The sequence below is a fragment of the Trachurus trachurus genome, assembly GCF_905171665.1.
Source record: "Trachurus trachurus genome assembly, chromosome: 22".
In the NCBI taxonomy this organism is placed as follows: domain Eukaryota; kingdom Metazoa; phylum Chordata; class Actinopteri; order Carangiformes; family Carangidae; genus Trachurus; species Trachurus trachurus.
Window position 1 is genome coordinate 5,359,713 of NC_139907.1, and position 62,588 is coordinate 5,422,300.

The window sequence follows — 62,588 nt, forward strand, 5'->3', positions numbered from 1 at the left end:
ACCCCTCTAATGAAGTCTGGAGGGGGGAGGAGGAGGGAGGGGGGAGGAGAGGGTGTTTGCTGTCTGGTTCTGTTCATGTCTGAGCTTTGGTCTCTTTGTCAGACAGTGGTGAAGACAGCAAAGACATGTAATGGATGATATATATACACACACATAAAGAGAGTGATGCAGTCATATATGTCACATGTAATCATACATATATGAAGATATAAGTTCATGACATATGTGAAACACCCATTGTAGATTGAAAAATATCACTATGACTAATTTTTATATCGTAAAACACATGTTGCAACCATATGCGTAAAAGTGTTTAATCTATGCTGTATATGCAATTTAAACTAAAAATAAACAATCAATGTAGTTATACTTCTGACAAATCTCACAAGTTATGTAAAAGTTTGTCAAGAAACATACTGCTGCACTGCAAAAGTGAATTGCATTTAGTCCAGATTTATTTTCCTATATAGTAAAGTCAGATTTTTATGAATCTCAATATATGAAACTGTTGTAATTTCTGTGTTTCTTTTGTGTTTTTATCTTATATGTAGATATATTATTGGACTGGAATGAAATGGGTTGGATTGTCAGTAATTTTCAATGCAACCGAGTCAACATTTTTTTTGATTGGTTCTTGTTCAGCTCCATAATCATCCTCATGCACATGAAAGTTCCAGAAATAAAGAGCCAAGACTTTGCAGAAACTCTCTTTCTGTAAACATGTGCATGCTGAATTATCTGTCTCAATATATTACTAAGAGGAAAACATCCCTGCATATACTCTGGTTTTGTGATGTTAAAGAGCAGCTGATAAGTTGGGATGATATTTTCTGACCTAAAGTTCATGTTTTCCCATCAGACTGACAAGAAGAAACCAGGGATATCCTCCCTCCTCTCTGTGTTGTGTTTAAGTGCACGAGGTCAAGTGGGGTTCATCCAAATCTCAGCGTTATGCAACATAAACGTGCATGAAAGTGTGAAGTGAGGGTGTCAGCACCGTTTCTGCAGCGGTCAGTGTATTTTAAACACTTAGGAGATAAACATGTGGTGATTTACGGTAAGATGGACAGAGTGTCAGTGAACGTTATGTTGTTGTTTTCCTGTTTTGCATTCCGGGAAACAGGAGGATTGTCGGGCAAGGCACAAGACCGACTCCCTCCTCTTGTGTCTTGCACCACATCCACTTGATTTATGTTTTCCTCTCCCTCCAGTGGACCAGTTTAAAACCAGCGCAGCAGCTCGGTTCGACTCAGTAGGACCGACATCATGGTGTCAGAGAGACGAGCGCTCGTGGCTGCTGCTGTTTTTGTTGCTGCCCTCATCTCCCAGGGTGAGTCCACACTTACACTGTTTCCTTTATGTCATCTATGTGTGTCCATCAGTTTTAAATTGCTGTTGTGTTATTGATGCATTTTGCTGCCAAGAGGTTGAATTTACTGGTTGTATAGGCCTATAGTTTAGATAAAGATGTTAAAGGGATAGTTCACCCAAAATTCAAATTTCACTCATTATCTACTCACCCTCATATCGACTAAGGGCTGGGAGACGTTTCAGAGTCCTCCGTGCCTTCTCTCAGTCACAGGGGGGTCCGTGCAGCACTGCATGTCCATATAATGGTTGTGAATGGTGCTCACTTTTCTTCGTCCAAAAAGACACACCAAAAAACATCCAAATACCTATTGTCCCTCTTGTATTGAAGCCGCGACATGAGAAATTGTTCCGCCGGTCAGTGCAAGACACAGGAAAAGCAGTGAACTGAGACACTGGGAGCTTCCGCTACAAACAAGCTTAAAACATAGACTTATTTAATTTTTTTCGGAACATTTTCTCATGTCGGGGCTTCAATACAAGAGGGACATTACAGGCGAGCACTATGGAGGTATTTGGATGTTTTTTGGTGTGTCTTTTTGGACGAAGAAAAGTGAGCACCATTCACAACCATTATATGGACAAATACTGCTGCGCGGACCCCCCCTGTAACTCAGAGAAGGCACAGAGGACTCTGAAACTTCTCCCAGCCCTTAGTCGACATGAGGGTGAGTAGACAATGAGTGAAATTTGAATTTTGGGTGAACTATCCCTTTAAGTAATGTGAAGCTTCTCAAAGGCCAAAGGTCACTTCAACTTTTCCTTCAGGTGAGGGTATAATTGGCGGCAGGGAGGCGGCGCCACACTCTCGGCCTTACATGGTCTCCATCCAGGTGCCAGAAGGAGACGCCATGAAACATGAATGTGGAGGGTTTCTGGTTGCAGAGCAGTGGGTGATGACTGCAGCTCACTGTTTCCCTAACGGGTGAGGACACTTTCTCCAAATGTGAAGCTTCAGAAAATGTAGCCTATGTGTCTGCCTGTCACACTGTCATTGGTTGATGTGTTTATTCAGTAGCAAGTGAAATGTGTATAACATCATAGTTTGAAAAATGTGCTACACTATTCTATTATTGTCTTTTTCAACAGATTGAATGGGCACAAAGTGGTGCTGGGCGTCCACTCCCTGAGTGAAGCGGAGGACACAAAACAAACCTTTGACATTTTGGAGGCTAACCTTCACAAACACGCAAACTTTGACCCGTCAAATTATGACAATGACATCACTTTAATTAAGGTGAGTGTATGCTAGAAATGTGGCAACCCCCTACACTGTGGGGTGTTTGAGTTAGATGTTGTGCTGTTGGTAAAAAAAATAGCTCTTTAGTCTGTTGACTCCAATGGGAGAAGTGAAGTTATTATGGTAAATATTGGATTCATTTTTCACAAGCCAGATCTTTTATGAACATTTTTGACACAAACATTTCTACGAAGGAGTATTAAGGCCAGCCAAAAAAAAAAAAAATTTTTTTTAAATTTGGCAAAAAAAAAAAAAAAAACCGGCAGGGAAAAAAAAAGAATTCTGGCGAAAAAAAAAAAATCCATCGGGAAAAAAAAATCTGGCAAAAAAAAAATCATCAGAAAAAAGAATCTGGCAAAAAAAACAAAAACATTTTTAGGGTCCGGGCAGCGCAGCTGACAGGACACTATTGTATTCCTAGGAATTCTTCTTCTTCTTCTTTCTTTCTTTCTTTCTTTCTTTCTTTCTTTCTTTCTTTCTTTCTTTCTTTCTTTCTTTCTTTCTTTCTTCTTCCAAGGAAGTCATACTTCCCATGGGCGAAAACTCACCAAACTTTGCACAAAGGTTCAGTCCCATGCCAGATTCACTCAACTCCAAGGACATGTGCCCCCCCCTCCTAGGGGGCACAATAAGCGTTTAAATTTAAAAACTTTAAAAATTCCTACCAAACCAACGGTAGATGCTACAGTGTTGAAACTTCACCACAATGTAGCCTCAATACTGCTGAAACTTTTGTCCACTTAAACTTATTACAAATTATGAAGTCCATCACTCTGTTTTTTTCAATAACTGTAAAACTTTTAAAATGTATCTCCTCCCACAATTTTTGCTCAATTGACACCAAACTTGCTACAGAGCATCTCCAGACCGTCCTCCACAAAACTTGTTTCTCGGATTTTTGATTAAGCAAAAATTGAGCCTACAGTGCATGAAAACGTTTGACTGCAAACAGTACTGTAAACATATACCATCAAATTCTTGATAAATACATTTTCAATCTTCCTGAAAAAAAATGACAATATTCTGGAGTCATGGTTTATGAAGTTTGGCAAATATCAGAATTTTAACTCAAAAACTAAATTTTTGAGAACATTTTGAATTCTGCTCTCATGGGAACAACTGCAGTCAATGTGAGAGTGGAATTTATAAACATCAGATTTTCTCTTATGAAGCAAAACACTTATCATTGAAAACAAATCACCAACATTTCCATGCTGTCAAGATGCAATTTATGTATTATCAGATTTTTGTTTAGATGACTGAATTATTGACATTTTGACCATTTCATCACAACAGCTGCCCGGGCACTGGCTCACCTGAGTGGATAAATGAAGCTACACAGCAGGTCTCACTTCCAGCCAATTAGCTCAGCGAGTTAGGAGCTGGTTCTTGGTGTCAGAGATTGTGAGTTCGAGACCCAGCAAGGGTGATGATGATGATGATGACGGATCAAAATGTCACATGTCCTTAAGCTGTTTTGCTGTCTAAATGCAATTTATGTATTAACAGATTTTTGTTTAGATAATAGAATTTCTGACTTTCTGAAATCTGCCTTGACAACAGCTGCCTGGGCACTGACTCACCTGAGTGGATAAATGAAGCTACACAGCAGGTCTCACTACCAGCCAATTAGCTCAGCGAGTTAGGAGCTGGTTCTTGGTGTCAGAGGTTGTGAGTTCGAGACCCATCAAGGGTGATGATGATGATGATGACAGATCAAAATGTCAGTTGACCTCAATATGAAACACAAGACAATTGTCCTAATGGTGGCATCACAGCAAGCCTCTAAATTAAAAAAAAAAACAAATAGCTTGGACTGGTCCATGCGCGAAGGCTCCTAACATCTTAGACTCATAGTAGATGTTTGACAAATATCATTATTTTACCTCAAAAACTGATTTTTCTTTTTACTGTGGTTTCAAATCTGCCTACACGACAGTGAATGGCTTACTCAATTTGTGAAGCCACTGTTGATCTGCCAATTGTCAATTAGCTCAGTGCGATAGACAATGGTCTTTGGTTCCCGAGGTTGTGGGTTCAATCCTCAACTGATGCAAATTGAACATTATAAGGTCAATTGTCTTGTCTTCCTATTCTCCTGTTTGTTGCTCAGAATTGCCTAAATTTGCCCAAAAGTAGCCCGGACCCGACCCATCGCTGCGCAGCAGCTATAATTTACCCTTAGAATTTGGCAAAAATAAAAAATCCATCAGAAAAAAAGAGATTTGGAAAAAAAAAAAAAAAATCTGCAAAAAAAATGGCAAAAAAAAAAAATCTGGCAAAATAAATAAATTGAGAAAATATCAAAGTACTGTAGTTGGTGGCCATGGCTGCCTTGATTAAGCTGTATTTCAGATTCGGCCTCAGTAATAAGGATATTCTCTCTCGGGCTCATAAACACGGTGTGGTCATATTATAAGGACGTTGAAGAGACTGTGTCAGAAACTGTGTTGTTTTTGCAGCTGGATCAGCCGTTCGTCGCCTCTGACGCAGTGGGAACCGTTGCATTCCTGCGAGCGGGAGGCACCAACCCCGACATCGGTGCAGAGGTGGACACGGCCGGCTGGGGGGCCAGCGACCACCTGGGCTCCAGACCCGACAAGCTGCAGGAGCTGACGGTGGACGTGTTCAGCCCCAAGCGGTGCGCGCGCAGCGACTACTACGGCTCCAAGTTCACCAGTAACATGATGTGTGCGCACAGACTGTGTCCAGAGCCCTGCGACAGAGACGTCAAGAAGGACGACAGCTGTGACGTGAGTGTTTGTTTGGTTCCTGAAGCACAAACCGGACCGACCAGCTTTTAGATCTTTATCTGCTCTTATCTCTTTAACACAGTAAACCTGCTGAATACCTTCACATTAGCATTCGCTACTGTGAGAATCTCAGCATTCAGCCTGAAGCTCGGCCCCACAGAGACACCAACATGTCTGCAGCTTTAAAGGGATAGATCAACATTTTGGCAAATTTGCCTATTGCCATAATCCCTATAGTTTTAGGAGTCGGTTCATTACCTTTAATTGTCGGTGCATGTTGTTTTGAGATCGGCGGAGCAGAGACGTGAGCTATGCACGGCGCACGGTGCTTATGCCTTTCCCTCATCAGACTCATCAAATACACAATCCAACGCTCTCGTGGACAAGTTGTGACCTGCACATTCACGACAGATATAAAATAATGATGTAGCATTACAGGACAAGTTGTTTTAGAGGCAAATGCAGCCGGAACTACATTCCAGCCACGGCTGCTGGGCGGAGTGATTTCAAAAGCGCAAGTAGTTCCAAGTATTTGCTTCATATGTGTCTGTTTGTATGGCGATACAGTCTACAGTCTGCACTTCTGCCCACAATGAATTTCCCTCTGGGACAATAAAGTATATCTTATCTTATCTTATGTCATAATGTTACATAATTATACATGATTATTTCATAGTGTGGTGAATCTGCAGGTCACAACTTGTCCATGAGAGCGTTTTGGAGTTGGATTGTGTATTTAGTTTGATGAGGGAAACGGGAAAGTACCATGCACCTCCATTGTGTTCGCTGAGCAGCTCACGTCTCTGCCCCGCGGATCTCAAAACAAAATGCACCGATAATTAAAGGTAATGAACCTACTGCTATGACTATAGGGATTATGGCAATAGGTCAATTTGCCAAAAAGTTGAACTATCCCTTTAACCTTTAAAGCTGCAGTGTGTGTGTCACCTGTTTGCCTTCACTCTTCTTTGCATGATACAGGTTCAAACCGTCAACTTCCTGTTAACCCTTCTCTTCCATGTCTTTCCAGGGAGACTCTGGCGGTCCGCTGCTCTACAACGGCGTGGTCGTGGGCATCACCTCCAACGGCGGGAGGAAGTGTGTCCAGCTGAAAAAGCCCGGCGTTTACACCGTCATCTCCCAGTTCACAGACTGGATTGACGGCATAATGGGGGCACAGCAGGCCGCTCCTGCAGAAGCTGCTGCTGAAGCATCTAAGTAATAAAAGACACGACAGCATCTCCATTCACAAAGCAACTGATCAATCAAACTTCTTTATATATATATATATTTTTTTAGCACCTCTTCATGCAGGTTCACACAGAATGCAAGCTCATGATAAAACACAGCAAATGAGAATTATATGACAAAGAACAAGAGTTATTGGTAATTCTGCATGTGAACTGAAGTCGCTCTAACCTCTAGCCACAGATTCATTTCACCAGAATAATCAGTTTCACACCGTTTCACATCGTCACTTGTAAAAGAATCAATAAAATACAGTTTATCACATCCAGATGTTGTGTCTGCGCCTTCACTTGTTTTGCACAATTAGCATCAAATGCAGCACGATGGAATAGAGACGAGACAGACTGCAAAGACATATGTGCAAAAAAAAAGAAAAGAATCCATCCTAAATGTTAAATAAGAAGCTGCTGCTGCTGCATCACATCAAGTCCTGAGACTGAGCAGAAATAATCCAAGAATTACACAACAGCGATAACGAAATCTAAACCACATCCATCAGCAGTCAACTGTTGCGTGTGTGTGTCTGTGTGTCCGTGTGTTTGTTGGCAGCGAAGAATTCGGTTAAAGGAAGTGACTGTTTGGAAATCGACATCATATCAACAAGTGAATCTCATAAACTTGTCAGATTAGTCGTCACGGAGACGGGGAAGTCCAGAGAGCAGTTCATCAAACCTGCAGCTGAACTCCTTCTCTCTTCCTCCCTCTCCGCTCGCTGCAGATAAACATGACATGAGTTATTCCCGATGCGTTCCACACTCATCATTCATGTTTGCTTTGGAAAATCCCCCACACCACCACCACCACCACCACCACACCCCCCATCACCACCGGGTTTTTATTTATTCATTCTTTTGTGACAGATGAGCATATATCTAAAAATGTCTGTAGCATAAAAAAAATACAAAGGGTGATTCCCTTAAAGGGATAGTTCACCCAAAATTCAAATGTCACTCTTTATCTACTCACCCTCATGTCGACTAAGGGCTGGGAGAAGTTTCAGAGTCCTCCGTGCCTTCTCTGAGTTACAGCGGGGCTCCGTGCAGCACTGCATGTCCATATGACGGTGGCGAACAGACACCACTTTTCTTCGTCCAAAAAGACACACCAAAAAACATCCAAATACCAGTGCTCCCAGCACTGCTCTTCGTGGTCCATCCAAATCTCGCACGATTTGCATTGACACCCAGTTCACGGCTCCGCAAATCGCGCGAGATTCTGGCAGAGCAACACTGGGAGCTTCGGCTACAAACAAGCTTAAAACATATACTTATTTTTTTTTTTTTCAGAAAAATTTCTCATGTTGGGGCTTCAATACAAGAGGGACATTACAGACGAGCACTATGGAGGTATTTGGATGTTTTTTGGTGTGTCTTTTTGGACGAAGAAAAGTGAGCTCCGTTCGCAACCGTCATATGGACATGCAGTGCTGCACGGAGCCCCGCTGTAACTCAGAGAAGGCACGGAGGACACTGAAACTTCTCCCAGCCCTTAGTCGACATGAGGGTGAGTAGATAATGAGTGAAATTTGAATTTTGGGTGAACTATCCCTTTAAAACTGCAGATGTTGGAGATTGTGTGAACCTCAAACCCACTTTCTAAAACAAATCATAACAGAAAGCAATACATTTGCAATGTAAATCAGTTTGACTTCCATGTCCCTGCAGCAACAGCTCATCCCACAGCAGGTTGAGTGTCCTCCTCTTCCTCCTCCTCCTCCTCCTCCTCCTCCTCCTCCTCCTCCTCCTCCTCCTCCTCCTCCTCCTCCTCTTCCTCTTCCTCTTCCTCCTCCTCCTCCTCTCTTCTTGTGCAGAAATCAAGCTTCTCTCAGTAAGTAGTTTCCCTCCTGCACCTCCTCTCCTCCCTCCTCTATCACCTTCCTCCTCTCCTGCAGCTCCTGCACTGAAAACCTCCTGACTGCGTAGGAGCGGCCGCCGTGCGACGCCACCAGCTTGTTCATCCCCGCCAGCAGCTCCTTCACCTGAGGGTAGCCCAAAGCGTTGTGGGACTCTGTGACGTTCAGCTCGTAGTAACGGCTCCCGCACTTCCGCAGCAGGTCCTGCAGGGCCGAGTGAGCTCCGGACACGTAGTCGTTGATCCTCTGAGGCCTGTGATGGTTGCTGTCGAAGCGGACGAAGAGGACGATGGCGTGCTCCACCACCTCTCGTCCGAACATCCTCTGCAGGTGTCCCAGCATCTCGCACTCGCCCTGGGTGAAGCGTCCCACCTGCAGCACCAGCAGGAAGACGTGGGGACCCGGGAGGGACAAGGCCAAGCAGTCCTTCAGCAGCTCCGGGTCCTCCGCCCCGTCCTCGTCCCACAGCTCGGGGGTGTCCACCAGGACGAGTCGCTTCCCCGCGGCCGAGACCTCTTTCCTCTCGCAGACCAGCGTGGACTGGAGACGCTCGCAGCCGGACTCGTTGTAGGCAGAGTATTGATTACACGCTCTCTCCAGGATCGCATTCAGAGCAGACGACTTCCCGCTGCCGGACAGACCCAGCAGGACCACACTCATCTTCTTAGCTTTGTCACCTGAGAGCCAGATAGATAGATAGATAGATAGATAGATAGATAGATAGATAGATAGATAGGTAGATAGATAGATAGATAGATAGATAGATAGATAGATAGATAGATAGATAGATAGATAGATAGATAGATAGATAGATAGATAGATAGATAGATAGATAGATAGATAGATAGATAGATAGATAGATAGATAGATAGATAGATAGATAGATAGATAGATAAAACTTTATTTGTAGAGCATTTTTCATACAGGAAGCAAGTGCTTTACATGATAAAAGATAATAAACAGAGAAGACATACAGAAATAAAAACACTGAGGAGTTAAAAAATACTGAGGAAACGCTATCTTACACTCAACAAATTGTACTTTGCGGTGGGGAAAATACTAGAGAGTGTATAAAAACTATAGGTAAATGGAATAGAATAAAAATAAAATGTGTATTTTAAGTAATTCAAAGGGCTAAAAATTGAGATACTACATAAAATCAAAGTTTAGATCTAGTAAAACAGAACAATTAATTAAACAATAAATTGCTTTTAATTTTTATTTTTTAAATATCCACAATAGACATTAGTTATACTGTCCTTTTTATGACTCTATAAGACAAACATTGTTTAGTAAGGTAGATCCAAATAACAAATTTGTGTGGTTAGACGATGCTGAGAAGCTAAAACATCTTTTTCAGTTGAACATATTTGCATTTTCTTTATTTCTTGAAAAGGCTTGGGCAATGAGACGAAGAGTGATAGTTGAGTATTGAAAGTAATCTTAAACTGTTTATTTATGTGTCACACCTGTGTGGCAGGTAATACCAACAGGATGGACTGTCTCCTCTTTGTTTGTCATTTGTATTTGTCATTAAATGTGTCTTGTAATCCCCTATGGGATGGTGGCATGACACAAAAATTCATTAAAAAAAATTCATTCATATAAACTAAGCACTTCAACAGGCCTAATTTGTGATGGGTTGTGCTCTTATTAGATGATTAAAGATAATGATGGTGTGTGGCTGTGTCTCCCTCTAGTGGTGGAAGCTGCAGCATCACAGTGTGTGAAAGTGAAAAGTTGCAGCAAAACTTTAACAAGTGTAAAATAAAAGTCGATGTATGTATGATCTCAGGCTGTGCAGCTGTGGACGTGTGAGTGTGTGCATCAGTCTCTCACCCTCAGCATCGCTCATCTGCAGCTGCACCACGGCCCTGTGGCTCGTCACCGCCTCCTCCAGACCTTCTCTCTTGGTCTCGTGCTGCTTCTTCTCCGCCGCCTCCTTCTTCCTCTCCTCCACGTGCTTGGCCCTCAGCGCCTCCATCTCCCTGCTCCTCCTCTCCTCGTGCCGCTGCACCAGCTGGCTGAACGCCTGCTCCCTCTCCTCCGCCTCTCGCACCTTCTGCCTCAGCATCGTCATGGCCGTGTCCTCCGTGCTCCGGGTCCGGGCCTGGACCAGCATGGCCTCGGTGTAGCCGCGAGCGCCGCTCTCCGCTAGCGTGAAGTCGATCATCTCCAGCAGCGCGCGCATCTTGTGCGCCGCCGCGGACGACGTGATGCGGCAGTATCTCCCATCGCACACGTTGATCAGCTCCATGAGGGCGTCGTCCAGCGCGTCCACCACCTATCAATCAATCAATCAATCAAATTTTATTTGTATAGCCCTTTACAATAGCCAGACGGTACCCAAACTGCTTTACATCAAAGCAATAAAACAATACATAAAAACACAAGAAAGTGCTACTAGTGCTGCAGTGCTGACCTAGTTAAGTCATTTTATGAAAAAAGGTTGAACAAATTGCAACAGAAGCAAACTCAACTGATTTTGTATCCTCAACATGTCCTGAGTGAGCAGGGCCGTTGTATAGGGGAGAAAGGTGATGATAATTCTAGGGGCCCAGCGCCCAGTAGGGCCCACAAAAAAACCCCAGTAGTCTAATCTTTGTATGACTGATTTATTCTGCATAAGACCCTGACTAATACTCATAGTAATGCTGCATTAGCATCAAAACAAAGTAGGCTAAATAAAAAATGATAATACATACGTAGTCTGAGAAAAAAAGCGGAAAAGTCAGGGGCCCACTTTAGTATTCTTTCAGGGGCCCATGAATTCTTGGCAACGGCCCTGTGAGTGAGGGAAAAAAAGCCCTAAAGATTCCCATTAGGGGAAAGTTTCGAAAAACACCAAAATATAGCCCATTCATACGCCTATTAATTACTAAGGTGGCGGTCATCTTGGAAAAATTGCAGCAATCTTGAAATTTCAACTGGTTTCTTGTCGAGTGACCGATGGAGTCAACTTATCCTGATTTTTACGTTGGTACCACCTAAAGTTTATTTATACCTGTGCAGTCAAAACTGTGGAATTTATGCAAATGTATGCAAATTTGCTCATGTTAACAAACAATTTCAAAAAAACTTGTAATAAGTTTTTTGTTTGTCTTAATGTAAGTAATCAACTGGGTAATTTTCATGGAGATATCTAAAGGTTAAAAATGTTGCCCTATTCACATGAGAATGAGCTACAGTTTGGTGTTTTTTCGAATCTTTCCCCTGATGGGATTCTTCTGGGCTTTTTTCCCTCACTCAGGACATGTTGAGGATACAAACTCAGTTGAGTTTGCTTCTGTTGCAATTTGTTCAAGGTTGACCCCCATTTTGGCTTAAAATTAAAAAAGGTTCAACAAATTGCAACAGAAGCAAACTCAACTGATTTTGTATCCTCAACACGTCCTGAGTGAGGGAAAAAAAAAGCCCTGAAGAATCCCATAAGGGGAAAGTTTCGAAAATGGCCCATTCATACGCCTATGAATTACTAAGGTGGCGGTCATCTTGGAAAAATTGCAGCCATCTTGAAATTTCAACTGGTTTCTTGTCGAGTGACCGATGGAGTCAAGTCAACTCATCCCAATTTTTACGTTGGTACCACCACAGCAACTTTATTTATACCTGTGCAATCAAAACGGTGGAATTTATGCAAATTTATGCAATTTTGCTCATGTTAACAAACAATTTTAAAAACCTTGTAATACATTTTTTGCTTGTCTTAATGTAAGTAATAAACTGGGTAATTTTCATGTAGATATCTAAAGGTTAAAAATTGTACCCTATTCACGTGAGAAAAATAATTAATAGGCGTATGAATGGGCTATATTTGGGTGTTTTTCTAAACTTTCCCCTGGTGGGATTCTTCTGGGATTTTTTTTTCCCTCACTCAGGACATGTTGAGGATACAAAATCAGTTGAGTTTGCTTCTGTTGCAATTTGTTCAAGGTTGATCCCATCCCCGCCCCATTTTGGCATAAAATGACTGGACTAACCTTCCCGTCCTCCAGAGAGAGGATCACCAGATACTTCAGGGCCTCGGCTCCGAAGTGGCTCTGCAGGATCTCCACCAGCCTCCTCTCCCTCTTGGTGTACTGGCCCCCCTGGATCAGCAGCAGGAAAACACTGCATCCGTCCGTGCAGGACTTGAAGCAGCTCTCCATGGCGCTGCCGATGACCTCCTCCGTCATGTCCTCTTTCAGATCTGCATAGTGCAAGCTGATGGAGTGGCCGTGCACCGTGAGGTCACACACCTGGTTCGACCCCAGGCAGCTGAAGGCCGGCCGGTGGTTGTCTCCTTCTCCGCTGCTGTCCTGCAGAAGAGACTTGAGAGAGGTCCACTCCTCCACCAGGGACACCACCGTCACCGTGTGCCTCGTGGGAGCTGCACCGTCTGACAAACAGCAACAACAACAGTCGGTGACTTTTTAAGATGCACAAACAGTAATCAGATCAGTGCATCTGGACCAGCAGGCCCGTGCATTTTTCAAATAGTGGAAATCCAGTGGAAGGTGCACGTTGTTGTGCAGCTATAGCAGAAAACAATGATGTACACACTTACACAGACAGATTCACAAAACACAATAAATACACAACTTCTCAAGGTCCAACTGGTAGAAAACGATGCATAAAAATGTAAAATCCTCATAAAGTCACAGTGATAGCTGCAGTGTGACGGTTCAGAGCTCTGATCTGACTGTAAGGTTGCAATGAAAACACATGTGTTGTCCACAACAAAACCAAAAAGTTTGCAATGCAAGTGCAGAATTGTTGTTGAATTATGAAGTGATTCACTGCAGTTGAAATGTAAACATGTAGAAAAGCGTCACTCACTGTGGGACATCTTCGTAGCAGGTGCTCCGGTACAAAAAGTCTGCGGCTCTGAGATCTTCGTCAGCTTGTGACCAAACCTCAGACTGGATCCTCTGGCTCTGGGACAGGTATCTGGACTGGAAGGGTAAGGGTGGGGGTGGGGTTGAGGGTGGGGGCCAAAATTAGCTGATGCTTCCTGATTGCAACAGTGCATGTGCTACCTGCAGTCACATGGAAGGAAGTGCATTCCTCAATTCAACCTGGAATGAACCTGCACCAGTTGCTGCAGAAAACAATAAGAAGCTGCTTCCTCCTCCTGACACCTGAAACCATTATCAAGGCAAACCTGTAGAACACAGTCGTTACACACACACAAGCTTATTTTCCTGGGAACTCACTCACCAAACAACAACCAATTCTAATTATAGAAGAATATAAATAGACAGGGACAAAGCAATTGATTGATTGTCACAAAACAATCAATAATTTCAAATTAATAAAGTTTATTCAGTGGCATTAGTGCAAATTCAACCCCACTAAATGTTCTTCTCAGGTTTGATCTTTTCAACATAGAAACTCAAAGAAAAATCATTACGTCATTCATTTATGTACAAAAAGAGGTGATCTTAAACTACATCCTCATGCACTTCGAAAAAAGAAAAAGAAAAAAAAACTAAACAATTTCAATTTTATCGTTATTTTTTAAGGAATTATTCATAATTTATAGACCTAATCAGAACATTTGTGCAGGTAATAAATAAAGCTGATGAATAGTTCCCTGTCTGTTTCCTCCGGGGCAGCAGGGGGCGCTCAGCTCTGCTCCAGGAGCCGGAAATGAAGAGCATGGGGGTACAGCTGCTTCTGCAACCAAAAAAAAACAAAACCGTTCGTGTGTCAAGCAAGTGAGAAAAAAAGTGGCAGCAATATAACTTCCGGTTTCTTCATTTCCCACCAAAATAAAGGCACAACCTGAAAAATACATTTGAATCAAAGTGATAGTAACGCGGTTCTTTTGGGAAATGGTAACCTTGAATAAGCATAAATTGCATCGAATTGAAAATGTTTTCCACACGACTCTGCTTAGTTTGAATTATGAGATAAACAACCGACGTCGAAATAAATTACAACTTTTATTTTGAAAATCCACTTACCGGTGTGCATCGCAAGTTGCTGTTGTAGCTTAAATGTTCACAGCACCGAGCGTCGCGTTTAGCTACAAATTTCCCCTGAAACCTGTCCCTTTGGAGAATTTACCTGTTGGTTTAGATGAAGTCGGTGACATTTCATCGATTATCCGATCAGTAACGAGGAAAATTATCGCGAGAAAACCAGAGTTTTTGCAGAAAGTTGACGGTGGTGTAACGAGGATTTGTGTCGACCGGACACAAGATGTTGCAAGGTGGGAAACTGTCTCACTGAAGAAAACTTTGATGATTTTTATTATTATAGGCCTACATCATTATTAATGAGACATTTTATAAATTGATTAGGCTATGTGATTTTGAATTGTCAGTAACAATTTTCACATGCAAAGTCTGCAAATACTGACTTATTGCCTTATTAGCTGCATAAGGAAAAGTTTAATAATGAAATAGCAAATCAATAATCAATTTATCAGCTGATTGAGAGCTGCAACTAATGAGTGTTAGTCTGTGGCAATAATTACTGTTGTTTTAATAAGTTTGTAAATTATTATTTTATTCATAAAAGAGCAGAAGTTTTTGCCCTAAAGGTCAGTTTACTATGATGGAAGTCTGCAGCTAACTGGAACATACTTATTGATTAGTTTCTCATATTTCAAAGCTCCCAAGATTTAAAACCTTATTTAACCCAATGTCCTAAATAACCAAACTTCACCTTTGACCTCGATGAGACAATAAGTTTATTTTTATATAAAAGAAAGAAAGAAAGAAAGAAAAGAAAGAAAGAAAGAAAAAAACAGCATGTAAAGAGTTGACTGTGTCTCTTCACCTCCAGATGCCGTCGTTTGACTTCCTGGACAAGTTGGAGCTTTACCTGCGGACAGGAACTCTTCCTGTCGGTGCCACAAAAAGCTCAAAGACCACCATCAGAGCTGCCAGCAAACACTTCTCCTACAGAGGTACAGAACCAACCTACTGGAGAGAAACATGTGAACCAATCAGAACAAACTCCTGACTGAACTGAAGGAAGAAACTGCTGAGTCATGACAAAGGTAAAAATCAATATGATCACTGTGTTTGACTGTCGCTCCTCCTCCTCCTCCTCCTCCTGCAGATGGCTCTCTGTGGCGAGCGTACCGAGGCCGCCTCCTCAAGGTCGTCAGGAGCGACGAGGAGGTGCGTGAGATCCTGACCCGTTACCATGACAACAACAACCACGTCGGCCGGTCTCGGGCGGTGAGGGAGATCATGGTGAGTTGGAGGAGATATACAGTATATCAGCTCTGTGGCAGATGTTGGAGACAGATGTTCCTCCTCTTCATCCTCCTCCTCCTCCTTCTTCATCCTCCATCCTCCTCCTTCATCCTCCATCCTTATCCTCCTTCCTCCTCCTTCATCCTCTTCCTTCTCCGCCTCCTTCATCCTCCATCCTTATCCTCCCTCCTTCTCCTTCGTCCTCTTCCTCCTCCTTCATCCTCCTCCCTTCATCCTCCATCCTTATCCTCCCTCCTCCTTCCTCCTCCTCCTTCATCTTCTTCCTCCTCCTTCATCCTCCTTCTACTTCTCCTTGTTCCTCCTCCATCTCCATCCTCCCCATCCTCCTCCTGCTCTACCTCCTTCTCCTCCTCCTTCATCTTATCACCTTCTCCTCCATCATCCTCCCCCTCTTCTCCTCCTCCTCCCTCCTCCTCCTCCTCCTCCTCTTCCTCCAGCTGATGTATTACTGGGTGGGAGTGACGGAGGCCATGAAGACCTGGATCAGAGACTGCTCCGTCTGTCGGAGCCGAGCTCCCAGTGAAGCTCCTGCTCCTGCTCCGGCCGTCCACTTCTGCCTGGTCTACGGCTGCGACGCCTCCAGCTACAGTTCCCCCGAGCTCGGCTTCCACAGGTGGCGTCACATGGGTTTTAAAGGGATAGTTCAACATTTTAGCAAATTGGCCCATTGCCGTAATCCCTATAGTCATAGCAGTAGGTTCGTTAGCTTTAATTGTCGGTGCAAGCTATTTTTAGAACGGCGGAGCAGAGCCGTGAGCTGCTCAGAGCTACGCTACGGAGGCTCATGGGATTTCTTGGTTTCCCTCATCAAACTCATCAAATACACAATCCAACAACTCCACAACGCTCTGGTGGACAAGTTGTGATCTGCACATTCACCACGCTATGAGATAATAACAGAATGTTACCAGACAGAGTTGTTTTAGATGCAAAACTGCTGATACGCGTTCCCGTCGGGGGCAGTTTTTCATCAAGCAGTCTCTGCATTTACCTTGAAAACAATTGTTGGATTGTGTATTTGATGAGTTTGATGAGGGAAACCAAGAAATCCCATGAGCCTCCGTAGCGTAGCTCTGAGCAGCTCGCCGTTCTAAAAATAGCTTGCACCAACAATTAAAGGTAATGAACCTACTGCTAAAACTATAGGGATTACATCAATGAGCCAATTTGCCAAAATGTTGAACTATCCCTTTAACTTCTGCACGATTTTATCTATCTTCGTTTAACAAGGATTCAGTCAGGTGGACTCATAGATTCAACAACAAGAACGTCCTCTTTCTTCGTTTTTCTTTGCAGGTTTCCGAAGGAGGCCGAGCGGCGGCGGACGTGGCTGGAGGCGGCTCAGAGGGACGAGGGCTCGCTGCGCTGCAGCTCCCGCCTCTGCTCGCGCCACTTCGACTCGTCCTGCTTCACGCTGAGCGAGGACGGTCAGCTGACTCTGTCCCCCGACGCCGTCCCAACCATCCTCCTCCCTGTGGCAACGCGAGAGGACGAGGTGACGTGTTCCTCACAGACAATAAATATTAAAACTGCACTTTTTATTTAACCTTTATTTAACCAGGCAGAATCAATTAAGAAGAAGTTCTTATTTACAATGATGGCCTGACAAGAGGCATAAGCTTCTTGAGGGGAGTGGGGAGGGGGGCTGTGAGGGAGAAAAGATAGGTTAAAAGACAATAGCAAATATGCACAACTATACAAACATTCAGCAAAAATAAGACGTAAAAGTTAAAGCAGATATCAGTGGAATGTTTTTGTTAATATAAGTCCTAAATAGTCCTATTTTCCGTCAGCAATCACTTACATGAAGTATTTCAGCCTAAACACGAGTCTCTCCGTCACTCTGCTCTGCTGTAACCCAAGGAGAAAATTTTCCTTGTGGGATACAAGTGTTATCCAATGAGGAGAGAGAACGGCATGAAGGGCTGTGTGTGCAGCCAAGGGATGCGCGTGAATGTGGTGACGTAGCACGAGGACCAATTGATGCCTGACAAGGGCGGGGGCTGCTAACTCATGGTGCGTTCAAAGAAACTCGTACTTTGTGTTTTTCCTTCCTGTGAAGTCATACCAGTTCGATCTGGTACGAGTTCACGGGTCGGAAGTTACGAGTGGCCGTTATAGGGAACTTTCACAGACAACAGGATGGTAAAAACACGAGCTACGGGTTACCTGGAACGCTACCAAGTCGTAGTTGTGACTTGAAGCTGTAACTTACGGTTTCAAAAGCCTGCCTTGAACGCAGCATTAGCCGAAACGGCCGCGAAGCTGATATCTGCTTTAATAACAAGGATTTTCAAGCATAAAAATAATTAATAGACAAGATTTTTTACAAGCATAAAAGAGTAAATAGCCAAGGTTTTTACAGACATTACAGGATTCTTTAGAGAGCCTAAAAGTTGAGAAAGGGTAAGGAACAGGGTTATCAGTAAGGATTATTTACAAACGTAGAAACACCAAAAGACAGAGTTGGTTTCAGTAATTAGTACCAACAGTGTGTCTCAAAAAGTGGCCCAGAAACTGAGGAAAAGGGTTAAATAGTTAAATAGTAGGGAAACAGCTGCAAGAATCTATAAAAAGGTGTGAGATGGCGTCTTTGAAGGCCGGGATGGAGATGAAGTTATCCAGTTTAAGGTGTTTTTGATATGGTAATGAGACTCCCCTGAGTTCCTGTGACCTGATTGGTTGATCTTCTCTGGTCTCCAGGCTCTGGTTCCTTCAGATGACGACTTCCTGCAGTCGAACAGTCTGGATGAGCTTCTCTCCACCGCTGCTGCCGCTGCTGCTGCTGCTGCTGCTGGACCCGGAGAACCAGACTCTGGTCCCTGTGAGGTTCCTGCTCAGCTGCAGGAGCATCAGTACTGCCTCACCGCTCCACACTCAGACCCCGGGCTCCGAGCCGCGAGCGGAGACAAGGACAGGAGGACGACCGTCGTTGAGCCGAACTTCGTGGCGTACAACCGCATCGCCAGGTGAACAGCAGCAGGCGATCGATCAGCACCAGACACAACGCGTTGTTTTGTTTAATTGAACATTTTTTATCATGTTGCATCCTGCAGGTATCTGAGTCACAGAGTTTTACCGATGCAAAGCAAGAAATGCAGAGCTATTCTGAAGAAGAAGGCCAAACGCTTCGGGTTAATAGGTGAGTTTTAATTAGTTAATGAACTAGATCTCAGTGAAGTCCCTGCAGAGACGAGGATGTAGAAACATTTCTCCTGTGTTTCAGATGGAGAGCTGATGTACACTCGAGTCTCTCCTCCGCTCAGAGTGCCGCGCAGCAGAGAGGAGGTAATTATAGATAAATAAACCAAAACTAAAATAACTTTTAGTTGTATTTGCAGGTGAGAATAAAAAGATAGATGTACGTGCATGAAGCTGGAAGACACACACAGCACAGAAAAATCCTGTAGAAAACACACACGACTCCTTCAATACTCATATGCAACGTATTTCCCTGTGATCCCAGGTGAACTCGATCCTGCAGCAGTTCCACGACAACCAGGGTCACTACAGTCAGGGGATCTGCCAGCGAGAGATCACCAAGCATTTCTACTGGAGCACCGTGACCCGGGACGTGGCCCGCTGGATCGCCAGCTGCAGCACCTGCCTCAACAGAACCAAGAGGAAGTGGCTCCGCTGCAGCGCCTACAGCTGCAAGAACTGCTGCGGGCCGGTGGAGCGAGGCCTGGGCCTCACCTTCCACAAGTACGAGTCTGTTCCCACACACCGGCACTCCTCCTAATTAATCTGCAGTAGTTAGTTAGTTAGTTAGTTAAAAGTTGGGTTGGAGATCTTATTCTGGATCATTTTTTACTAATCAGCTAGAAATCCTCTTAACACCCAGTTGCAACTGAGTACTGTAAATAAAGGCTTTGGCACCATCCAATCACATACAATGTTACATTGTAGTCAATTGGATCGTGATGTGTCAATCAAGCTGCTGTCTCTCTCCCTCTCTCCCTCCTATGACGTGCAAAAGCCACACTCCAGTCTGGTGGGCATCAATAAAGCTCTGACAATGCGTGTTGAGTGTCTTCACCCACGTCCGTAGAAAGGTGAAGGCGTGGCTTCAGAAAATAAGTCCGAGGTCATGGGGCTGGGACTTTTGACTCAAAATGTGGCCTGATCGTACTGTTTTTCCAGGATCTCCAACCCTATTTATTTTATTTATTTATTTTACCTTCATTTTACCAACCCTACCTTTAAGTTTATTGTCATTGCATAAGAGCATATACAAGGAAATTTCAATTTCATTCAATTTCAGTCTCCTGTAGCAGCAAAACAATTAAAAAGTCGAAAACATTAAAGTGCACCAAGGGTCAATAAGTAATTAAATATCAACAATATTAAAACATGAAATGCACAATTTACAGCAAAGACAATATTTGTCATATTTGTATCTAAATAGTAATATTAATAGTAATGATATTGAATCCGATCAGATCAACAAGCTAGCTGGCTAACAGCCAATCAGAATCAACTTTAGTTGTGTAAAACAGGTGGTTTGTCATTGTCTGTCTTTATTATTTCTTCACTTACTGTATATCTCCATCAGCTTCTTCACAGTGCTTTACTGGTTCTCTCTGGCTTCACACACAAAAACAACCATTATTAAATTTACACTAAATCAATAAAATAGGGCAAGAACATAATTAAATTGATGCTGCATGTATTCTAATGAGAGTAAGTTACCGTGAAAAGAAAAATACGGTTGTTGAAAATGAAAACAATTAAATTAGATAATAGCTGAATGCTAACTGTGATGCTATGCTAACATGCTGACGATGCGCTGTGGCTTTACGTTACGTCATGGTTTGTTCTGTCACTTCATCACCATGTTTGATACTTTATAATATTTTAACACGTTGATCCGTCCCCTCAGGTTTCCTTTTGACGACGTGGGCCTGCTGACTCGGTGGATGAAGGCTGTCGCGCGTCCAAGCTGGCACCCGCTGCCCGGCTCCTCCATCTGCTCCACCCACTTCACCGAGGACTGTTTCGACCGCAGCGGAGACCAAGTCGTCCTGCTGCCGGACGCCGTGCCCACGCTGCTGATCCACAACGACGCGGCGGTGAATGAGACGCAGGAGTCAGTCGCTGATGATGCAGAGTGTTGTTCATATTTCTGATCTCCTTCTTCCTCTTCTGTTCCTCTACAGACTCATTTCGCCAAGTACAACGCTGTGGAGCTCTACCTCCGTGAACGCACTTATCCTCCCGGTTTGAGCTACGTCGAGAAAAACACCTTCAGGAGGTTCTGCAAGAAGTTCAGCATCAAAGGTCTGTACAAAACCAGAACCTTTGGGTCACTGCTTTGTTGTGACATCACAAAGTGACAGGAAGTCCTGACGGCTGGTTTTAAGGCTCAGTTTCTGAATACAGGCTATGTGCATTTCTCTGTGGACTGAGGCTTTGATACTTTCACAGTATTAATATAGAACCTAGAGCTGCTTTATAATCACACTACACATGGACATCTACCTTTATACTGTATGGAGCTTTAATACAAACATCTACCTTTATACTGTATGGAGCTTTAACACAAACATCTACCTTTATACTGTATGGAGCTTTAATACAAACATCTACCTTTATACTGTATGGAGCTTTAACACAAACATCTACCTTTATACCGTATGGAGCTTTAATACAAACATCTACCTTTATACTGTATGGAGCTTTAATACAAACATCTACCTTTATACTGTATGGAGCTTTAATACAAACATCTACCTTTATACTGTATGGAGCTTTAACACAAACATCTACCTTTATACTGTATGGAACTTTAATACAAACATCTACCTTTATACCGTATGGAGCTTTAATACAAACATCTACCTTTATACTGTATGGAACTTTAATACAAACATCTACCTGGAGCTTTAACACAAACATCTACCTTTATACCGTATGGAGCTTTAACACAAACATCTACCTTTATACCGTATGGAGCTTTAATACAAACATCTACCTTTATACTGTATGGAGCTTTAACACAAACATCTACCTTTATACCGTATGGAGCTTTAATACAAACATCTACCTTTATACTGTATGGAGCTTTAAAGGAGCATTAACGCAAATCCAAATTCTTAATTTGGCCACTAGATGGAGCCAGTGGCGGAGCATATGTATCAGATATAAACATGCTCCTGAGCGCTCAGTCATTCTCAAGTACCGGTACTGGCAGTGCCACCGACCTCTCAACTGCCAGTCAGGGTGACGTCGCACCTCTTTATATAGGGTGGTGTTAAGGAGGCGGGGCTAAGCGCCGGGCCGGCTTGTGTCATAGCAAAGACAAATTCTGCATTTGCCCCACGAACACTACACTGTTGGCTATTTTCTTTGTAAATGTAGTTATGGCTCCCCCCGACCTATCTTTTGCATATTTCAGCTTATTTTATGCTATTACTGCTGTATTTGCAATAATGCTCCTTTAATACAAACATCTACCTTTATACTGTATGGAGCTTTAACACAAACATCTACCTTTATACTGTATGGAGCTTTAATACAAACATCTACCTTTATACTGTATGGAGCTTTAACACAAACATCTACCTTTATACTGTATGGAGCTTTAACACAAACATCTACCTTTATACTGCATCTTGGTTGATGTGGCTGGTTTCAGACAATGAGCTCCACATAGTGAGCGGAGATCGGGTGTGTTTGGTTCTGAGGAGCCGACAGCAGGTTGAAGACGCCCTCAATGATTATCACAATGAGCTGAACCACCTGGACCTCAACAAATGTCTCCGACTGCTCAACGAGAGGTGAGAGGGGGTCTTCTTCTTGTTCTTGTTCTTGTTCTTCTTATGTTAAATTATGTTTGTGGGTGGAAGCAGGGGTTTTAAGTCACCAGCTTTTGATCTCTCTATCTCAGGTTCTTCTGGAAAACCATGAGAACCGACGTGGTGCAGTGGATCGACAGCTGCTCCCAGTGCAGCCGGGACAAGAGGAAGAAACCAGGAAGCCACAGAGCAGCGGGAGGGTCAGAGTCTGCAGAGCTGCGGCCGCTGGGTTCACCTCAGATACCAGATGGTCTGGACAGGTGTGTGTGTGTGTGTGTGTGTGGCTCAAGTTAATGAAGTTTATGAAAACTTGTCTAATTTCTTAAAAGCAGCAGCTGGAGGTTTAAAGTCAGTCTCATCGGTTACAGTAGAAGTGACAGAGCAGGATGAACTGATCGTGTGGTTCCTCTTCTTGTCTCTGTGTGTTTGTTGACAGTGGGAGGGACGATGATGACGATGACGAGGATGATGATGAAGGTGGTGAGAGTGTCTGGGATGAAGAGATGCAGCCAGTGGTGAGTTCAGAGTACAGAGTGGTAGTAGGTTTTCTCAGCTTCATCCACCAGAACACTGAGGACTTTAAAGACTCTAAACACCAACGGTTGAAGAGACGTTTTTGTCATTTTTTGTCCAAAAAAAATAAATATATACATATACACACCTGGAACTGATCTCTCTGTTTGTGTTTTTGGTTTTTATATTCAGCTTGTAAGCTAAAAACCAAAAACACAAACAGAAAGATCAGTTCCAGATAAATGTGACTAATGGTTATACAGTACAGGCTGAAATACAATGGGAGCTAAATAAAGAAAAATAATACAGTTTTTTATACAAATGCTCTTGTCATTATAGCAGAAATATTTACATTAATATAATCAAGAAATGGTTTTCATATTCTTTCAAAGGCATTAGTTTTGTAGTGCAGAAGACAGGTCAGAAAGTCTGTTATTGTCATTTATATTTAATTATAGTGTGTATTTTTATATTAACTTCAGGGCTGTCGAAGGCAGAATGATAATAACAGCTTAATACAGAGTTTGGCTTGAACCAGAGTTTGAATTAGTTGCTGTAAATGAATAAGCTGCAGTCGCAGAATAAACCGTCTCTGTTTCCACTCACATGGAGCTTAACAAAGTTATTATTTGAGCAGTATTTGTCAATATTAACAAATATAAAATGTGTAGTTAATTAGAGATTAGATTGATTGATCTAAATCAGTTTATATGATATTATATTTGTTAATAGACGTGTTGTTGATGAAACCATGACGCTGTCCGTGGTTCTGAAGTCACAGATTTATACTCTCAGGTCGTTTTATTCAACATATAGATATTATTACTATAATTATTTAATAGACCTCAGTTTCCTGAAGAAGTAAAGTAAAGATTCCACATTCAGGTGAAACCTGGAGCCCAGGAGGAGGAAACGAGAGACCCTAACCCTAGACCACATCATCTTCACATCCCGTCGGCCTCAAGGAAACAGGTTCAACCTTCAAGTCGACGCGTTGGGCTGCAGAACTCATCCTCCAGACCCCGAAGACAGAACCGGGTCAGCAGAGACCAGGAGCGAGTCGTCGTCTCTTCGGGTAGAAGCAGCTCCAGCTGTGGCCTGGAGCCGGTCGTGGCCCCGAGCACCAAACCGTGGCCCGTCTTCACCATCGCCGGCTCTGCACCGGTCCACGCAGACACGGCCCCTCCACAGGTGGACAGGTGTGAGCTGATTCACTTTAACTCACCTCCTATAGAAGAACTAATGTGTGTGAATGACATTAGTGGTTGCACTGTTGTTACCACATGTATACTGACTGACCGTGTGTGTGTGTGTGTGTGTGTGTGTGTGAGCAGCCCAGCTGTCCTCCAGACCCCCCGGAGGCTTCAGGCTCGGACCGTCATCCAGCAGTGCAGCCGGGCCAAAGTTAAGATCAAGCCGGCGCTGGACGGAGCTGAAGCTCAGTGGGCGGAGGTGGGTTCAAGTTTGATTTAATTTATTTTTCTAGAGATTTAGAGGCTGATGTTGTTCTGTCAATCCAACACTGTGGCTTAAAGGGATAGTTCAGCATTTTGGCAAATTGGCCCATTGCCATAATCCCTATAGTCATAGCAGTAGGTTCGTTTTCTTTGGCGGTGCAAGATATTTTTAGATCGGCGGAGCAGAGCTGCAAGCTGCTCAGAGCTACGCTACGGAGGCTCATGGGATTTCTTGGTTTCCCTCATCAAACTCATCAAATACACAATCCAACAACTCAAAAACGCTCTGGTGGACAAACCGCTGATGCACGTTCCCGTCTGGGGCACTTTTTCGGCAAGCAGTCTCTGCATTTACCTCTAAAACAAGTTCTGTTATTATCGCATAGCGTGGTGAATGTGCAGGTCACAACTTGTCCACCAGAGCATTTTGGAGTTTTTGTTGTATTGTGTTTTTGATGAGTTTGATGAGGGAAACCAAGAAATCCCATGAGCCTCCGTAGCGTAGCTCTGAGCAGCTCACGGCTCTGCTCCACCGTTCTAAAAACAGCTTGCACCGACAATTAAAGGTAACAAACCTACTGCTATGACTATAGGGATGATATGGTAATGGGCAAATTTGCCAAAAATGGTAAACTATACTAAATATCTTGACACAAAAATTAGAGTTAAAATCAGAGATGCTACACGGGAGTACTAGGCGGATGGATATTTGTAATAGTTGATCAGCAGAAAGTAGTTCCAGGGAGTTAAAGGGTTAAAATGAATGAATATAATATTTCCTAACTGTGCCTCTGTCCTCAGATCCAGGAGGGGATGGTTGTGTACGTTTGTTTTTTCCACGGAGCCACTGAAGACGTCATTCATGAAGTTGGTAAGACGTGCTTTTATTCTGAAAGTCACTCTTCCATCCACACGTTGAGTTCCTCTGTGTTAAAGGACAATTCCGGGCGAATTCAACTCGGGGGTGTATTTTCCTAACATTTTAGGTCTAAAAGAATGAATCTGAAGATTTTCAGTTTAATCGCTCCTGTTTTGCGGTAGTTGTGTCTGTCCCCGCATCGCCACAGCAGCAATGAATGGGAGCGGATGCAAGTTCCGCTGCTTAGGCTGTTTACATCCCTCAAAGCCGCAATTTTTTTCCACAGGTAGCGTCAGATGGCGACTCAAACATGCACCGAGAAGTTTATTTACTTCAAGCAAGCCGACATGTTTGTAAAACTAGATCTAATTCAAAGTCTCCCCGAGTCTCGCGCGAGACCCAAGTTGCAGTGCACGGTGTGTTCACATGCAGTGGGAAAGCTACCATTTGTGTCATAAACACAGGAATATCAACTCCTGACTTGCTTCAAGTAAAAAAAACTTCTCGGTGCATGTTTGAGTGGCCACCTGACGCTGTCTGTGGAAAAAAATGTACACTTGAAGCAAGTCAAGAGTTGATATTCCTGTGTTTATGACACAAACGGTAGCTTTCCCACTGCATGTGAACACACCGTGCACCGCAACTTGGGTCTCGCGCAAGACTCCGGGAGACTTTGAATTAGATCTAGTTTTACAAACATGTCGGCTTGCTTGAAGTAAATAAACTTCTCTTCCCATTCATTTCTGCCGTGGCGATGCGGGGACAGACACAACTATCGCAAAACAGGAGCGATTAAACTGAAAATCTTCAGATTCCTTCTTTTAGACCTAACATGTTAGGAAAATACACCCAAGTTGAATTCGCCTGGAATTGTCCTTTAACTTTGTCTCCTGTCCTGTGATCCCGTCCACAGCCGACCGCCTCATGACCACTAAACTTTTCCGGAGCGCCGCCGGCCGCCCGGCGTCGGTTCTCGATCTTCCCGGGAGCGTTTTATTCATCCCCCAGGACTCCCTGCTGGGGGAGCCGGCGGCGAAGCGGCGGGTGCAGTATAAAGGCGGGTGTGAGCCGTGGCGGGGGGCTCAGCTGCTCTCTAACCTGGCGTCCGCCTGCAGGGAGCTCATGGCGGCCTCGGCCAAGTGCGTGAAGCACGGCGTGACGGTGGAGCACGGCGTGTACGGACAGAAACAAGAGCTGGTGCTGAACTCTGCAGAGCCGCTGACGCTGCTGCTGGAGTTCTGAGTCTCTGGGTCCAGTTTTATCACCTGTGAGACGGTTCTGGATGGATCCATTAAAGGGATAGTTCACCCAAAATTGAAATTTCACAAATTATCTACTCACCCTCATGTCGACTAAGGGCTGGGAGAAGTTTCAGAGTCCTCCGTGCCTTCTCTGAGTTACGGGGGGGTCCGCGCAGCAGTATTTTACTTTTCTTTGTCCAAAAAGACACACCAAAAAACATCCAAATACCTCCATACTGCTCGTCTGTAATGTCCCTCTTGTATTGAAGCCCCGACATGAGAAATTGTTCCGAAAAAAATTAAATAAGTCTATATTTTAAGCTTGTTTGTAGCGGAATCTCCCAGTGTCTCAGTTCACTGCTCTATCCTGTGTCAGTGTAAATCTCGCGTGATTTGCACTGACCGGCGGAACAATTTCGCATTTCGGGGCTTTAATACAAGAGGGACATGGAGGTATTTGGATGTTTTTTGGTGTGTCTTTTTGGACGAAGAAAAGTGAGCACCATTCACAACCATTATATGGACAAATACTGCTGCGCGGACCCCCCCGTAACTCAGAGAGGGATTTGCCCAGCCCTTAGTCGACATGAGGGTGAGTAGATAATGAGTGAAATTTGAATTTTGGGTGAACTATCCCTTTAACTCAATGTTGTTTTTTTAAAGACAACAAAAAAATGTAAATTTCAGTTATTTTTATAAAAAATGTTCAAATTTTGGTCTTACTATTAGTGAAAAACGAGAACTACAAGGTGGAAAGTCCCGTTAGTACTTTTGTACTCTATCATTTTGTTCATATTGTTTATATTTGTATAGTTATCAAACAAAAACAGATTGATATTAAATAACTTGTGTTTTGCAGCACATTTGTTTCATTCCTCTTTTTAAGAAACAACAGCAGTACACATTCATAATCTGAGTCACTTTTAATGAACTCATCAGCGAAATTAATGAATTACAGTTACAATCGACCGTTCAGAGTGTATTGATCACATGGATTTCCTCTCCTTCAATTAAACAGCTACAGGGAAATAAAACTGGACAAATACAAAAAGTAATTCATTCATATGTAAGTAATACGTACCTTACACTTTCAGCATACAACAACCCTGTGACCCTTTAAAAAAACTGAGCAGCTGTAAAACCCACATCTATCACAAAAGATAAAGGATGTTTCAAGTCGTCCTGCTCAGTTTTGGTTTGTTTGGCCGCTGCTACAGTTTCAGTCTTTTTTTACAGACTCTCCAAAAATTAAAAAAAAGCGCAACAAGAAAACAAAAGAAAAACAATCTTCATCTTTCAAGTTCATTCTCTCAAACCAAACTGCGCTCTAACAATCTGGGGGAAAAAATGTCTAATCGTAGAAAAAAAATCCCACACTGGATTCAGTATCATGAACTGGAGGAAAACTATATTAATCCCTCCACTGTGCAGGTGACTGCGATGTGTTTAGGTTTGTTCATTAAATACAAACAAAAAAATTATGAAATACAAAATTCATATCCATGTCTTTCCTTGTACCTTAAAAAAAAAAAAAAGAAAGAAATTACTTTGCAGCTGTAACTGAATAAATAAGGTGCATTCATTAATTGCAAGGGATAACTGGCTGATGAGACTTTGACAATAAACCTGTCAAAAAATCATGGATCCTTTAACAATAAACCTAAAATCATTAAAGATTTAATTGGATCTTACAACAAACTGCTGTAAATACTGATACATAACGAGCTTTGTTTAATCTCCTCCTTTTTTATCGATATTTGGCTCCATCATCAACACTTCCTGTAGCGGCTTCACAATAAAAGCCCAACAATACTCAATAAAGGGGTCGGACAGCTGGTTTCCCATCCTGGGACAAAGCTACAATCATTCTATAGCATTTTACAAAATTAACCACAAACACTACAGTTTTAAGTGGCAGCTACTAAATAAAACAACATTCATGTTAATTGGGCCTAATTAGGCTAATTAATCACTGTGACACAGTTAAGTCACAATTTAATGAGCTCCACATCTCCACTGTGATGAGCTACAAAAATAAAAATGGTTACTGAGAAACGTAACAGAGTGGTGAGTCTTCACCCGTGGACCATCTTTGGTTCAGGCAGCATGTTTCCCACATGTTTTCATTGCTGTGTTTTCCCTAATGTAAATAACTAAATGATAAGAGTTTAATTTAAGATTTATTATCTTAAAGGGATAGTTAAACATTTTGGCAAATTGGCCCATTGCCATAATCCCTATAGTCATAGCAGTAGGTTCGTTACCTTTAATTGTCGGTGCAAGCTATTTTTAGAACGGTGGAGCAGAGCCGCGATCTGCTCAGAGCTACACTACGGAGGCTCATGGGATTTCTTGGTTTCCCTCATCAAACTCATCAAATACACAATCCAACAACTCCAAAATGCTCTGATGGACAAGTTGTGACCTGCACATTCACCACGCTATGAGATAATAACAGAACGTTGTTTTAGAGATAATTTCATGCAAAACCGCTGATGCGTGTTGCCTTCAGGGGCAGTTTTTCAGCAAACAGTCTCTGCATTTACCTCTAAAACAACTCTGTCTCATAACATTCTGTTATTATCTCATAGCGTGGTGAATGTGCAGGTCACAACTTGTCCATCAGAGCGTTTTGGAGTTGTTGGATTGTGTATTGGATGAGTTTCTAGGGAAACCAAGAAATCCCATTAGCCTCTGTAGCGTATCTCTGAGCAGCTCGCGGCTCTGCTCTGCCATTCTAAAAATAGCTTGCACTGACAAATAAAGCTAACGAACCTACTGCTATGACTATAGGGATTATGGCAATAATCCCTATGGCAAAATGTTGAACTATCCCTTTAAAGAAATGTGGAAACTGGCTCCAGAAGTGACCCAGTTAGTGAACCTGCACCCTGCTACTGGCCTCTGTTCTCAGGTCTCAGCCTTGACTCTCTTCACTGTGTCTCCTTTCTGGATTCGTTTTGTTGAACACTTCACAGGTCGTTCAGCAGCAAACTCCCTTGCATCCAGCCGCACCGGTTCTTTGTTTCTCGGGGAGTTTCAAGCCGAGGCATTGGAGAGCATCCTCCAGGGATCACCATGTTCAGGCACTTTGATGAAATGTGTGATTTCAGATTTGACCATCCAAACACCTTCAAGTGTGCGTGTGTGTGTGTGTGCACCACGTTCAAGGTCGCCTTTCAGTACCAGGAGAAAACGGGCAGCAGCAGCTGTTGGCGTACCATCGTACAACCCAACTCCATCTTCTTCTTCTTCTCACTCTAGGAGGATAACAACAACAACAACGACGAGGACGACTTTTGTCTCGTTCTCGTGTCCTCCCGATTCTTCAGTCGCCCTCCCACCCACAGTCACACTCTCGCAGCGGGTTTCTCTGGCGCATCTTGGTGATGACGGTGATCCGGTTCTCCGACAGCTCCCGCAGCTGGTTGATCAGCTCCTGCACGCAGGGGCTGGGCCAGGGGTGTCCGTTCAGGTAGTCTCTGAGGATGAAGGAGCGCTCCACCAGCAGCTCCAGCTGCACCAGGTGGCGCAGCCGGTGGAGGCTCAGCAGGTCCTTCTCCGGCTCTCTGCGGAAAAACCTGGAGACACGCACGGAAGAAAAGAGGGAGAGAGGATGCGACATGAGACAAGCTGCACTCTCCAACATCATCTTCATACTGTATGTCACAGCCGTGGACGATTTGAACGCACCTCCAAGACAAAAAGGCCAACTTTGTACCTCTTTTAATAAAGGTTTAATTTCCAAAAGCAGTCAAAAATGATGACAACTTATTTCAATATTAATAATACATTCCAGAAATAATGAAAATACCATCAAACTAATGAAATTAGTAAGTTAAAGTCTGTAAACAACAGGGATGGTCACAGCCTCCACATGTCTGACATTGTTCAGACTGACTACTACCACCATAAGAAATTATAAATTGCAGCCCAAAGGGATAGTTCAACATTTTGGAGAATTGGCCCATTGCCATAATCCCTATAGTCATAGCAGTAGGTTTGTTACCTTTAATTGTCGGTGCAAGCTATTTTTAGAACGGCAGAGTAGAGCCGTGAGCTACGCTACAGAGGCTAATGGGATTTCTTGGTTTCCCTCATCAAACTCATCAAATACACAATCCAACAACTCCAAAACGCTCTGGTGGACAAGTTGTGACCTGCACATTCACCACTATGAGATAATAACAGAACGTGACCAGACAGAGTTGTTTTAGAGGTAAATTCATGCAAAACCGCTGATGCGCGTTGCCTTCAGGGACAGTTTTTCAGCAAGCAGACTCTGTATTTGCCTTGAAAACAACTCTGTCTGGTAACGTTGTGTTATTATCTCATAGCGTGGTGAATGTGCAGGTCACAACTTGTCCACCAGAGCGTTTTGGAGTTGTTGGATTGTGTATTTGATGAGTTTGATGAGGGAAACCAAGAAATCCCATGAGCCTCCGTAGCGTAGCTCTGAGCAGCTCATGGCTCTGCTCCGCCGTTCTAAAAATAGCTTGCACCGACAATTAAAGGTCACGAACCTACTGCTATGACTATAGGGATTATGGCAATGGGCCAATTTGCCAAAATGTTGAACTATCCCTTTGAATGTTTCTATATATGTACAGTAAGATAAGTGATGTATGTGCAGCAACTAAGAACGATGTTTTAAAAGCTACAACACTGTATTTCCAGCCTCCTCTGTGTTGGCTCACCGTATCCTGAGCGTCCTGAGCTGAGGGAACAACATGGGGATCCGTCTGCAGAGGCTGCCGCTGGACCGGTTCTGCTCGATGTCCAGGTGCTCCAGAGCCGGCACTTTGGGAGCGATGGAGTCCATGTCTTTGAGGGTTATGGCCACACGGAGCGTCAGCCTGGTCACGCTGGACGGGATGGTGGTGGTGTAGGTGGCGAGAGAGTTACCACCTGAGAAGCGGAGGAGAGAGAGAGAGAGAACATGTACCCTAATAGTCCAGTCATTTTATGAGAAAAGGTTGAACAAATTGCAACAGAAGCAAACTCAACTGATTTTGTATCCTCAACATGTCCTGAATGAGGGAAAAAAAGCCCCGAAGAATCCCATTAGGGGAAAGTTTGGAAAAAGACCCAAATATAGCCCATTCATACTGTACGCCTATTAATTATTTTGCTCACGTGAATAGGGTAACATTTTTAACCTTTAGATATCTCCATGAAAATTACCTAGTTGATTACTTACATTAAGACAAACAAAAAATGTATTACAAGTTTTTTGAAATTCTTTGTTAACATGAGCAGATTTGCATAAATTTGCATAAATCCCACCGTTTTGACGGCACATGTATATATAAAGGTGCTGTGGTGGTACCAGCTTGAAAATTGGAATGAGTTGACTCCATCGGTCAACCAACAAAAAACCACTTTAAATTTCAAGATGACTGCAATTTTTCAAGAATCCGTCGCTGGGGGAAGCACTCGTTTTACATGGTAGCCTAAGCGCGCGTAGCTCATTAAAGCTACAGTTGGTAAGTTGACGACAGTGAAAATAAACTCTTGGTCCGAAATTTCAAGACAATACACAGGTCCCTTTATGAACCTCTGGAGTCAGCAGCTCCTTCCAATTTTCATGCTGGTACCACCACAGCACCTTCATGCCTACATGTGCCGTCAAAACGGTGGAATTTATGCAAATGTATGCAAATGTTCTCATGTCAACAAAGAATTTCAAAAAACTTGTAATACATTTTTTGTTTGTCTTAATGTACTGTAAGTAATCAACTTGGTAATTTTCATGGAGATATCTAAAGGTTAAAGATTTTACCCTATTCACGTGAGAAAAATAATTAATAGGCGTATGAATGGGCTATATTTGGGTCTTTTTCGCAACTTTCCCCTAATGGGATTCTTCAGTGCTTTTTTTCCCTCATTCAGGACATGTTGAGGATACAAAATCAGTTGAGTTTGCTTCCAGAACCAGAACCTGGTCCACAGAGCACAACAACATCAACAAGCATCTACTGACCGATGATGGTGAGCGTCTCCAGCTGCTGCAGGGGACTGAGCCAGGACCGGAGCCGACACTCGATGCCGTCTCTGATGTACCTGTAGCGGACGGTCAGCGACCTGAGCGACGTCAGGCTCCGCAGGGCGTTCTCCGGCAGGATGGTTTCTGGGTAATCGACCAGCTCCAGACAGGTCAGCGCCGGGCCCCCGTACCGGCCTGATCCAGAAGAAGGACCCAAGAGGAGTTTAATGCTTTAGCAAGTTTGCAGTGAATACGTTTGAATTTGAGGAAAACAGATTCATCAGACACTAATAAGCAAATTGCTGCTTCTTAAATGTGATTGGTTGCTGCTTTTCTTTGTTGTAAGTGATAATAAGTCAATTAAAGGGATGGTTCACCCAAATTCTAATTCATTCAATCTCATTATCTACTCACCCTCACGTTGACTAAGGGCTGGGAGAAGTTTCAGAGTCCTCCGTGCCTTCTTGGAGTTACTGTAATGTCCCTCTTGTATTGAAGCCCAGACATGAGAAATTGTTCCGAAAAAAATTTAATAAGTATATGTTTTAAGCTTGTTTGTAGCGGAAGCTCCCAGTGTCTCGGTTCACTGCTCTTCCTGTGTCCGTGCAAATCTTGCGCCCCTGTAACTCAGAGAAGCGCCGGAGGACTCTGAAACTTCTCCCAGCCCTTAGTCGACATGAGGGTGAGTAGATAATGAGTGCAATTTGAATTTTGGGTGAACTATTCTTTTAAGGATGGAGAAAGAAAGATGGAGGAGGTGGGGAAAAGATTGGGTCAAGGGAAGGAAGAAAAAGTTAAGGATGGAGGGAAAGATGGAAGGAAGAAAGAGAAAGAAAGATGTCTTTTTGGACGAAGAAAAATGAGCTCCGTTCGCAACTGTTATATTGACATGCACTGTTACGCCGAGACCCCCTGTCAGAGAAGCCACGGAGGACTCTCCCACTCTTCCCAAACTTCTCCCAGCCCTTAGTCCACATGAGGGTGAGTAGATGAACTTCTTCCTTCCCTTGACCCAGTAGGACAACAGGAGGGTTAAAAGACACAGACAGAAGGGTCACCATCCCCGGCCCCCCCCTGACCTGGCTGCTGCGGGTCCGCCGGACTGAGGTAGTCGTCGGGCAGCGGCTCCGGCGGCTCCCCCCTCATCCCCCAGGACAGGTGCTTCAGCTTCTTCAGGCTGAGCAGCAGGTTGTGGAAGACGCCGCGGGGCACCGGGCGCACCGTGTCCAGCCCGTAGCCCTCCCCCTGCTGGTGGAAGAACAGGTACCTGCGGTGGCAAAAAAATGTTGTTCCTTAAATAAAGTATTTTAAAAAAGAATATCTTGACACGTCAGCTGTCTTTCTTGAGTTTTAATAAAGCATTTTAATGAATGGAGTCACACAAACACAACCGAACAGGAGTACAGTCAGTGAGTGAGTGGCCTGAAGATGTTCTCAGGCCGCTTTATAGTCTTTATAGTTCCCAAAACACATTGAACAGCAGACAAAATATATGGCACTCTGATAGTTCTGCCTGGCTTCACCACCAGGACTCAACTCCCCTTGTAAATAAATTCACACAGAGCACTGGTCTGACCTTTAAAGCAGAAGTAAGCGATCCGGTCGTTTTGGCTATAACTTCTTGTCAGCCGATGGAGTTAGCAGCCCCCGCCCTCGTCATGGATCTATTGGTCCTCGTCCCTACGTCACCACATTCACGCGCATCCCTTGGCTGCACACACAGCCCTTCATGCCGTTCTCTCTCCTCATTGGATAAAGCTTGTAGGATATAAGGAAGTATACAAGAAGTTTTCTCCTCGGCTTATAGCAGAGCAGAGTGACTGACAGACCCGTGTTTCGGACCAAACACTCTATATAAGTGATTGCCGTCGGAAGACATAACTATTTAAGACTTATATTAACACAAATATTCCGCTTACTTCTGCTTTAACCTGTCTTGCATGGACTCTGTCTCTGTGTCTAGTGTATCTCACACTGTTATCATCCAAGGGATTAGCTGAGTGAGTACCACCACCTTCCACAAGGTGCAAGGAATTTCACTTATTTAACATGGTTATACAGCACTCCTAAAGCATACTATGGGTTACACCAAAAATTTCCCATTACATACCGCAGGTTGACCAGGCACGACGACACGGTGTTGATGAACTCCACCGTGCACGGCAGCATCACGTTGCACACGCTCAGGTGCGTGAGCCGCCCGTGCAGCTGCTCGCTCAGACTGCGGCTCAGCATCGCCTCGTCCCAGGTGGCGTTGCGCACCCCGAGGTCCCTCAGGTCGGGGAACCGCGACAGGTTATCCAGGTACTTCTCCTTGTACAGCCGGCCCCCGTCCACGAACACGATGGCGGTGAGCGACGGGAGGAACTTGACGAGCCTGAATGAATGAATGAATGAATTTATTTATTTAAAACAGGGACAATGCACAAAAAAACATTAAAGGTACAGAATGTAAGAAATCTAAAGCAACTGGCCGTGAAATCCTCCTAATATGTCACAGAGACTCAGGAATAATGTTCATATAACATGATGAACTCACCAACAACAATAGTACAGCCAGAGTATTCGCATTAAAAATCTTTTTTTGCAGACTGCAAATCATGTTTATGTTTTGAATTTACGTGTTTACATGTAGCGCCACCTAGCCCTCTCTCCCAGTCACGGCAGCGTCAGTGGCATTTCAGCCTCCGGTCTGGTCCACTGAGCTGCTGCTACGACTGGGAGAAAAAATGAGATCGCTGTGTTCTGAATTTGACTGCAGTAACCGTTTTTGGCCACATTCTTACATATGGCACCTTTAATCTTGTAAAACAAGAAGAGATGCTTTGAGCCAGGTTATAGCAACAATTGTCCCATTGTCACATAGTCCCTGGGCAGGTAAAGTGGGAACAGATACAATATTAAGATTAATTGAAATAGGACATAATAACCATAATATATATTTTTTTTTAATTGACAGAATGCACTAATAAAAGCAGGGAAACAGGAGCGCCAAATCATAAAGTGCACAATAGGGACTAACAGCTATACACTCTCTCTCACTCTCATCACACATTCAAACACATACACATAAGTTCTGTGGGAAGGACATTTCCACTGACTCATGGCCACACATGAAAAAGAAGAGCTGCCAAACTGAGTTCTACGTTGAGGAATACTACACTCACCCCTCGTAACAGATCTAGTTAGACGTACTGTGTTTTCAGAGCAGAGTGTCACAAACTTTTTCAGGGGGGGGGGGGGGGGGGGGGGGCATAAGCATTATGAATAATTTTGTGAAGTAGACAAACATTTGAGTGTGTCCACCTTTTTCCGAACGTCAAAAACGTAGCCTGTTTTGCCGGTTTTGCTCTTCCGGTGGAATGTTATGTTTACGTTTCCATGGTTTCAGTAGTCGCGGTAAATGCATGGATTTCTTTTTCTTGTTTTTCCAATGAAAATCTGTACTAAAACGCATGGATCATCACACCAGCTTTTAACAGTGGATATCACACAAATTGACATCCGTGTTAAAAGCCAGCGTTAACTATGACAACGACTGAAAACCATGGAAACGTAAACGTATAATTCCACCAAACCGGATGACGTTCGGAAACTTGTGGATAATCAGGTTTTCAAAGCTCAAAATATCATATTTGGCAAGTACATGGCAATGGTGGTAATGCCGTGGTTTTTTGGCATGGATCTTAGGACTACTTTTGTACAATAACTCTAGTGGTTTTGTTAACTGTTTTACATGCCTGCGCCACTCTTTGCGCCGCAGGTGCCGCACGGCGACGCGGGTGAGCTTGCGGAGCCGCAGCGTGGCCCAGAAGCCGTAGGTGTAGCGGCGCAGGTCGGACAGCACCACGGTGTGCTCCCTCCACAGCGACGGGTGGTCCACCAGCTTCCTCAGGTACCTGCTGCAGGTGCGCAGCGTGTGTTTCTCCTCCGTGCTCAGGTAGCTGAAGATGTAGACCCAGACCTCCGGGGGAAGCTGCTGCTGCTGCTCCTCCATCGGTCACCGCCGGGACACCTGACTCTGGCTCTGCCCGCCGGGCGAGGAGAGCAGCAGCAGCACGACGACGCGGGGGGTGAAACAACAGGTTGATACCGGGACTAAAGTCACAGGAGCTTAAAACAAACACAGCGTTCATTTACTACTGTGTTAATAAGCACGGGTTTAGTTTACTTTCACTGCGCTGGTTCATGTTCGCACCGCACTGCCGAACGCCCATGGATCCGTCGCGCCGTGATGACGTCAATTGTTATTCACTGACGTTTTTTTTTTATTAATTTTTTTTTTTTTTTTTTTTGCTAATGTTAAACCACAAGATCGCGCTCTTGAACACCCGACTTTATCACAATTTATCAATTTTTTATTGACAAACAACAAAAAATAGCTAAATCAATAGGACTTTTGCTCCTTTTCTACTTTTCATTAGTCATTATGAAAAGGTTTTTTTTTCCCCTGAAGCCTCTGACTGACCCAATGTTTGTGTTTTGTTTGCTTTTTTAATTTAATTTAATTATTTTTCTTTTTTTGACATACCTTTGACTTTATTTATCTTTTCTTTAAACTGTGTTTCTGTAATGATTTATTATTTTCCTGTGTTTTGACTTCATTTTGATGTGCTGTTCTACATACCTTGTCAGTTCTGTATATTATACTTGCTCAATAAAACAAATGTTTTAAATGAAATTAATAGGAACATATTTTATTCACAAAATCTTATCATTTAATTTGTTTTGTTTGCCTTTATGTTTAAGTATTTGATTCTTTTTATATTACATTTTGTTAGTTATTATTTTGATACATAATTTTTAGGATAACCACATAATATATTATATAACATATTCCAGAACATGCGCTTCAACTGTTAGCAGCAAAGTCTGGTAGCTCTGAGTTTTTGCTCCACCTTTGCTTTGTCTTTCTTGTGTTTTTGTATGTTTTATATCGTATTTTGTCAACTACTGTGGGGAGAGGAGATTCTTCAGGAGAGCTTCTTTCATTGAAAATGGAGCAGGTCTGGAGGACGCCACCCTGTGGCTCCTCTCCCTTCACTGCAGTACAGAGAGATGTAAAATATCTTTGTACCTACAAACATCAGGCTTTTAATTCTTCTGCAAATGGTAGATGAGCTGACAAACAAAATAATTTCTCTTTGGGGATTAATAAAGTAATTAGTATTCATAATATGTTATTATAGGAGGAAACATTGCTTTCAATCTATGATCATTTCAAATGAAGTAATAATTAGAATCATATTTGTCATGCGGTTCATGATTAAATTAACATAAAGACACTTTGCAATCGCAATCTGTTTTTAATATGTGTAGCTTTTGCTGACAGGTGTTGGTGAATTTCCTGCATAATGTATGTGCAATAAGAGAAAATTTGATACTGAGCAAGTGTTGGTGTTCTCTGAGTTAAACTGTTTCGCACCATAGGAGGAAAGAAGCCTGGATTTTGATCTTAAATGTACATAAGGAAATTATATAATGGAGAAAATTATAGATAAATGGAAATGATTTATGTTGTGAGATGAACAGCGATGAGTGGATTTAAAAAAATACAAAACAGACCATCACCGCAGATCAAATATATTTTAATATTTTTTCATTTGTTGATGTAAATTAATAGACATAAATTAAAAGAAATGAACAAAGATAGCCCCAGTGAATTGGGAGAAGTGAGGTGACAGCTTATCTGACTACAGAGCCAAGGGGTCAGAGGTTAAAGGTCATCCGGCGGGGTTATTAGTCGACTGAACACAGCCACAAAGCAGAGACAAAAAAGCTTTTCTTCAACCAGCTGCAGTGCCTTCTATACTCCAGTTACTGATTTCCTACATTTCCCAGAATGCACACTGCTATATGTTTCCATGTCAGTATGATTACAGTGTGATCATTCACCTGTGGAGGTAAAGACAACATATCATGACGATGACTCTGGAGGATTTGACAGATCTGACTGCTGCAATGCATTCTGGTCTTTCAGAAGATGTTTCACAGATACAACCTGTCTGTCGTCTGCTGCTTAAATATTTTTTGCTATCTACAGGAAAAAGACACATAAACCAGCTTCACCTGTGTGTTCTGTGATTACTTAGTGTTGAATGCCGACTACATGTCCTCAGAACAAGCACAGATGAAGGCTGACAAGGTGAAAGTCGCACTTGAACGCAACACAAAAAAGCCTACAGCGCCTGCATTAGAGCCAATAACCAGCTGGATTAGTGAGGCTGTGTGTGTCCCCATGTCATAACTGGACTTAGAGCAGTGAAAAGCATCTGAGCAGGATGTTGTTCAGCGCTTGCAAAAGAACAAGTCAATGTTGTGTTAGTTATTTTACTAACAACTCCACTGTGAGTCAATCTGTGGTGTTTTACCTCTGCAAGGGGCCTCAAATGATAGTCTGTGTGTTTGTGCGTTCCGTTATCCAACGATGTGCAAGAACTCACTGACGTAGTCTAGTAGACTAGTAAAATAAAATGTCAGAATATAGACTCGTTAAAGTCCTCATGTTGTTGGTTTTGTTTCCGTTCACAGTGATGTAAAAACAACAATTCCTCTCATTGGAGAAGCAGCAACCTGAGACTTTTTGGCATTTTTGCTTTAAAAAAAAAGTCTTAAAATCCAAATAACTGCAGACTGATTCATCTTTCTGGGAGTTTTTAAAGTAAAAACACCAAAACATTTGCTGAGTCTAGTCTTTTAAATGAAAGGATTTGATGCGTTCCTTCAATATGGGTCTGGATTTTGTAACAGTTCTTTTTTGTCACCAGTTTTTGACATTTAATAATCAATAGTTGCAGTCCAGGTATCAGTTTCCTCTCAGTGTGACAGCAAATAACCATATTTCCTGATTATTCTGAATAGGTGACAGTCGGGCAGAGAGCTCTCATTTGATTGGCCGATTCAAAACACTGGTTTGGACAGAGAAGTCTCAGGTTTTAGTGCAGCTGAACCAATCAGTCTAATAAAAACAAAAACACTCCTCAAATACTTAAAATAAAGATGCAATCAGTGTGTTTTTGCACCAGTCTGTGAGATCGTGTGAGGTTTAAGAAACACCCAGAGTGACCAAGAGGGAAAAGGAAAAAAATAAAATAATCATAGCCCTGGTAGTTTAAACATTCATAAAGTATTTTCTATTTACAAGCCTATAGATTTTTTATTTTTACACAGCTCGTAAACATATTTTAGGAGACAAACAGGAAAAATCCCAAACTTATTCATCAGCTTTTTTTCACGCTCCACCCTGCAGCACGGCGTCGACTCGACGAGCCGCTGCTGCTCCTGAAGGAGTTAACTGTGGCGTCCCATGAGTCTAATAAATGCTGTTTCAGTGGCTCAGACACACTCGGCCTCTTCAGTAGTCGTTCGATCCTCATTCAAAGGCAGATTCTGGTGGTTGTTTTGAGTTCTCTCACTCTATAAAAACCTCCCTCATCTCCGTCAGTTCAACTCAAATCCAGTTCCTTTTTTGTTTTGTTTTTGTTTTTTCCCGCCCCCCTCTACTGCTAGGGCGAGAACGTCAGGATCATCCACCCGATCACGAAGTAGAAGAGGAACACCGGGTACACCACCAGCGCCTTGCGGTTTGGAGGCTGGCTGTCGGCGAGGAAGGCCGTGGAGGCGAAGGTGGACCAGCCGAAGGACGCCGCCACCACCACCAGCCGCACGCCGAAGCTGACCGGCCCCGAGGCGGTGATCAGGATGATCCGGCACACGGCCATGGCCACCGTCAGAGGCATGATGCAGTATCCCAGCACACACAGGCTCTGGAAGAAGGAGATGGTGCCGCCCAGCAGCTTGGAGTTGAGGGTGATGATGATGGAGCCGAACCAGACGATGACGAAGACCTTTGGGTGGGAGGAGAAGATATTTCAACATGTGAGTGTGCGATGAGTGAGAAAAACAAGACGGATCTTTATCTGGTAACATCTTCTAACTCCTCGTGAGGGATACTGAGACCTGATAATCTCAAGTGCTCTGCAGGGTTTACCCCAAATCTCCAGGTGGATTTGCCAGGAAAAGCCTCTAACGTAGAAAACCACCTGCTGATCTGATCTCAGGTTATTCCTTTCAATTGCAGCAGGAACTCACTCCCCAGAAGGGAATGCAATGCTGCATTATTTCCAATCTGGAAACCACAACCATGAATTAGGTTAGGTTATGACGTCGTCTACTGCTAATAATATTCATATCTTGCTGGAGCTTCAGTCAGGAGTTGGTTTGACAATCACAGCATTCACAAGGGTAGGACTGTGAATGCTGTGGTTGAATGGTTTAGGTCCAGAATACATGAATGACATGTTAGTAGAGTATAAACCCAGTAGAGCTCTGAGATCTACTGACTCAGGTCAGATAGTGGAGCTCAGAGTTCAAACTAGACATGGTGAAGCAGCATTTAGCCTAGTTGTTATGCTGCACACAACTGGAACAAACTACCAGCCCCAACTTTAAGCACTTTTAAATCCAGGTTTAAAACATTTCTCTTTCCATGTGCTTATAGCTGAGCTCTTTTAAAGAACTTTAAACTTCATCTATTTTCTTTTATTCTACTTTTTTATTCTTCTTTGATCCTGCTTTTAACTCTATTGTTAAAAAAAATGTTTGTTTTTATGCTGTTCTTTTCAAATTCGTCTTTATGTAAAGCACATTGAGTGCCTTGGTATGAAATACGCTATATAAATAAAGATGCCTTGCCTTGCCTTGCCTAGGACTCATTGTCAGGAACGGTTCACTTGTGATTTTCTTTACAGACGAGTCAAACATCCACAGCTACAGACTTAGCTGCAATTCCCTGATACAGTTTACAATTTACTTGCAAACAAACCGTTGTTGCATTGTGTATTTTATGAGTTTGATGACCACCCTCATTGTGTTCGCTGAGCAGCTCGCGTCTCTGCCCCGCGGATCTCCAAAAACATGCACCGATAATTAAAGGTAATGAACCAACTGCTATGACTATAGGGATTATTATGGGGATAGGCAAATTTGCCAAAATGTTGAACTATCCCTTTAAGATGACTGGTAACGTTAGCTACTTGGACTGTGCTAATGCAGAACAACCTGTACCTGAGTAAGCAAACAATGGATGTTTTTTATGTTTTTATAATAACGTCACCTCAGCGAACTGCGGTCCTCCCTGGTCGTCGTGGTCGGCCGCGCCGCCCTGCAGCAGCAGCGCCAGCGCCACGCAGAGCAGCAGCGGGCCCCACAGGTCCCAGTCCCGCAGCAGAGCCGAGCTGCGCTTCGGGTACAGGACGTGGACGAACTTGGTGCCCACCGCCCGCAGGTCCCGCAGGATGGTCTCCTTCACCGGCTCGTCCAGGGTGGAGAACTCGTCGTCTCTCCTGGAGGAGCCGACGGGCACGGAGATGTCCCCCTCCACCGGGATGTCCCCCGAGATGGAGACGTCGGACAGCCCGGCGAACGGCTTGCTGGCCTCCTCCGCTGCCGCCATCTTGCCGTAACGTTACAGAGAAGCGTTTAACGGGGGGAACCGTCAGTTGTTCCGGGAGTCCAGGCGACACCGAACCGAACAGTTTATTAACTTATAACAAAACGAATCAGACGCTGAAACGACAAATGTCCCTCTGAACCAGTCGGGTCCGGTTAGTTCAGTTGGTCTGACTGCTGCTGCTCTGCTCCACGTCAGCCGAGGATTGTTTACTTCCGCAAGACCATGACGTGACGTCACGTACGCACATCCGTTTGATGCGTTCAGGTACATGTGTATCTGTCAGATTCCCAAATCTGAACATCGCCAACGAATCTTCTCCTTCTTTTTCTGTGTTTTATGGCAGTTTGCTACCGAGCATGAGTTTAGGGCGGGCGAGTAGGCAGTTACAGTCTATGGTCTTCCTTAAAAAAAAACACACACACACACACACACATAACTTTCCTATTAATTATTATTAATTAATTTCTTATTAAACGTCCCTATTAATCCTGTAGCTATTGCGTAGAAACTCCAACTTCAACTCTACTTATGGGTTTCCTAAATTAAACACTACTTTTACCCTTTCCACTGGCTTCATTGCCAACGACTCTTGCTTCCCTCTGTTTTTATTTTATTTTATTATTTTTGTTTTATTTCTTCACATACTTTTACATCGGTAGTATTCAACAGTCATTAGGACAGTTCATTGTATAAGTGGCCTTAGTAGCCAAACTACAGTCAGCATAATTTGGTTTATATAGCCAGTATATTCTCACACAGTAAGTATCTCTCTCTCTCTCTCTCTCTCTCACACACACACACACACACACACACACAGAGGAAGGAACCGCCCGTTTCTGTTTACCTATCTGCAGCCTTTCACTACAGACCAGTGTTGGGAACGTTACTTTTAAAAAGTTATTAGTTATAGTTACTAATTACTTCTCCCAAAAAGTAACTGAGTTAGTAACTCCACTACTTCACTATAATAGTAACTAGTTACCAGGGAAAGTAACAATTGCGTTACTTTTTCTTTCTTTTTTTTAAGTTTAAATATGTCGAAGAATTTGGATTTTTTTTCTCTCATTTTTAAATTGTATTTTATTGTTTTCATATATTTCACTGATCGCAATTATGGAATGCGAGTGTGTGTTTTATTGAAAGCGAGGCTGGTGTGCCTATGAAAATAGGTTACAGTGGGTTTTTTAAGTGCTGTGGCTACAAGCAAATCTCATATTGTCTCTGTACAAAGACAACAAAGACCTTTTTAAATGTGAAAACAGCGGAGACCTATTCAAGATTTGCGTTTAATAACAGGCGAAACATCGAAATGGATCGAGAATCGAAAATTCATGGCCACATAAAGTGAAATTATTAACTTTACCGATTATCCATCTGATTATCTGTCCTGCTGCGAGCGCACAACAAGGTATCTGCGGATCCTTAAAAAGTCTTAAATTCATGTATCTAAAATTAAGGCCTTAAAAAGTATTACATTTATTAGAAAATTCTAAGATGGTCTTAAATATATAATACACAGCATCATAAAATATGTATGCACTTAAACTTTTATATGAAATAACAGGGTATGCGCGCGGGGTCTTAAAAAGTCTAAAATGTGAAAATCTAAATTTTAGGTCTTAAAATGTCTTAAATTTGTTGAATTATTGTGTTCAAGTCTTAAATAATTTTAGACAGGTCTTACATTTTCTTATGCCCACCATGGGCGAGCATTTCACTCGCATTTGCCCCTAAAAAAACAAACATGTGTGAACCGGAAAAATCACAAAAAGAAAGAGCACACGATTGGTCAAAAACTACAAATCCCACAATGATCTGGCCTCAACAATAACAGTAGTTAGTGTAAGTAAGGGAGAGTGGAGCTGTAGGTGAAAAGAGGAAACAACGCCACGTCTGGTCCTGTTCTATGTTGTTCGTTCACACCGTCACCGTTTATTCGTTACGTCCGCGGTGTAAAAGGCCGTGACGCAAAGACGCGGTTAGGCGCGAGACGCGGTAGACGCGACTTTTTTTTTTTTGCGACGCTACACGCGATTCTTTTATGGCGACGGGACCTTCGCGTCTTCGTCCTTTTCATCGTGTTTGGGGAGGAACGCTTTTTTTTCGCTCGAGTTTATACGCGCGACCAAACGCGAGATACGCGAGAAATGCGATTTATCGCTCGTTTTGACTTTGTGTAAATTCCTATGGTAAATTCGCGTCTTCACGAGCCCGCCCATTTTCACTACAACAACAACATTTCTGCTCTCACCAACCATGGTTGAGGTCACAACGCTGCTGTAGCGGCTCTGGAAGAGTTCCAGCTGATGAGCTACAGAGACTTTAGAGTTAAAGAGGAGCAGAGCGTCGCTGTGTCGGACTGTTTGGATTTAATGAAGAAGCTGCACAGAGTCAGGTGAGCAGAAGCTCAGGACAAACACTTCGCTCCGGGACATAATGTAGCTACACCTCACATGTTCTTGTCTTTTACCTCAGGGAGATTAAAGTAGTGTCTGTTTCCACTTTCCCTCCGATCTCGGCAGCTTCCCTCTGCTAGTCTGTGTGTGTGAGGCTAAACTGCGTGCGTGTGTGGTTTGTGTACAAACTGAACACTGCCTCTGATTGGCTTAGCATGAAACCTTACTCTGCCTCAACCAATCATCATCACTTATGCGGTTGTCTCGTCCCTCCCTCCTCCCCCCTCCCCTCACCAAAGGAGAGGAGGAAAAAACAACAACAGTTTAGCAGCTTCTGTGTCTGAGATGAGATGAGCCAAGTCGGAGGACAACGGCTTCACTGAGTAGTTTGTAACGCGCCTCATTTAATTGTCGGTAACGGTAACGGCGTTGTAACGGTGGAAATAGTAATTAGTTAGATTACTCGTTACTGAAAAAGATAACGCCGTTTATTTTAACGCCGTTATTCCCATCACTGCTACAGACGTGATGATAAGATAAGGTGGGTAATGAATTTACACTTTACAAATAACAATATAGCAGCTGTAGTATGTAGGCTAGCTGTAGCTAACTTTACTTGAAAAATATTGTTTGGTACCGTAACCTGACGTGTTGGTGAGACGAAACCTTTCTAGGTAGCCTACTTTCACTTTCTCTTTTCACAGTTTTTTCTCTCAGAAAATTGGAGAAGATCCATAAAATTGTGTCTGTTGGTTTCTCTCGGGTTTTATCAACGGCAGTGTCTCCGTTTTGTATGTTTTTAATGTTATGTCGAGAATTTCTTGTGATATATTTCCACTGCGCAGCTTGTGAAGTTCAACATGGCGACTCAAAACCACAGCCTCTGTGATTACACGCACAGGCATGCATGCACAGACTGTATGCACACCGATGCACACACACACAGACACCGGAAAACAGAAAAAAAATTACTCCCCAAAAAGAAAAAAAAACGGAATATTACCCAAGCAAACAGAAAAAGTATTACTCAGAAAAATAGGGGGGAAAAGTTGCTAAAAATATTTCCTGTTGAAAGGCCCTAAAAATGTTAGTAAATGGAGTATCAACATATTTCCAAAAAATATTGAATCTTGATTCAATATTTTAGTGAAACAATGGGCCTCATTCACCAATATCTTCACAGAACCCACAGAAACTGAGTGAGGTGAAATGAGAAAGAAAGTTAAAATGCTCAAATGTTGCTCTGATGTTTTGGGGTGGGGGGGTCATATTTGCAAAATGTTTTTTTTGTTTGTTTGTTTGTTTTTCAACTTGTCGAAACTCAAAGACTCCTGGCTGACTCCTCTTGTTTTCTCTTCAGGAGTTGGATCCGTTTGTTGCTGCAATGAGTGAAAGAAAGGAGGATGAGGAGGGGGTCCTTCCTCCTCCAACCATTTTGATTACAGTACACGATGAGAAGCAGGCCACAGCTCAGGGGTGAGACTGGACCTCTAACCTGGTCACAGTTTATTTGCTGTGAGATTTCCTCTTTTCACTCGACTACTTGAACCTCTCATCATTCAACTGTTCTTTCCACCATGCAGGAAAAAGCTGAAGAGATCAGCCCCACTCAGCCCTGTGTCTGCGTGGCTAATGAATAATGATCCACCAAATAAAAAACACTGTTCTGCTGATGGGAGGTGATGAACAATTTTTTTTATTTATTTTTTTTATATTTACAATATTTGAGTTCAATATATAATGTATTGCACTCAGCTCTGAGTCCGTGAGCAGTAACAAGTAAATGGATCCATCTCTGACATGGACACTGCTTTGCCGATGAAAAAAACAAAAAACATCCATCATTAGTTTTATCATTTACTCACATACTGCAACAGCTGGTGAGATGTATGTTATTTGGTCAGCATTATTGTCTTCCTGTTTTCCACTAGAATCTATTTGGAGACAGAAGATTGGACTGCATCCAGCCCTATGTCCTCTGAGTCCATGAGCAGTGACAAGTCAATGGAGCAACCTCGGAACTTCAAACATACTGATCAAAGGTGAGGATTATGTGAATACATAAAACCTCCATCATTATATTTATCATTTACACATAGTGCAGCAGCTGGTGACAGGATGGCTGAGACATTATTTGGTCACCACGATTGTCTTCCTCTTTGTCACTAGGGTCCCTTTGGAGAGAGCAGCTTCTCCTGCATCCAGCTGTGTGTCCTCTGTGTCCATGAGGAGTGACCAGTCAAGGGATCCACCTCTGCCATTCCAACATAAATATCAATCTGCTGATCAAAGGTGAGGATTATGTGAATGTTAAAACCTCCATCATTACTTTTATCATTCATTCACATACCACAGCAGCTGGTGAGACAGGATGGCTGAGACATTATTTGGTCTCCATGGTTGTCTTCCTCTTTTCCACTAGAATCTATTTGAAGACAGCAGATTCTCCTGCATCCAGCCCTATGTCCTATGAGTCCATGAGCAGTGACAAGTCAATGGATCTACCTCGGAACTTCAAACATGGACACCGCTCTACTGATCAAAGGTGACAACAAGGATTATCTGAATACATAAAACCTCCATCATTGTTTTTTTTTTTATCATTTACACATAGTGCAGCAGCTGGTGAGACAGGATGGCTGAGACATTATTTGGTCTCCATGGTTGTCTTCCTCTTTTCCACTAGAGTCCCTTTGGAGACAGCTGATTCTCCTTCATCCAGCCCTATGTCCTCTGAGTCCATGAGCAGTGATGATTCAATGTATCTATCTCTGGACCCCAAACATGGTCACAGCTCTGTTGATAAAAGGTGAGGATCATGTGAGCGTAAAAACCTCCATCTGTAACTTTTATCATTCACACATATTGCAGCAGCTGGTGACAGGATGGCTGAGACATTATTTGGTCACCATGATTGTCTTCCTCTTTGCCACTAGAGTCCATTCTCCTGCATCCAGCTGTGTGTCCTCTGTGTCCTTGAGGAGTGACAAGTCAAGGGATCCACCTCTGCCATTCCAACATAAATATCAATCTGCTGATCGAAGGTGAGGTTTATGTAAGGGATAATGTGTAGTTGGTCGGTTGTTATGGAGAAATAAACCCCGACAGGAAGTATTCATACTTCATGAAGGGGTTTATTTCTCCATAACAACCGACCAACTGTACATTATCCCGCTTATTACACGGTTTACGAGTAAAATAATTAATTTGAAACATAATGTTGATCAAAATACGACGTTCATCGATTTTTAATTGCATAATTTCTGCATGCCCGGTCACGGCCGCTGTTTTGCTGCCTTTGATAATCAATCAGTGGATCAATGGATTACCATACACGTGTTACGGTGTGTGTATTGTGTGTAGTCTTTTCTGCCATAAACAAGAGATTAACTTTACTGTTTACGGGGCGCGTTTGTGTCGTGGAGCCGCGGTGCCACTGAGACGAGAGGAGAGCTGTGACACCGGGTCAGAGGCTCTGATCAGCAGGTTTAGTTTCCAGCAGTGATGTGGAAGGAGCCTCCGCTCTCCTTGTAACAAGTTACAAGTCATTTATCTAACATCACTATTAGTCCGGAGCTGTTTAATGATGGTAAAAATGAAACACAAGGTAAATATCCTGCATAGTTTCTCTTTTCTGTGCTGCGCTGATCAGAGCACCGTCCCTAGCAACAGTCTGTTATACTTGAAAATGGTCATTATTCAGAAATAACAGACCGCAGAATGCAGCGCTGGACCAATCAGAGAGCAGCATTCAATAGAGCCATGTAATAAGTTAATATTAAAACCTCCATCATTACTTCTATCATTCACTCACATACTGCAGCAGCTGGTGACAGGATGGCTGAGACATTATTTGGTCACCACGATTGTCTTCCTCTTTGCCACTAGAGTCCATTCTCCTGCATCCAGCTCTGTGTCCTCTGTGTCCTCGAGGAGTGACCAGTCAAGGGATCCACCTCTGCCATTCCAACATAAATATCAATCTGCTGATCGAAGGTGAGGATTATGTGACTATTAAAACCTCCATCATTACTTTTATCATTCACTCACATACCACAGCAGCTGGTGAGACAGGATGGCTGAGACATTATTTGGTCTCCATGGTTGTCTTCCTGTTTTCCACTAGGGTCCCTTAGGACACAGCAGATTCTCGTTCATCCAGTCCTATGTCCTCTAAGTCCGTGAGCAGTGATGATTCAATGTATCTATCTCTGGACCCCAAACATGGTTCTGTTGATAAAAGGTGAGGATCATGTGAGCGTAAAAACCTCCATCTGTAACTTTTATCATTCACTTCCATAGTGCAGCAGCTGGTGACAGGATGGCTGAGATATTATTTGGTCACCACGATTGTCTTCCTCTTTGCCACTAGAGTCCATTCTCCTGCATCCAGCTCTGTGTCCTCTGTGTCCATGAGGAGTGACCAGTCAAGGGATCCACCTCTGCCATTCCAACATAAATATCAATCTGCTGATCGAAGGTGAGGTTTATGTTAAAGGTTGAATATGTAGAATATTTATTAAAAGCTATATTTTTTCAAAAATAATACATCCATGGGGCCTTTAGAGGGGTACAGAATGAAAGTATTGCTTTTCCACAAAAAAAATTTTTTTAGTCTGAATTATTATTTTTAATGTTTTTGACGGGCTCGACAATGACTTTCTGTCAACGTTCTGTTTACATTCGTAGCCTACCTGCCTGTAGCCGACATGTGGCTCAGTTCTCCGCTGTTTTCCTGCCTCCTCCCGGTCGTATGCGTTTGTTTCCAACCAAGCCTTTTTAATAATCAATCGGTGGATCAATGGATTGTCATATACTTGTTAGGATGGGTGTATTTGTGTAGTCTTATCTGTCATAAACACGTTTATCGTCGCGGACTTTCGGTGCCACGGAGCTCCTTTTTTTTTTTTTTTTTCAACTTGACGAGAGCAGTGACAGCGGAGGCTCTGAGCAGCAGCGGTGTGGAAGGCAGAGAGCCTCCACTGTCCCTGTAACAAGCTACAAGTCATTTATTATGCTGTTAATGACGGTGAAAATGAAACATAAGGTAAATATCCTGCTTAGTCCTCCTCCTCTGCTGTCCTCTGATCAGAGCGGAGTCCCTAGCAACGGCCCGTTTTACCTAGCAATGGTCTGGCAATCGACTGCTGGAATTCTTTTTCTGTTGTTGTTCTTGTAATTCTACATAGTCAACCTTTAATATTAAAACCTCCATCATTACTTTTATCATTCACTCACATACCACAGGATGGCTGAGACATTATTTGGTCTCCATGGTTGTCTTCCTCTTTGCCACTAGGGTCCCTTTGGAGACAGCAGATTCTCCTGCATCCAGTCCTATGTCCTCTAAGTCCGTGAGCAGTGATGATTCAATGTATCTATCTCTGGACCCCAAACATGGCTCTGTTGATAAAAGGTGAGGATCATGTGAGCGTAAACACCTCTATCTGTAACTTTTATCATTCACACATACTGCAGCAGCTGGTGACAGGATGGCTGAGACATTATTTGGTCACCATGATTGTCTTCCTCTTTTCCACTAGAGTCCATTTGGAGACAGCAGCTTCTCCTGCATCCAGCTCTGCGTCCTCTGTGTCCATGAGGAGTGACCAGTCAAGGGATCCACCTCTGCCATTCCAACATAAATATCCATCTGTTGATCAAAGGTGAGGATTATGTGACTATTAAAACCTCCATCATTACTTTTATCATTCACTCACATACCACAGCAGCTGGGGAGACAGGATGGCTGAGACATTATTTGGTCTCCATGGTTGTCTTCCTCTTTTCCACTAGAGTCCCTTCGGAGACAGCAGATACTTCTGCATCCAGCCCTATGTCCTCTGAGTCTTCTGAGTCCATGAGGAGTGACAGGTCAATGAATCCACCTCTGACATTCAAACATGGGCACAGCTCTACTGATGAAAGGTGAGGATTATATGAATAAGAAAACAGATATTAATTGAAATATACATTTCTATTTGCCTGAGCACAAATACATAATTTCAGCTGCACACTGACACGGTCCTACACACTGACACGGTCATACACAGATGGTCAAACAAAACTAGAAAACTAGAACAAATTGAAGACCGTGCAGAGACATTAAACTGATTTGTCTCATTTCAGTAAAAGTTATTCAGTGCTGAAATGAATTATTACTTTACATGAAAAATAAAAACAAAGCTTGGATTACAAACTTTTACACATTTGTGTCTTGGTCTCACCCTCAGATGCCGGCGCTCACCTGGACAGAGCCCAGAGACCCCACAAACTGTCTGAAGACAACGGATCAGTGACGGAGGTGCAGGAGGACATGATCACCCAGATGTTAAAGGGATATTCCGGCATAAATGTAACCCCTGCTCTAACGCACTGTGAGACCCAGTAGAGCCCCCCCCCCCCCCCCCCCCCCCCCTCCAGAGATCAAGTTTGCCATCCGCAAACTTCTCTAGTTGTAGCAACTTTAGCACAGACAGCCAGACAGCAAATCACTGCTGTCTTTGTAGCCACAAGCCAACCGCAATAAAAAAAAAAAGCCACAAATAATGCTCAGAACAGCACCAAACTTCATCAACAGCACAAACAGCCTCCCAGCACATAATACGAGGCATCAAACACCTGCTAGCTTTTCCTGGTTTCTATTATAAAAGAATATGAAAACACTCTCCTTTTAGCTGCTTCCTACTAATGTAGAAGCCTTAACAAAGATATTTTAACTTTTGCCATCTGCTGCAATGGTATCCTCAACCGGATGTGACGTATGAGTACTGTATGTGGACAACGCCATAGCAACATTGTGACCTGTTTTGCCGTCCAGTCCGACTCGGACTGTTTGTTTGTCTTTGCCGTTTTTGCCGCGCTCTTTGTTCTGTGGGAAGAAATTCAAACTATAGGCATTCATGCAAGTGTGGACATTCGTTTTTTTGTTTTGTAAAAAAAACCAAATAGTATATATTCTAAACTTATTGCACTATTTTTTAATGGTGCAATACGTTTGTAGTGTATTTGAATATACATGAATATAGTATGAATGAATGAATGAATGTTACTGTCAAATGGAAAAACAAGCTGTAGTAGCGTATTGAAAATCGAATCGATAATTGTTAATATCGAACTTTTTTTTTAATGTAATGTAATAATGTAACGTTTTTTAATCAAATCAAGACCTCAATAAAAGTAATCGAATCAAATATATAATCAACTTTTTAATTACTGCACTGTGTCATTTAGGTTGAATTTGTATATGTGTAGCTTGTAGAACAACAACATTGACGTAATTATTATTGTATTAGTTTTAGTATAAGTGAAAATATAGAGTCAGTAGCCTGATATCAACAGGAGGTGGCAGCAGATCTGAATAATCCCAGATCAGTTCAGCCGTTCAGACACTAGATGGAGACTTTAACACAGGATTTGTCAGAACAGTTGATTTCCCTATAATGAGATGGATTTGGATGGACACGATTTTACCAAAAAAAAAAAAAAAAACATAAATCCTAACCCTAGTTTTTTCTGAAATGACATATAAAAGAAAATCTGGACTAAAGACTAAATAAATATTTTCACTATACTGACACTTGTGATTTATTTCCTTCACCTTTGTTTTTACTTTCTTTTGACCTGATGCAAGAAGGCAATAAGCAGATCTAATTACTCAGGTGCTTTATAGTAAGTGCATAATAAAGTTAAGTCTTGAAAGCTTATGTGACCTCATTTATTTATGCCCACTTAAGTTTCAGTCCAAACATTATAGTTGATGCCAATAAACCACAGCTTATTACAACCAATCAGAAGAAACCAGGGCTGATTAATGCAGTAATTAATGGTCCTAATTATGGATGACTATGGCTTATCCTTATACATATACAAATATACACTGTCGACAAATTAGCCAAATTATATAAACAGCATATAAATCAGTTGTGTAACATTTATAGGATTTGCAGAAAATGTTTTTTTCTTACTGTTAAATCTCTTTAAAAGAACCAAACAATCAGTCAAAGTCTATTTTTTTTATTCCTCTGTATTCTCAGTCGTCCAAAAACTGAAACACATGATTGAGCCAGACTGTTGCACACAACAACTACTATAGTGATAATAGTGTCCTACTATATATCACTATGAACATGGGCACTGAAGTGTAATTTGAGTTCACTGCCCTGCAGGACCAAATACTCACATTAGAGCACCAAGTGTGTATTAATCCACTGCTGAAGACAGTCCCCTGCCAATGCCCAATTTACTCCTGTTTTAGAAATATTAAAAGTATATGAGTAAAAATACATTTATCTGCCTTCACTTATTTGTACAGTGAGTGTGAAATAATAACAAATTTCATTAAAATTTTGCACAAAAGGACTCAGTCAAATTTGCTTAAAGACAGGCTGGAGTGGATTTATTAATTTAGCAAGACGTGTAGGATGATAATGATGATAAAAATGAATAATTAGTTCAAATGTCTCTCATAGTGTTTAATAAAATAGAGGAATGAGAAGAAATGCAGAGGCACCCGTATGTCTGTGTGCATAGGCTACATGTCTGAGAGATTATATTATAATATAATACACAGAGTCAAACTGATTAAAGTTGAAGTTATAACACAACACACACAATAAGAGGCCAAATGTGTTTTGTTTATGGACCTGTGCTGAAGGGAGAAAGGCTGTGTGTTGTTTTTTTTTATTCTTATTTAATCTAGATGACTTGTATGTTCTCGCCTTTATGCACACAAGGCCCCGCTAATCTTGTTCTCCATCGGCCCCTGTGCATAATGAAAAGGGGCTTATCATGATGCTGGCCTCGGGGTGACGTCGACTTTCTCCATTTCCGCCGAGAATAAGGTGAATGCCACTTAAACCACGTGACCGGCGGAAATCTCCCAGGACCCATAGGTGCCATCGCTGGCTGGAATGGGAACAATAACTCAGAGAGAATAAAATGAAGAGTTCAATTGGGAAGCGATTAAAATGAATAGAAGCTTTGACTAGATAAGAGACATACCATTTCCTCATCTATTTAACATTCATTGAATTGAATAATCCGGTCTTATTATCGTAAATAGTCTGCATATTTACCCTGAATATGCTAATTTATGTTTGCTGCAAGCGCTCTGCGACTTAATAATTTTTTCATCAATATATGCATATCTCTGGCTTTCTCCTATAGCTATTTTCTAAAGAGGAGTGGAGAGAGAGAGGGCGAGAGACCCAGAGACTGAGATGAACACGGTTATATAGTGCTCATTGTTTCTGTAACTTTTCTATTCATTTTCTTTTGCTCTTTGCCCAGGGCCAACCCAGTTACATTTCAATCAAAAGATTCATTGTAAAGTCATTATCCCAAACTAGGCCCCAATAATTGGCTGTCATTTTGCATAGTGGTGGCACTCTGGCTTTGGGGCAAATGACTGTGTTCTTATCTTTCACTTTTAAGGAAAAATAATGGACAATTTATCATTAATCTTCTCTGGGAAATAATAACAAGTTAAATGTCATTCTCTGTGTCGCGCCTTACAAATAAAATTGTGTAGCTCTGGGCCTGGACTGATCACTCGCTGACCTATCCTCTTCACTGTGAAGGTAGAGGAGAAGTTTAACGCTGGGTGAAGGCAGGTTGGGCCTGAAAACATTAACATTAAGTCCTCGGCAACACGTAAATATACATGTAATATGAGTTGCAACAACATATTGTCCTGTATTCTTATTCTCTTTTCTCTTGTCACTCTTATACCGCCGGATAGTTGTAAACATGTTCTCCCTTCGCTGCTGCATTAATTGATTTTCTTTGGACAGCAAATGAAACCATGAACATAACTCTAACACATTTATTATATACATGTATTCTAAGATAATATGGAGCAAAAAAACAAATGTACATTTCTGAACCATCCATTTTAGAGACGTTTTCTCTCAAAATCATAAATGTCCACCTCACAGTAAGAAGTCAGAGGATCACAGAGTTAATTTAGATTCATCCATGAGTATCTGTGCAAAATGTCATGACAATCAAATTTAATTTAACCTGGCAAATTTTAAACACATAACACCATATTTAACAACTGAGGCAGCCAAATTGTTCATGCATGCTATGATTTTTTCCACACCTGTCATATTGTTGAACAGGCTGGTCACAAGCAAACACGACAATTTTGAAACCAATTGAATCCCTTTACAAACAAACACTAAAAACACTTGATAAAAAGAAGAACAGTTATCATCATTGTCATATCGTGGACAAATACAATTTACTTAATCTAGATCATTTTAAACATTTTGCAGATGCTTGCCTCATTTTTAAGATCTTACATGGGCTTGCACCCCCCTATTGACTCAGTTTGTTGTCCAAAAAGATAACAGCAGCAGGACAAGGGCAACCACCAGAGGAGACTGTGTTGTTCAATACAGGTGCAGCAAGTTTGGACAGACAGTCTTCTCAATTAGAGCCACTCACTATTGGAATAGTTTACCCACTGATATAAGAGAGACCACAAATTACTTAATTTTTAAACATAAACTTAAGATATGGCTCAAAGCAAATCAGACATGTAACCATGAGTAGTCATACCATCTCATCCTTAGCGCTGCCTCCACCCATGCACGCACACGGCCACACACACATATGCACACATACTGTTTTTACATACATGCTATTTTCGCACTGTATTTATACAGACTATTCACTTTATTGTATTAACTTTTGATGATGTTAACCTTTATCAACCTGCCCCAGGGACAACAGATGAAAATTAGCCACTGTGTCTAACTCTGGCATATTTACATTGATGGTAGAACTGATATGTTGATTGATGTGCACTGTCCCCGTTCAATAAATGAATAATAATACATTAAAAAAAACAATTCATCCAGTATTTATTAAGATATTTCAGTCTGAAACCAAAGTGGTGCAAAAATCTATATAAAACCCCTTTACAGGTATATCATCTGCAGTCATTCGTGGTAAACATAAGACTGTTGTTCGTAAATCATAGTTTATGCATTGAAATAGTGTACGATTCATTTTATTTTGTTATTAGGAAATATTTTATGTCGTGTGGTAGTTCATAACAAAATAAGATTCATCTTACAATATCAATACAATCAAAGTCCTGTTGTTTCTTTGGGCTTGGTGCAGTGACCCTGGCCGTCACGTCGGCCTCATCAGTAAACCATCTGAGATAAACGACAGAGTGAAAGGTTGACACGAGCAGAGGACGACACTCATTCCCATTCGTTTATGGGATTAGGCTGCTGTGAGAGGGCGAGGGGCTGAATGACTCGTTTGGCATTCAAAGGCAACTGTTGTGGCCCAATGAGAGAAGTGTTTGAACAGGGATCAATTATCAATCAGGTCTATATGGGCCTAGGAGGATGAGATTACCAAAGCTGCAGCGAGCGGTGTTGACAAATAACCCGCGAGATCCTGTCAATGCATGCACACGGACAAACGCCTTTGGCTTTGACACTGGCCACTGTTGAAATTCAGATTAGAGTCCATCTCCGTGGCAGATTAGTGCTGTTTATGTCTGCTCGAGCATCACGCGCCATTTCTGTCGTCATTTAAGCAGCATTAAGACCACGACTGCAGCCTGCACGGCCAATTACGTCCTTGTTAGCTCACAGGTTACCTTCACATCGCTTTTTAAAAACATATCTATATAAAACTGCCCTACAAAGGAGAAAGGCAGTAACTTCCAAAAGTGAAGAACTGAGAAAAATGACTGTAAAGTTTTCTTGTTGTCCAGCCAATATAGTTGCGAGCAGACCATTGAATTTGTGGCCATTTTTTTTTTGCTTTTTATTAGGTTATTCTTCCTACATATTAATCCTGATCTCTGATTTGACCTTTGACCCTTATTTGGCAGTTACTACTGTATAGTCTTCCTTTGTATAGCTTACCAGAATATATACCAGAATATACTGGAACAAACCAAAGCAAAAGGCAGTAACTTCTGTTTTATCTTGTAACTGTAGCTTTTAAAAGCAGTATATACTGTTGTTTGCCTTGGTTTCTATAGGGTTTTTTGCAGTTACTCTAATTACGACCCTCTATTTTCTCCGAAATACAACACATTTTTAAAGAAATTATTTATCCACATGACAAAGGATGTCTTTCCTCGCAGAAAATGATTATAACTCATTTTTGACAAAAAAAAAAAGTAGAAGAAGTTTATTATATAAATATGGTTTCTATTTTTTCTTATAATGCCATAAATGCTCTATAGAATAAAAAGAGTAAGCTCATTTGTATAATATGTGTACATGATGGAAAGGACCCAAGCTGATAATCTGAAATCAATTAAAAAACAACCAGATATTGATAGTGAACAAGTTTTATATGAATATGAAAAGATTGTTTCAGCGCTCTAATAATAAACAAGATTAACAGTCATGCTGTAAGACACACAATTTAAAACATTGCTGAGCCAGTGTGCAAATGGGAAAGATTTTGTTATGTTATTTGTTCTAAAATCAAATTTTCTCTTTTACATTTTAATTAGTTTACAGGAGTTTGTCTCATTTCGTCTCGTATCTAAAGCCAAATGATACTGATACAGATCCAAACAAACACAGGAGAAACAAAACTCTAAATACTGAAAAGTCGACAGTGTGTGAAGATCTCTCTTGCTGTAAATAAACACACACATCATCAGATGCAGCTGCTGGAGGGTCGTGAACTTCACATCTGTGTCTGAATGTCTTCATGAATTCTGGGATGGGACCAAATGCTGCTGTTTGCTGATGCTAATGTCACAAATAAACTTGATGACACTGTGACAATGAACATAAAGAAGGCTCGCTGTTGTGGCTGCATCAATAGCGGTGGTTGGTCAGTGTGTCAGTGTGGAGGGCAGGGTGAAGGTCACACACACACACACTCACACACACACACACACACACACGGGGCCTCAGAGAGCAAACACACTCTGGTAATCCTGACCTTCTCTTTCTCCTGCAGCAGCCGCCAGTTGACCGTGACGCCGCTTAAGAACCGCCGTGACTCCTCGGGCACGTTTGGACGCCCCTCAATGTCGAGGGGACGGACGGACGGACGGGACATGACGGAGGACAGAGGACAGACAGGCCTGCAGTGAAGGATCATGGGAAGGGATTTCATAAGGTACATTATACACTGATGTACTGTTTAGCAGATATTGTCTTCTCATTGACAACTACACTGTGACAATAAAGCACAACCATTGTAGTTTATAATGAGGAACCTCATAATAAACACTGGTGCACATTTCCATTCAAGCTTTTCTCATTTAACTCTTTCATAGTAAATTTGAACATTTTAAAGATACTTTTTGATATATAAAAGCCAGAAATGTGAAGCTGTAATAAAAATAAAAAATTAAAAAAGTCCTACACATGACTTCCTAGAAATTTCAGGTGATTAGTTTTTGTTGAAATACTCTGAGATCCAGTCCAGTTGTATGAATATCAAGAGACATAAGAAAGCACCTGTACATCAAACCTAAAAGTTTCTTAAAGGGACCACGAGGAGTTTTGGAAAGCAAAGTGTTTTCACACTACATTTCCCATGATCCTCCGCGCACACGGTGAAGTTCTTGGACCGGCGCAAGACGGACGAAAGCGAAAACATTTACAAAGAATGTTTTTATTGATCAAGAATGAAAGTTGGAGGTTGGAAGATGATCAGATACCATTGTAGTTCCGACCATAAACGGCGATTCGGTGACGTTATTCCCATGACCCACCGGGCAGCGTCCGCAAAACTGAAAGTAGGAAATACTGGGCGAGTTGACCACTAAATAATAATATTAAAAAAAGCTGAAGACAAAATGATATATTTATCGAAAATGGACCCATTAACAAGTGTGGGTATCATAGATTCATCCACATTAATATGAGACTTTTTTTATAACCAATAGCAAACTCCTCGTTGTCCCTTTAAGGTGGCACTTGATGCTTTGTCTGTTCATCCAGGATGTTTGTCTCTACTCATGCTGTTTCTCTAATTCCACACTTCTTCTTCAGTATATTATACAAAACAATCTGCTGCTGTTCCTGAAAAGTAAATTCCTATCCTTTATTATCTGAAGCCACCTTCTAAGATGAAGCTTTTCTGGCCTTTTTGTATCTCCCAGGTGAATTTCTCCTGTTTCATAGACCAGAAAACCATAACAGACACACAACCAAACCAGATTTCTCCTCACAAGTGTTGCAGACACTTAAAAACAACAGTTGTTCCCTCTTTATGTGAAGTGTTTCTTAACCCCCCCACCCCTCCTCTTCTCTTCTCCAGACATTTATCTCAGACACACACTCGTGGTCGTCCTCGGTCACGTCGCTCCTCTGCCCTCATGACCTGCAGGGGGTCAACGAGAGCAGCTTTACAAATCCTGACTTCATAAAAAAACACTGGGAGAAGGTCCTCATGGGAATTAACCCTACCCAGGCAACCCCAAACAGTAAATTACAGGGGGCTTACATGATTTCTGCGTTCCCCGGGGACATCAAACAGTCACCCTGCTCGCTCCACTTTAGATCTGCTTCTCTCTTTTGTTCCACTGTATTAGTTCAATCCCTTAAAGACTGCAGGGAGGCTGCTCGCTCTCCACCAGTTTTCCTTCTCACTCGGTTTATTAAGCTGTTAGTTTTTGCTTTTTTTAAATGACATCTTCATGCAAGTCTCTCATGACTGTGGTACAAGGCCTTAAGTTCTCATGAGGGTTGAGAAACATACATTTAACGGGTAAAAGACAATCCAGAATTAATCCAGAATAACTGCAAATGCAATAAAAGAAAACAATATTTTTCCTGCACACAAAACACACCGATAGAAGCTAAACTAAGGTTATGTATGTGCAAATTACGGACCTCAGCTAACTGACTTCCTGTGTGAGAGAGCCTTACCTGTTTCTGTGTTGCATTCTGGGCTATTGAAGCTGCTACTGATACGAGTCTATGATGCAAAATATGGAGTCTAGACACAAAACATGTGACCTCATAATGTTGAATTTGATCTTGTTATATATAAGACTTGGACCTGTAGCTGTGGCAGTTTAGATGTGTATGAATATGATTTTTTTGAAAGACAGAACCAAAATTACTCCAAAAACTCAAATCTTTCCAAGAATATTTGTCTTATTTCTTGTCAAAATGCCTAATTTCTAGTCAAAACTCATCCCTTTCCACTTAAAATAAGACATCATCATTACTTATTTCAATTGAAAATATGCATGAAAGAAGGAAAAAGTGTCTAAAAACAAGCTGCTTTTTATGTGATGAGTCTTATTTTAAGTACAATGAGATTTGTTTTGACTAGAAATAAGACAAAGAGTTTTTGCAGCGTAAGATCTAAAAAGTCTCGGTGCATCTTGAAGCCATGAATACATGGGGTTGTGGGAGCTGCTTTCTCGCCGCTGACCGGCTCGTATTGACTCCGTGGGACAATAGACTCGTATGTCTGAGTGTTTTTTTCTCAGCTCTTCATTGGGGAGGAGGCCCCCGCTGGGAGCAGATTAGCCTCTTCATGGGGGATGTGACGCCCAGAGAGGAAGTATCAGAGGAGGACAAACACAAGGACAAATCATCTGGCCGTCACTTAATATTCAGCACAGACAGGCAGACAGCAGGAGAGGAGAGGGCTTCCTCTGAGCTGCAGGCTGAGACGTCCACGTCTTCTCCTCTTTGTTTTGATCTCTGTTTGCTGCCACTCAGACGACTGCAACGTATTAAGCAGCATCTCATGTTGATACCTTTTGTTTAGAAATGGCTCTATGTGAAATATATAATCAGTTTTTCAGGGCTGATACGTTACAGCAAGGAACATTTTTTCTCATTTAATACCAGAGAAAGAGCAGTAGACACCACAAGACAATTAAAAAAAGAAGCTATAATTAGTATAAAGAAATTGTATCACAGTCTCTGTGATTTTTAATTCTAAACTCTTCTCTCATTTTCTAAACTACCTTTCAATCTCCTGACCAAAATATAATGAAGCAATGACAGCAAATACACATTTTAATATATTTATATGTGAGATTTGGCCTGATATCAGTCTGAGGGATTACAAGCCAGTACTTACCCCATATTTTAGTATGGTATAGTTGCTGTATACTGCTTTATTTCACTTTACATCTATATGATGAGATTTACAATGAGATAGATAAAATGACCCGCACTACAATCTGGTACAAGATAACACACTCTATTGAACATTTTAAGATAAGAAACCACAAGGAAAAAGGGAATAATATAAACTTTTAAACATCTTATTTGATATAATTCAATACAATGATGCAGTAAGTGTAAGAAAATGTGGATGTTTGACCTCATCCACCATGCACCCTGTGTCTCTCTGAGCTCACCACCAACAGATGGCGTCAAACACAAAGTTATTTAGACTGGACATGATGTTAGATCCCCACCTGATACTGATCTCTATCTGCATTAGAAACATTTTAAACTCAGTATTTTTGCAGAAAATAAAATTTTATTCATTCATCCTTGTTTGAAACTTTTGGGATAAAATCCAGCCTTTAAATCTGCTTTAATATTTGTATTTAAAGGTATAACCCACTAATTATGTCGTCAAGGCAGGTAGCCAAAACGTCACGTGCATTATTCTTCCCTATAAGTCCTCCTCCTTGTTGGGTGATTGACAGCTGCCGGGGTCAGTCCGCGGCTCTTTCCCACATGGCCCTCAGCTGCAGTTTAGCAGATAATTAAAATATAAATCGGACAAAGAAGCTCTAAGTCTGTGGTTAAGCGTTACAAAGAGCGAGCCCACATCCCCAGAGCTGGTAAACCAACACCGCATTATTGAGCCCGCAAAGAAAAACACGCCGCTCTCCGCCAGCTGTTCACCACAAGTGTCGCGCCGTGTTCGCGGCCCAAACGTCCACAGGCCGCGGGAGACGTGCTGCGTTCAGGCGCTGTCGGACATATTGGCATCGTAATGAATTAGACTTTTTTTTTTTTTTTTTAAGTATATTTTTTGGTGTTTTTGCCTTTATTTGATAGTACACAGTGAGATAGACAGGAAAGGGGAAGGCAGAGAGAGGGGGAATGACATGCAGGAAAGGTCTGCCCGACGCGGGATTCGAACCGGGGACGCCTGCGTTGAGGACTGTAGCCTCTACATGGGATGGCCGCCTTAACCACTGCGCCACGCACCGCCCCATGAATTAGACTTTTAACATTACATTACATACATTAGGCTACCTACTTACAAAAGTGTTTCAGTGTAGGCCTATGTGATATTACAGAATATAACACTTGAGAACAAGCATGTGCAATATCACTATATGTTAAATTATTCACAAGTTACATATAGGCTACTATATCAATGAAAATCCAGAGTGCAACCTGAATGCAACAGGAAAGTGAGCACCTGCAAGTCTGACACTTGTAGTTTCCAGTTAAGGCTGATATATGAACATTATTATAATGATACAAGCAGCAACTCAGTCTAAACAATATCTTTGGTCTGTGTTGTGTTTAATGTCCAACGTATTGAGAAAGTGCCAAACCAAACTGTACAAGGCAGGTACTAGTGTCATCTGTACTGAGGAGGATCCAAACTGTCATTAGAAATAAAGGTGGCTGCAGAAATTTTTAACAAAATTAAGGAATTAATGATATATTGATTTTTGTAGCTTATGATGAAAAAATTTAAGTTACAGGCAAGAAATCAAACCCTTCTGCTCTTCTTGCATCCAAACAAGCTGTGAAAGAAGTTTCATAGAATAACAGTAGCCTACAGTAGCTACACGAATGAAAAATAAAAGTAAATGGTCTGTATTTTGTAGCGCTTTACTATACCTGAACGATACCCAAAGCGCTTTACAGTACATCGCATTCACCCATTCACACACACATTCACACACTGATGGTATCCACAGTTGTTCTGCAGATGCCTCAAGTCCCCCTGTGACTGATTGAATTATTATTACATATGACATTATCTATTAGTTAGATAATTGGATTGTTGCTGTTGGAGGTGAACCACAAGATGAATGCATGTGATGATTAATGACTTGACTGACTGCACCTGAACGCAGCAGCAGCAGCAGCAGCATGCTGGAGGTGGAGTGTGCTGCTGCTGTGTGGGCTACATGGCTTTTGGCACTGAATTAATTTCCTGTGCTGTTTGAGGAGGATAACGCTCATGTAACTGTCACACAATGAAACACACAGGGCCGATCTGCATTTCACTATTTAAATAAACTCCAGCAGCGCC

General features: G+C 42.2%; 5 protein-coding genes across 5 annotated transcripts; 3 read left to right on the forward strand and 2 right to left on the reverse strand.

Annotated features, from left to right (window-relative positions):
* The first annotated feature begins 1,026 nt into the window (after positions 1-1,026).
* On the forward strand, positions 1,027-6,879 carry cfd (complement factor D (adipsin)). The gene is made up of 6 exons (XM_083997766.1): positions 1,027-1,057; positions 1,212-1,330; positions 2,137-2,293; positions 2,458-2,605; positions 5,071-5,361; positions 6,392-6,879. The coding sequence occupies exons 2-6, from the start codon at positions 1,267-1,269 to the stop codon at positions 6,581-6,583; spliced, it is 852 nt and encodes a 283-aa protein (XP_083853892.1). The 5' UTR covers positions 1,027-1,057; positions 1,212-1,266; the 3' UTR covers positions 6,584-6,879.
* Positions 6,880-14,415: 7,536 nt separating this feature from the next.
* Positions 14,416-26,571, forward strand: LOC311005925 (uncharacterized protein). Its single transcript, XM_083998532.1, has 18 exons — positions 14,416-14,657; positions 15,236-15,359; positions 15,515-15,651; positions 16,113-16,288; positions 16,972-17,170; positions 18,379-18,644; positions 18,732-18,817; positions 18,902-18,963; positions 19,142-19,380; positions 20,558-20,747; positions 20,835-20,955; positions 22,313-22,454; positions 22,565-22,732; positions 22,909-22,987; positions 23,871-24,184; positions 24,320-24,437; positions 25,244-25,313; positions 26,215-26,571. Exons 2-18 carry the CDS (start codon positions 15,236-15,238, stop codon positions 26,541-26,543), a joined length of 2,820 nt encoding a protein of 939 aa, XP_083854658.1. The 5' UTR covers positions 14,416-14,657; the 3' UTR covers positions 26,544-26,571.
* A 3,299-nt stretch (positions 26,572-29,870) lies between these two features.
* On the reverse strand, positions 29,871-36,525 carry LOC311005926 (uncharacterized protein; the record flags this gene model as incomplete). The annotated part of the gene is made up of 6 exons (XM_083998533.1): positions 29,871-30,123; positions 31,240-31,450; positions 32,526-32,723; positions 33,608-33,795; positions 34,639-34,905; positions 36,269-36,525. The coding sequence occupies 6 exons, from the start codon at positions 36,523-36,525 to the stop codon at positions 29,871-29,873; spliced, it is 1,374 nt and encodes a 457-aa protein (XP_083854659.1).
* Positions 36,526-38,106: 1,581 nt separating this feature from the next.
* On the reverse strand, positions 38,107-42,187 carry yipf6 (Yip1 domain family, member 6). The gene is made up of 2 exons (XM_083998746.1): positions 41,644-42,187; positions 38,107-40,375 (listed from the first exon to the last, which is right to left on the reverse strand). Exons 1-2 carry the CDS (start codon positions 41,980-41,982, stop codon positions 40,034-40,036), a joined length of 681 nt encoding a protein of 226 aa, XP_083854872.1. The 5' UTR covers positions 41,983-42,187; the 3' UTR covers positions 38,107-40,033.
* Positions 42,188-44,355: 2,168 nt separating this feature from the next.
* On the forward strand, positions 44,356-50,798 carry LOC311005503 (uncharacterized protein). The gene is made up of 8 exons (XM_083997927.1): positions 44,356-44,919; positions 45,739-45,854; positions 45,962-46,057; positions 46,310-46,420; positions 46,548-46,670; positions 46,801-46,923; positions 50,175-50,306; positions 50,612-50,798. Exons 2-8 carry the CDS (start codon positions 45,763-45,765, stop codon positions 50,658-50,660), a joined length of 726 nt encoding a protein of 241 aa, XP_083854053.1. The 5' UTR covers positions 44,356-44,919; positions 45,739-45,762; the 3' UTR covers positions 50,661-50,798.
* The last annotated feature ends 11,790 nt before the right edge of the window (positions 50,799-62,588 follow it).

Coding starts and splice junctions, on each gene's coding strand:
- LOC311005925 (XM_083998532.1), top strand. CDS start 15,236: ATGCCGTCGTTTGACTTCCTGGACAAGTTGGAGCTTTACCTGCGGACA. Junction 22,733..22,908: donor ATACCAGATGGTCTGGACAG/GTGTGTGTGTGT, acceptor GTTTGTTGACAG/TGGGAGGGACGATGATGACG. Junction 22,988..23,870: donor ATGAAGAGATGCAGCCAGTG/GTGAGTTCAGAG, acceptor TTCCACATTCAG/GTGAAACCTGGAGCCCAGGA.
- cfd (XM_083997766.1), top strand. CDS start 1,267: ATGGTGTCAGAGAGACGAGCGCTCGTGGCTGCTGCTGTTTTTGTTGCT. Junction 1,331..2,136: donor TGCTGCCCTCATCTCCCAGG/GTGAGTCCACAC, acceptor CTTTTCCTTCAG/GTGAGGGTATAATTGGCGGC. Junction 5,362..6,391: donor AGAAGGACGACAGCTGTGAC/GTGAGTGTTTGT, acceptor ATGTCTTTCCAG/GGAGACTCTGGCGGTCCGCT.
- yipf6 (XM_083998746.1), bottom strand. CDS start 41,982: ATGGCGGCAGCGGAGGAGGCCAGCAAGCCGTTCGCCGGGCTGTCCGAC. Junction 40,376..41,643: donor GAGGACCGCAGTTCGCTGAG/GTGACGTTATTA, acceptor TCCCACCCAAAG/GTCTTCGTCATCGTCTGGTT.
- LOC311005503 (XM_083997927.1), top strand. CDS start 45,763: ATGAGTGAAAGAAAGGAGGATGAGGAGGGGGTCCTTCCTCCTCCAACC. Junction 46,421..46,547: donor TTCAAACATACTGATCAAAG/GTGAGGATTATG, acceptor CTTTGTCACTAG/GGTCCCTTTGGAGAGAGCAG. Junction 46,924..50,174: donor CACCGCTCTACTGATCAAAG/GTGACAACAAGG, acceptor CTTTTCCACTAG/AGTCCCTTCGGAGACAGCAG.